The following is a 72,089-nucleotide window of genomic DNA, read 5'->3' on the forward strand; positions in this document are numbered from 1 at the left end:
AACCAAGCATCAACCACATAGTTATAAATTAACTGACTGCGTCGTTCTGCTGTTCTGTAATGCATCATACCCCCCACCTTAGTGACTTGTGTGCTATGTCAACTTTTGTTCCCCTTGTAAGAGACAAATGATGCTGTGTCAACCATTGCTCCCTTCATGAGAGACAAATGTTTCTGGAATTGGCAGACCAAGGGCTATGAATTGGCTAACCACCCACTGTGAAATGCCTCTGACCTCAAGCAAAGGGGAACAAAGGCCCACCTTATTTCTGTTTCTCATCACTATGTACTTAATGATCAATGAGCTAATCATAAATGAACTATAAAAATCAGTCAAAACTCTAACTCAGTTGCACAGCTTTGCAAATTCCATCTGCACTGTGTCGCTGGGCCAGCTAAAATAAAAGTGCTTCTTTTAAAAAGACATAGCTGATATAGGCTACTCTTTTTAGGATAACAAGAGACATAATGGTAACCATTGTTGATCACCTAGTAATCCCCCCCTTTTTTTTTTCATTTTATGCTATGTCCATCCTCCTGATCTAAATGATTCTGTCTTGCTTTGTCACATTGGGTTTTTCTTTGGTCTGTCTTGCTTTGTTTTTTGTTTTTTGGCCTTTTTTTCAATCTTTTTTCTTTTGCTCTTCAAAGAAAAAGTTAAAAAAACTGTGGAAGTAATGGAAACTAAAATGCACAACTGTTAGTATAAAAAAGAGAGGAAGGAAAGTGATCTCAAGGATATAACTGCAAGTTTATTTAAATGTGTAGGAAAGAGAACCATATTGCTGAGTTTTTCTTGGATCATTGAACAGAACTGACTGCAATCTCACTGTATTAATCTCCACTTTGTATGCTTTAATTTTGTAATCTGGACAGCTGTTTGTAAGTTGACAATGTGTGATCTATTAACTGGTGAACTCTTACTGTATGTTTTTTCTCTTGAAATTCTGTGTTGCTTCTTTCCTTTTACTGTCTTGCTTCATTTAGTTTTGTTTTTCTCTTTAAATAAAAAAAAAAGATGTCTTGCCCCATTTGTCATCTTGGGGTCTTGCCCCGTTTTTCATCATGGGGCCTGTTTTTTGAGTAGAGTACACCATTATCTGGTATAGTCACATTCCTGTTTAACAGAACATCAGAAATTCCTGTTCCTATCTCATTGTAAGGCAGAACCAGCTAACCAACCACTCCCTAGCCCATACCGTCCTCAGACCCCAGGAACCAACATTCACCTCTCGACTTTCATAAGCTCAGCTCACTGCACATACCACATGTGAGATTATGTAGTGTTTGTATTTTAATGAATGGATAATTTCACATAAAAATAACTTTTAGCTTCATCCACATTTTTGGAAAAAGATAATAGTAATGGACAATTCTAATATCTGAGAAGGAGGACTTTTTAATATTTGCACAATTAAGAAATAATAAATGTTTAGGAGACAGATAAGCCTACCCTGATTTGAACTTCACATTGTATAAAAACATCAAAATAGCTCATGATGCTACATGAATATAGGCAATTATTAAGTATCAAAATGTATTAATATATAAAGGAAAAGTATAGCTAGCAACTTAGCGTCACTTTAGAAAGAATAAAAAAGTAAAAAACGTACTGAAAAAATAAAGCAACACAGGTGGTACTAATGCCCACAGAAAGGGCCGACTTGATTGGTAAGAACTATAACCACAAAAATATTTATAAAGCATTCAGATTTAGAAACTCAAAATATAGTGATTTACAGTTGGTGTTTTCACAGAATTTGCTGTGACTCCACAGATAAACAATTTAGACAAAAAATATTTTTAAAAGATGGCATTGAACATGGAATGAAGGGAGACGATGATTTGTCCCAGGAAGATAGAGGCAGATAAAGGAAATAATAGTGGATGAAAAAATAGAGGATGAAAAAGACACCACTTTTTATTCAAATAAATATTCCTTTTTTCTTGGTATTGAGGATAAAATATAGTACCTTGTACATTTATAAGTACATGATCTATCTACTCTGGGCTACACCCCACCTCTCCCCAAAATTCAGTAATACATTTCTTTAGAAAGGAAATTTATGTTCTTACAAACACCTGCGGGAAGTATCCTGGTGTACATTCTGGGGTCACCGTCACCCCTAGGAACACACGACAACGTTTAGACTTTCCAACAAATGCCCGAGGTGACTGGGTAATAACAGGGAGCACGTGGACCCTCTCTCACCACTCGCGGCCTTTAAAAAATCCGTCAGGGCTCCAGTGCAGCCTCAAAGATACTGCACGCGGTCCCCACATCAGTTTGCACGGACTCTGGTCCTTCACCTCGGCGTGCAAGGCTTGCAGTTCCAGAATGTTCACTGCCCACCTTTAACATCTCCCTCGCTCAATGCTGTTCTCTAACTTTTTTTTCTGGAGAATTCCCATTATTTACAATTTGATATTGATGGGTTCTGCTCCTAGGAAGCGCTGTTAGACTCAGAGATGCGGCCCAACTTGGCACTGGAGAAGCCTTCTTTCAAACACGGAAATTGAACTCCTTGCTTTTTGCGCGTGCGCCAACACTCCCCCAATCAACTGTCAATACGTCACTCTGCCCGCCCCTTCAAACTCTACCCCTTGGCAAATTGAATAAAATCTCGCGGCTTCTTTGCCTGCCTAGAGGGTGGCTTGCAGTACCTAGCAGCAATAAAGCTCTTTTTCTTTTTCTATATTCCTTTTTCCTTTGTTTGCTCTTGCTTTTCTAGCGTGCTGAGGAAAATCCTATCAATATTTCCAAACCCAGCCACCAGGTTTATTATATTTTCCAGCTTCTCTTGTATTTCTATTTTTTGTTCCACTCGCAGGCCCCTATCTGCATGACTTAACTGTTAGACCACGATTTTATCCAATGCTCTTTTTGTAAGTTTAATCAGATGCTTGCTCCCTGCTCTCACCTCTTTGAGCTGATTAACCGCAGCCTCTTGCGTGGAGCTGTGCTGCTTTTCCATGCTCCTTGGTCTTCTCCTTTTCCTCTCGTCTGTGCTGCATTCTAACTTTGGAATCCTCTCTAGAATCTGAGATCCTTGCTGCAGCAGCAGGTCAGGTGATGCTGGCCTCCTGAGAACATGGTCTGCATGGTGCAGCACGGTGGATGCCAGTCCACGTCTCAGTCCCCGAGTGGGCTGCGCTGTGTCTGGGACCTGAGTGGGCATGTGCCGTGGGGGGCTGCCCTGGGCTTCCCTCCACTAGGCGCAGGATTCCCACCTTCACCCGGGGCTGCACCAGTGCTTCCACAGGAGAAGCCGCTCCTGTTCAGCACCCTCTGCAACCCGTTCCTAGCATGGCTCCGGTCGGGAAGGAAAAGTCGTCCAGACCCAAGGACTAAAACTTTTTCCTGTAGATGTTTTCCAAGCCCCGTTTCTTATTTTGAATTTTCCACATTTCTTTATTGGTGTCTGCTAGGATTATTTCCAAAAGATGAAAAATATTTCCAAAAGATGAGGAGTATAAAATAAAAAGCGGCCTTTATTCTGAGGACAAGTTGAGAGATGACCGGCACCCCCACCGCATGTAAATAGCCTCGGTTTGGGGTGGAACCTAAGGCGAGCATTAGGGATATACAGGTAGCCCATTGGTCCTAGGTTTCAAGCCATATGTAAATTTCTAGGGGCGGGAAGATGGCGTCACAGGTAACTTCCTAGGGGCTGGGGAGATAGGGGCTTCCTGCTTCCGGTTGAGGTTTTCCTGGCTACAGTGTCCTGTCTGGGCCAAAATCCTTTCAGTGCCTCTTTGGAAAGGAGAATGATTGCTTTCCTTGCAGGGAGCTGGTACAGGTACACATTTCATTTATTTCCATTTCCTTCCCTCCGCTCCCTTCCCTCCATCTCTGGGTTCCACAAGAACTGTCTGCCTATTTCCTACTGTCTTTTATTTTGCTATATATTCATCCTTTGGGTTTCTCATATAAGAGAAATGATGCTATATTTAACCCGGAAAGCCTAATCTCTTTCACTTAACATTATGGCCTCAAGATGCATCCATTTTCTTACAAATGATCTGAATCTATCCTTCTTTATGGCAGGGTAGTGCACCATGGTGTATAATACCATTTTCACTATCCATCCGTTGGTGGAAAAATAGACCACTGCAAAGATTTGGCTTGTGTTACTTTTTCTGCTGTAAACATGGGTATTTATGTAATACCACATTTTTAATTCTTTTGGGGAAATATTGAAACGGGGAACAGCCAGGACAAATGCAATTTTAATTTTCAACTTTCTTGTGTGTAACTTCAGGCTACTGAGTCAAAAGCCAGTCCCACCATGATTTAACTTTCTGCTTCAATTTTACCTAATGCCAGCTAAGCTTTCTGTGCATTTGAATCTGATAAATCAATAATGCTAGTTTTTAGTTTTTCACCTCCATAATTGTATTGTTTTTGCCTTCTCTTCCACTTCTTGGCCCTTGGGTATTTAGGCTTTAAATGCAATGATTGCATCAGTGACTGATAAACAATGATAGAACAGTTATGAAAAATTCAGAAAATTTATTAATTTTACTTGGAGCTTAACTTTATTTTATTGTCTTTTTGTTTGTTTTTTGTTTTGTTTTGTTTTGTTGTTTGGTTGTTTTTCTTTTTGGTACCAGGCATCTAACTCATGACTGCACACTTGCAAGGCAGGTGCTTATGCTGTTGAGCTAAATCCCCAGCCCCTGGAGCCTGATTTTGAATAATAGTTGATAAGTGTTTAGAATTAAAGATTGTCCATTGCACAATAGTTTCCTTTCATATTTCCTGTTAGAGCTACAGATTATATTGCACATAGTTTATGTCTATCAGTTTAGAGATTTTCATTAAAACAATCAAACATTTTTACAATTGACTTTCAGTTTAGTGCCATTGCTTCCGTGGGGCAGAGTCAGTGACTGCAAATCTTTTAAATTTATCATGGTTATGGCACAAGGAAAGCTTATCTTATCCTTGCATTCTGGTGCACACCTGTAATCCTAGCACTCGGGGGTTGTAGCAGGACTTTTGTGAGTTCAAGACCAGCCTGGTGAGTTTGAAGCCCTTCTGACCTACATAACACTATATATAATTTATAACATTGTATTTGCATGGAATATTCTGTCCACGCCTCTACCAGCCTGAATGACAGCGACTTTCTGTACTTCTTTAAAACCAGAGTTATATTTAACTGTTTTGAGTCTTAGAGTAAGAAAAGGCCACTATGGAATGCACAGAGCCTTCTGAGGGCACCGGGCCAGCTGTGTAAGGCACAGGAACAACCCAGACACAGGGCCGGCACCAGGACCTGCACCTCACGAGCTCACCTAGGGTCTGTGGAATGATTCTGGGCGGCAGTGACATGCACACTAGAATAGTAACAGGACAGGTAAGGACTGACCTATTATTTAACAGAAAACACTTTAAAATTGGAGAAAAACCAGAGTGAAGAACAAGAACTATTTCAGGAGAGTGACTGCCATTAAGGATAACAGAGAATGCTGTCAGTGGGGACCGAGGAGGAAGAAATAAATGGGGAGCAGGAGCCCCGTAGACCCTGCAGCAGCTTCTGACCTGACCTTGAACTGCACTTTAGCGCTGGTTCTCCTCAGGGATCTTTCCTATCTGTCCAGAACCAAGATTTACTTCCTTTTTCAGAAAAGGAAGTCTAACTCGTGTCTCAGTTTCTCTGAGAAGTCACAAGCACCCCAGCCCGTCTCTGGAAAACTTTCTCTGTTTTAGCCCTTTTCCCTTCAGTGGTGTGGCAGGAGTCCAGGAGTCACCAGGGATTTTTCCACCTTTAAGAGACTTGGGGAATGTCACCATTCTTTCCCCTGAGCTTACACATTCCTGGCTGGCTCACTGTGACCCCACACCACAGAGGAATCTGAGCACTGTCATCCTGTGTCCTCACAGGGACAGTCATGGACAGAGCCTCACACCTGAGAGGACACTCCGAGTCCAGCCCCCCCAGCAGATGACACTGCCCTGAAGATGACACTGCACTGTTGTCAGAGTCCTTAATATATAAGAAAACTCTGCGCAGTGTGTGAAGCTACCAATAACCTGCTGTCCTTAGGTATTTATTCTGTGTCTGTCCTATACCACATGTTTAGCAATCATGCAGAAATATAAACATGAGACAAATTTTCTATTTGCATACAGTAAAAATGTTATAGCAGAACACAATAAATAAATAAATGATAGGAATAAACTTTTGCAGTCACTAAGTTTTGTAAATAAGTAAAGCCGATAGGTTACTATCATTGAGGAGAACAGCGTAGAAGAAGGATGTAGGGACCAATCACTCAGTGGCATGGATCAGGTGGAGCAACAGCTCTGCTGAGGAAGCTGACAGCACCTAAGATACCAGCATGGCACATCAGCACTTAGAGACCCATAAGCTGGAGGTGGTCAGATTGTTTTCTGCAGAGTCCCCTGGCTGTGGCCATGAATTGATATTTATTCATATTTTGCAGACATCTTAATTTAAAAAAAATCAAATTGCTATGAGACATTATCTCAACTAAGTTTCTCAGTTTCCATGCTGCTACTTAATTCTCATTGCCTGGCTCAGACTGCAGTGTTGCTTATAACTGGTGCTTTAATAAAAATGTTTCAGTTGTCCATCTGTATTTGTATTTGAAATGATATCACAGAATAAAATAAATGCAGATCAAAGTTAACATGGAGTTATTTGTTTAAAATTTGCTGAATTGTTATTATGTTTTGATCGAAAAGGTCTTTAAGCTTCTCCTGTCTGGAGCAGGGGAATGGCAGGTCATGGATATCATGGCTTGACAGGATGGATTCTTGTCCTCTTCCCTGGCTCCTGCCTTTCCTGTCTCTGCTTCCACAGGGTGAGCACCTCTTTTCTACCCTGCTGATTTGCCATCCTGTTCTTGTCTTAGAGTCAGCTGAATGTGGACTGAAACCATGAACCAGATTAATCTTAGCTCTTTTAATGTGCGATGCTTAGTTATTCTCTCCAGGTAAGAAAGTCGGTAAGGCAGATATTGGTACCAGAGAAGAGGGGTCGTTGCTGTACTGTATCTGACCATGTAGTACCGAAACCTAATGTCTGGTTCTCAGGAGGAGTTTGGAAAGATTTGGGGATGCCTGCTAGACCTAGAATGTTATAAGCTGAGTTTAGCAGGAGATCCTCATCAGAGCTCTGAAGACTATAATGCTGGTAGAAAAGGGCACAGTGATGGCCAGGCTCAGGAGGCTTCAGTGGGAATAAGGATTCTGTTATTAGTTGGACTCATGGCCTAGTGTTTCATGCTCTGGGAGAAAATTTGTCTAAATTTCTGTCATGTCTGGAGATCTGGTTGGAGACTGAGATTAATTTGCAGTATTAAATAATAAGATAGAGAAATTGTCAAGGTGGCCCAGCTTTCAGACATGTGCACTACTGGTTGCTTTTAGTCAGCTCTCTGGTGAAAATCATGAATAAATAGCAAAACTGAGTAGTTTGGCATCATTGGTGTCTTTCTGGTTTGATAGGTATCCAAATGTAAGAGTTGTGGGATCACAGAGGGGTCCACCCAGGAATCAGAAAAAGGTCTGGGAGAACATACAAGTGTACACGTTAGAGGGTTGTGAGTGAAGCTGTGAGAATGAAAAGAAAGTCCAGTGAGGATCCCAGGACATTGGAGCCAGCAGGTATGAGTAAGATATGCTGAGGAAAGCCATGGACATGAGCTTGTGGCGATACATGAGGCCAGGATTACCCAAGCCCTTTAGAGCTCACATCTCACCACAACCCACCCTAGGAGCTGGACATAGAACTTCAGGATTTAATGTTTTCCAGTGGAATCTTTATTGTCTGTTATTGTTTTCCTCCATTTTGGAATTGTAATGTTTACCATGTACATAATATGTCACCAGTATTTAACTAGTTTACTTTTTTTCTGAAGAAGTTCATAGCTAAGTGTTTGCTTTGAGTAACAGAGAAGACTTTATAGCTGGACTTTTCTACAATAATGAAACTGTTAAGACTCTTTCAATTCTCAGATACGGACTAAGTGCATTGTTTATAAAGAGATTTATCTAAATCTTTTGAATGCCTGGGGCAGGATATTATGTTTTATTTGTGTATAATTTCAAATTAAAATAAAATTCATAAAAATGATGGTACAATCATCTGCTTTTACACATTATTAAGCCCTCACGCATTACTAACATTCCATCCTTGTTTTCTCTACCACTTAGCATACCCTCTGTTTCCTTTGTGTATTGAAAACTTAATGACCATTTCCTATAAATATTCCATCCTGCATTTACTAATGATATGAATATTCTCCTATAGTTAAGGAGCAGTTACTAACTTTAGAAAATACAGTATCAGCACAACACAATTGAATAAGGGTGTTAAGTGGACAAAGTGGGCAAAGATGGAGAACATTCAAAAATACTAAAATAATTCCTCAAAAAGGGACAAGTGTTGGATGAGACCTTAGGATATGAGAGTCTGAGGAAATGTCACATAAGAGCCTGAGTGTTTCCTGCACAGGGAGAAGGAAAAGAACCCATGAGTACTCATGGTCCCTGTCTTACCATGTCTGGAAAGGCAGGTCTCACGCTGCACATTTTCTTGAGAACTTCTGTGACATCCTTGTTCCTAAAACTGGAGATTAAGGAGTTCAACATGAGAGTGAGGATTGTATAAAACACAGAGACCACCATGTCCTTCTAGGGAGTGTCGTAGAAGCTGGGGAGTACGTAGGTGTAGACAGCAGCACCGTAGAAAAGAAGGACCACAGTCATGTGGGAGGAGCAGGTGGCCAGCGCCTTCTTCCGGCCTTCTGCCGAGTTCATCCTGAGAACAGTGAGGCGAATGAAGGTATAGGAACTCGAGATGACTGTCACAGGGATGAGGAACATGAGGACACAACACAGGTACATGAGCATCTTGTAGAGTGCAGGGACTTCACTGCAGGGACTTCACAAAATAAGTGATGGATCTTCCGGGACCTACAGAACGGGAAGGTCATGGTCACAAAAGTCAGCATGAAACTATCCACTGACCCCAGGAACCAGCAACCTGTTGCCAGGAGGAAACATGCTCTGTGGTTCATCAGGATGGGGTAACGCAGGGGATGGCAGATGGCTGCATAGCGGTCATAGGCCATGGCACCTAGGAAGAAAAATTCTGTACTACCTAGTGTCAAGTAGAGAAACATCTGCATCCCACACTCAGGGGCAGAGATCTTGTTCTCACCCAGAATCTGGTCCATGAGCATCTTGGACACAGTGGTAGAAATGTACATCATGTCCATGAGAGACAACTGGCTGATGAAAAAGTACATGGGGGTGTGGAGGTGGGTATCAGAGTGAATCAGAAAGATCAGGAGTACATTTCCAGACAAAGCCATCAGGAAAATCACAAAGATGACCAGGCAGCAAAGCTGGGTGTGCAGATTGATGGAAGAGTCCCACCAGGATGAAATCTACCCATCCAGTTTGGCTGGACTTCCAGGTGGTGTTATCCATGGGATTTCACCTTGACTGTGAAGAAAAGTTTGGGCTTGATGTAATATGACCATCTCAAAAGACTGTTTAGTAAGCATACATACATAAGCATGATTCCACTAATCATAGGAAGTCCCAAAGGCTGGTGGGCCGTGTGGACATACATACATTACCTGTACCACTTATTTAGTAATTGACAGTGAAGTTCCATACTTCAAGATCATGAACTTCACTTGATGACACTTGGGTTTATCAACAAGTACAGAATATTTACAAAATCATGGACTCTGCTAACATAAACAGCAAAAAAGAGAAACAAATTCCTTAATCCTTGAATTTTCATTGTTAAAGTATGAAACAAAATCAATAGTTTTTAAGATTTAATTAGGTATTAAAATGAGCAGCTGTATGTTCCATATACAATGAGTTTAAAATAAATGAAAAAATAATTGAATTAAATAAAGATTAAACAGTTGAATCCACTCTACTCGTGAGATCAGGCCATTCTGAGTGAATCCGTGGCTGCATGGAATGATGCTCGCATTCCCACACGCAGAGTGGGATCCTCACACAGAACTAAACTCGGAAACTTGAAGGACATCGAATGAGGGTCCCTGAAGAGGGCCAGACATCAGCCAGAGCTCAAGTTGCCCCCAAACTCCCAGCTTCTGTCCACTCTACCTTAAAAAGCAAACAATATTTGACTTCAGGATGAGGTGAGGCAAAGTGAGGAAGACAGCCAGACAAAAAGAAATGAACATACATGCTTTTGGTTAACATCTGTACAGAACGTTCTGCAAAGGCAACCAGAGAGAGGGCAGTCACTCCTACCATTCTGTGAGATGCATTGCTCCAGTTCTGCGTTTCTCCACTTTTCCTATGTTCCATTCTTTGGTTCTCAAGGGACTGAGGGAAAGATCTGCATATAGGTAAATTGAGTACGCCATTCATCTCTAAAAATGGATTCAGACTTGATAATTTTTGTTTCAACATATTTGCTTATTTTATATAAATGTATGAATTTATTTTAAAAGCATATTTTATGAGCCCATGTATATAAACACCCATATGTTATGTGCATAAGTGTAAGACTGATTGGATAGAGCTTCATGGAGAATTCCTTTTTTGTCTAGTAGGCAGATTTTCCTCCAAATTCATCGCCATAAAGCTCTTACCATTTATGTTAAATCTTGGAATGAAAGTAACAGAATGAAAGTAATGAAATTTAGGGGGTCACTGGTGTTTACCAGACAAGACTGGGTGATATTGCCATCACTCTCAGTGTTACTGACTGCCGAATCCACTTGTCTCAGAAAGAATAGGGAGGAAAACTGAGCACTGCTGAACTGTCCCTGCCACCAGCTGCTCCTCTGCTTGGGGCTCATCTGCTGAGCCCAGGATAGACGATAAAACACAACACCACATTCCACTTGGCTGTGGAGGTCACTTAGTGTTTTTTGGGAAAATACTATAGAAATGAGACTCAAAATAGAATTTTAAATAACTATAAGTCAGAAAGACCAATAGTCATAAGATATATTGGTCTTTCTGAAAAAAATAATCCACAAAGGCTTCTTCCCTATGTTTTCCCTTGAATATACTAAAAGTCTTCAACTTTCTATTTCTAACACTGAAATATTGAATGCCACAAATTCTTACCAATGGGAAAGGAGAAATATATCATCTTTCTGAAAAAACTTCAGCAGCATTTAAGATGTGTGATTTCTTCAAAAATTTACAGCTTTGATCTATATTTTATGACCCTGTAATGGTTCTAAATCTAACGTGAATATTCCACTCACTGATGTTCTGAGGTGTTGTTGCCATAGATGATTCGCTGATGCTCTAAGTATCTAAAAACCTGAGATACAGTATAGAAGATGGATGGGATAGATGATAGACAGACAGACAGATAGATCGTATAATTTCTTTTCTATCAAATCCTAAGTCTGCTTGAAGATGGAGCTTGAGTTCTGTGGAAATTTTAAAACTCCCCAACAAACTCCAAAGCACACCTGTGGTTCCAATCCGTATCCATGCGGAGTGGTTCAAGAACTGAAGCAATGAGCAGCACAGGTGAGAGAGCTCAGGTGCTGAGGGCTGAGGGAATAGAGTGGGTGCAGGAGGCAGGTGGGGCAAGGGGAGTGTTGGGATCATCTCTGCTGCTCCTTGTCCATTGGAAGTCATGGTCATCATCCACACACAACAGCTACCTGAATCCTGGACCAATCCGAGGACACTGTCTCCCACACAGGGACGAGCTACCTGATGCTTTTTCCTCTGTGTCCAATTCCTGGAGTTTCAAGCACACAGCTTAGTGCATGTTTGACTGGGAATCTCCTAAATGCTGCTGCAAGGGATCCCTGACCACTGCTGGAGTTTGAGATCTTCCCGGGAAGCGTTCTTATGCTTTCCCACATTTCTTCTTGCTCAAGAGCCTGTCAGTGACTTACTTATCTTATTTTTCCTCACAGATTTCATATTCATGTTCTCCAGGTATTTGCCTAACACTGCAAAACTAAATGGAGCCAGGATTGATGTGTAACCCAAAGGCCAGATACCTAGCATGGCACTTCCCCTGCTCGCTTGGAAACACCAGCTTTCCACTGTAGGCTGCAATCTGAGTCCACACCAAGCTCTGTCAGCTTCCCCACAGAAAAATAAATATAACTGAGACTAGTGTTTCTTGCATTGCTATAGCAGCACCACCCCCTCTTGAAATGTAACTGTGGCTTTCTCTCTGTAAAAGTTGTATTTCAAGAAACAAGTACATCAAAAGAACATCTGAATATAGAGAAGAAATTTGTATCAGTTAATAAATAACTGCAAACCAAGTGCTTATTTCTTAGTAAATAAATGTTATATGAAAGCTTTAAGAAGAAAGCACATTTTCTTTGCCCCAGGAAAATAAATGATAGGGAAAAAAGCTAAGAAATATTGTCAAGATCTAATGCAAAGTTTTTGCAGCAGATCAATGAGTCAGGAGCAGCAACTACCTTCTGTTGCTGCAGTGGTCTCAGCCTGTTGGAGAGCTCACCCTCTGCTTTGTCCTGCAGGCCCATCCAGGTCGAAGGACGGGTGTGGATGGGTTAAGTGTGCCCTGAGACCTGGCATGCTGACATCACCCTGAGCTTACTACTTTACTACTGAGCTGGACCAAATTTTGTGTGAAATTCTTTCTGGACTTTAAAGAAGAAACAAACTAAGAGAACTGTGGAAGATAATACATACTTGCTTCACGGTTCTGGTTTTCTTCTCGAGTGATTTTTAAAATTTTTCTTGTACAATTCACAATCTTGAAGGCTTTGTACTATTATCTGCTTCTTCTTTGTAAGAGAGGATCTTTTCTGTGTACGTTGTGTACTCTGAGTAACTGCTTTGAAGATAATGATGCACATTGCATTGATTATTGTTATTCTCTTATTATTTTGCTATGAAATTTTGTTTTTTTTAAAAAAAAATAGTAAAATAATCTCAAAATATCCCTATTATCAATAATATCTACTCTATAAAATACAAGTCAATATTATAGAACTTTAGCCTTTTTATTTTATAGAGTCATTTCCAGAGATAATATACCATACAATATGAAGAAAAGGTACATACAAGCATATACAAACATACATATAATATATATATATATATATATATATATACATACATATATGCAATATTTTAGATATTCTCATTTTTCAGATACATAATCAAATTCTGAAATGAACTTGATCACTCTGTCAAACACATCACCATTGATTAGTAGTGTGGTTAGATTTATGTTCATGTCAGATTTTTTAGCCCTCCATCTCCTCCACTCTTCATTACCAATTGTACTTCAGTGTTAAATTTGATCATAAAGTATTTCCTTTTTTACTTTAACTACTAATATGCAAATTACAGAAAACTCTAAAACCAGAAATTGATTCCATGAGAATTTAACAATCAAGCATAACATAAGTGCCAGGCAAAGTCACACTTTGAAGCTGCATTGCTGACGTTCACAGATAGTAGCCCCAGGAACTGCTGGCCCTCACAAGCTGCTGCAGGAGTCCAGTTCAGGAATCAGGAGAGAGGAGGAACCAACAGGAAATAACAGATTGAGGTTTGAATGAGCCAGTAACCAAGCAAAATCCAGAAATCCTGGCATTTATTAAGAGCGGCCCTGGGCAGGAGCTTTGCCTCCAAATGGCATGAAGAGCAGAAGCACAACACAAGACTGTGAGTGCAGACAGAGACTGGACAGAGACACAGCCTGGGGGGAAAGAGCAGTGAACAGGGCAAAAGCATAACAGGAAGTGAGCACTACAGCGTTTTCATCTGGTCTGGGAGCCAAGCTAAATATCCGGGGCTGCCTCCACAGAACAAGCAGGATATAGGGGCTGGACCCTGGAGGGGGGCGCCTGGGCCAGCTCCCTCTGTTTCCCTGCAGGGCACCAGAGAGCAGAAAACCCCCTTTCTGTTGCATCTTAAGTCACAGCAGCCACTTCATCCCTGGGAAGCAGCGGGCCCGGGACAATGCCATGACAGAGAAAAGCTACAGTAAGGGGGCTGGAGGAAGTCTTGTCCTGCATGACTGGTAGGAAACAGAACTCCAGGCAGGGCACGATTTCAACCCACCAAAGCAAGTGAGAGTGTGTCCTAGCTGCACACTCTGAATGGCTTACATCCTGAAACAGAGAAGTCCACTAAGGCAATAATTGACAGGGAAGTTAGGGAAATAGTGAATTTATTAGAATATTTTACAATTCAAGTATCAGTGAGGTTAACTCTTTTTTATTTTTTGTTTTGGTACTGGGAGTTGAATCCAGCAGTTCTCCACCACTGAGCTCCTGTCTTTTTAATTTTCTGTTTCGGACAGGATCTTTCTAAGTTGTCCTGGAAAATCTCCAAGTTGCAATCTGCCTGTCTCAGCCTTCCTCAGTGCTGGGATTCTAGGTGTGTCCCACCACATATGTCTTCAACATTCTTTTAAAAACAAATTCATTCTTTATGAGCTACTTTATAAATAAATAAATAAATAAAAATTCAGGAAATGAAAATTGATGAGTAGGAGAAATAAAATACAGACCAGAAAGGACCAGAAACCCAAATTACATGTCTTTGAGGCAATGAATAATGTGCTAAATCTCTGATAAAATTGAATAAGAAATAAGAGAGAGAAGATGCAAGCAATCACTCTCTCTGATAGTAAATGGGTACTGCAGGATACCAGGGAGTGACAGGGCTCACTTCCGCTTGCAGGAAAGGTCTCCCAGAGATACCCTGCATGCTGGGGTTTCATGCTCAGTGAGGTGATGTTCAGGAGTGGGGTCCCAGGTGCGACTGGGTCACGCAATACAGCCGGTGAACCCAACACTGAGTAGCAGAGGCCTGGTGGGGCAGTGAGTCACTGTGATACTTGCAAAAACACAGGTAAAAAATGCAATGATCAACAGCAGTAACAGTGAGTTACAGGTGAATGTATGGATAAGATGAATGATCTTTGTGTCACATACCTCATTTACCTATGTTCATGCACAAGCAAGAGGTAAAGGTATGAGCTGGAGAGGGGCACACACTGTCCCTGCCCCCCCCCCCCTCAAGACCGCTGTGCTTCCCCACTTCTGGGCTGCCATGGGCCCAGCTGCCTTCTCCCCAGCCAGCTTCCTGGGGCAGCCACCTGGGAGTCAGTGGAACAGAGACTGAAACCATGGGCCAATTTTTCTGCAAACTGTGCATATCGGGTATCTCACTCCAGAGACAAAAGATGATTAAGTAAAAATCGGTGTTACCCAAATTGATATTTACTTCATGAAATATCTGCATACTCTGTCAATAAATTCTACCTAGAAAGCTAAAAAAGACAAGGGAAAAAATCCTGGTTGTTTCTAGGGTACAATCAGGTTTACTGATTTAGAAATGTACACCAAATAAAAGCTATCACTCCCTATAATATGCACTAATAAGAAAATCACTATGGAAACACCAGAAATTACTTCACAAATCCATACAATGCATTCTTAACTTTATTCTGCAAATGTATTGCCAAGTAAACTAAATATATAAGAAAAATTTATCATAAACTAAGACCTATTATAAACTGTATCTATATAAAATATACAGAAAAACTATTAAAATTGTAAAATTGATCATAAACTACACTTGAATTAGTTTAATACATTAAATAACAATGTTTTTAAGTTGTAGTGAGAATCACAGGTTTTTAAAAACAGTTTTTTAGAAACTGTTTCTTAAAAACTGTGATTTTATTTTTGTGTTGCTCTACAGCAATGAAGCCATGATACTTGTAATAAGATGGGTAAGTTAAAACCTATAGTAATCAACCTTACAGAAGTGAATAACAACTGAATATACATGAAGTGATTGCTCTCTATGAAAACAATGTGTCAAAACTCATTTATGCCTAGGCAGCAGGCACAGGCCTTAACTGGAGAAGGACCCTTTCAGAGAGCTCCACACGAAGTTGTTCTTCGTTTTCATCCTGAAAGTGATATAAAGAAAGGGTAGGGGCTGGAGCAAGCTTGCAAAAACCAGACAATCCTTCCTAAATTAAAGAGGAACTCAAGAATGACTTACTTAAATCCAGTCCTATTCAAAAGGACTCTTCCCTAGGGCCCAGGGACTGAGGGTAGGATACAGCTCATAGGTGCAGGGCCTGCATGGCCAGCATGATTTAGATCCCCAGAGTTCAATTCCCATTGCAGGGAAAAAACTCTTCCCTTTTACTGAGTTTCCCAATGTACTAACAACGTCAAAAAAGATTTAATTTTTTCTTTGCATATCTTTCTCTGAAGTGATAAAAAGACAAATGGACACTCAGAAAAGAAAGCAAAAACCAATCAAAAGCCTACACAAGCTACAAACTGAAAACAAATGACTTCTATAATGACACCAATGATAAGACCAATCATATCACTAATACAATAAATGGTATCAGTGTACCCAGTAGTATTTGTTATGCTTGTAGAGTTTTGTTTTTTCTTTTTAATTAACTATGTATGTTTATAAAACTGTGATTATATCCACTGCTTGACAAGTTCCTCTTCCTTTACAAAGGATACTTTTCCCCCAAATCAGTGGGATTTACTCCCAAATTTACACAAAACCCTTCATACACTGCAGGGAGCAGAAGTGTGCCATTGATATGCTGTGTGGAGTAAGCCAGGTCTACAGCAGCTGCAGCAGGCCTGGGACACCTGCCTCGTCCTGTGTCTACACATCAGGCGAAACCAGCACCGTGTGCCACGGGGTCCAAAGGTACAGAAATTCCACGTGCATGAGAAAGTGCGTGTGCTCCCACTGGGGACCCAGATGCTGAGAGCAGATGAGAAGACAGGCAAGGACAGGAGGAGGCCAGAAATGAAGAGAAGACGATAAGGGAGCAGAGAAGCTTGGTCATTCCCCAGCTTTCCCTCTTGCAGCACTCCTGAAGCTCGCTCTTGGCTGAACCATGCTGCTCAGGGCCCTTGCGACATCCTTGTTCTGCAGGCTGTAGATGAGAGGGTTCAGCACTGGCGTGATGATTGTATACAAGGCAGACCCCATCATGTCCTGCCGGGCTGTGTGGTAGGGGCTGGGAAGGATGTAGAAATAGAGGGTGGCTCCATAGAATAGCACCACCACGATTATGTGTGAGGAGCAGGTGGCAAAGGCCTCGCTGGGGCCTTTGGCTGAGTTCGTCCTTTGGATGAGGCACAGGATCAGGGTGTAGGAGCCCAAAGTGACCAGGATGGGGACCAGGATCATGAGCACGCAGCACAAGTACATGAGCAAGCTGTAGAGGCAGATGTCAGAGCAGGAGAGCTTGAGCAGGGCGGGGGCTTCACAGAAGAAGCTCAGGATTCTCCTAGACTGACAGTAGGGGAAGCTCAGGGTGATGAGGGCGATCAGCAGGGCATCCAGTATCCCCACACACCGGGAACTGTCCGCCAGCAGTCGGCACACCCTTGGGCTCATCAGTAGTAGGTAGTGGAGAGGCCTGCAAATGGCAGCATATTTGTCATAGGCCATCACTCCTAGGAGGAAGAACTCAGCCCCAGCCAGGGTCAGGTAAAAGGACATCTGGATCTCACAGCCCAAGGGGGAAATTGTGTGATCTCCAGTGACCTGGCCCACAAGCATCTTGGGCACCGTGATGGATATGTTTAGGAGGTCCATGAGTGACAGCTGGCTGAGGAGGAAGTACATGGGCGTGTGGAGGCAGAGGTCCAAGTGGATCAGGGCAATGAGAATGGCACTGCTGGCCAGAGCCAGCAAGAAGAATATGAAGATCATGGTGTAGAGCAAAGCGGCATGCTTGGTGTCCATGAAGAGCCCCACAAGGATGAAGTCAGTGCTTGAAGTTTGATTCCATGTAGTTAGACTCCCCAAATTCATGTCTGCATAGAATTCTCACCTGAGGAGAAACAGAATCAGGATTTTACATCCACTGTATGCATAGGACTCTACTTCTGGTGAAGCATGCAATTCATGCTATTTATACAAATGTTGGGTTAAACTGAGGTGGGATCACAAATTCAGACCTCAGAGAGGTCAAGCTGGACTTTGGCTACTAGGTAGAGTGAAATACAGATAGACCTTGGGGCACCATGAAGTGACTATGAGTTCCAGAAAGAGACAGTTGTCTGCACTAAGTCTTATTTATTTACCCCAACCTGGGAATATACAAAGCCTGGCTTTAGGAATGATTGGAGACTAAAGTCAAAAACACATTAAGTCTGTGACAGGAGTCAAATTGCTGTATTTGAGAACTTCCACACCCAGTAGCTCTTGAGGCTCAGTGACAGAAATCCGCTGAGGCAACTAGCAGCATTAACACTGTGGAGGGTACTGAAACCCTGCCTGAGGTTCCCTGGGAACCTTGCACCCTTTAAACACCTTCCTCCATCACACACCTCTGTTAGAGCCCCTCCCATCATGCCACCTTCCCAGCTGCTCCTCACACCACTGAGTTCTGTGAACAGAGCAGTCAGGGGACTAGCACTGGATGGGACTAGCAGCTGCCCTGGAAGAACAGCTCCAAACACAGCCCTACAGCAAGGCAGGAGGGGCAGGGCTTGCAGGACCCCAGGAACTACCTCGAGACCCAGGGATTTCTTCATTAACTGTTCTGCAGACAAATGGTCTTAGAAACTACAGAAACAAGAGATGCAGATCCCCTAAATATGAACTTTGTATTTAGTTGTAAACTGACTCAAGTGTTCATTTTCCCTTTTGCAGACATGATTTTTTCTGCCGTACTTTCTGCAGTGTCCAGCATTAAGGACAGCAGGATGTGTTAACAGCTGTTAAGCTGCAGGCCCCTACTTCTTTGAAGGAATCCCTCTAGTCTTGCATCTCAGTTACTTTGAAAACAACAACAACAAAAAAACCCTTCTGTAAATCCACAACTTTCCTTAGGAACTGCTCAACCCAAATGCATCTATTTTAAATTTTTAGTCAAATAGCCTGAGTCCCTCTTGACACAACTGTGCTATAAACTCTCAAAGGACAGAGGTATTCTAGAGCACCAGAGAGTCAGGAGCCCCAGGACAAACTGAGGTGTGGAGGGGGCTTGGCATCACTGTATCCCAGCTTTGAAGAGTGCACAGAAGCAGCAATGCACAGCAATAGGAAACGCAATGCAAAAAAGACACCAGGGTTACAGGAGAAGTTAGAATTACAGGAAAGAGAGCAAGGAAACAGGGCACGCTGACCCTCACATCTCACCTGCTGAAGTCCTCCAGAGACTTCTCAGTGAGCCACCCTCCAGCAAGTATCAGACAGGCATAGGGCACAGACTCCTCTGTCCCCTCTCCTGCTCCTCCAGGGGCTGAGTCTGAGCCAAGCTAGGCAGATGCTGCAGCGTCCTGAAGCTGGGCACTCAGGTGTAACTTTAGGAGGCAAAGTGGAAAGTTGCATCACGGGCTCCTTTCTTTGGGGAACTGAGGTGAGGTCTTCTGTTTAATGCCTTGTGGAAGCAGGAGGAGTAGTGACTTTTTTCCTTCACCTATTCCCGGTGCCATGTGACTGCATAGTCCCAAACTCCTCTACATGTGTGGTCCCGCTTTCCTCATAGCAGTGTAGGCACAGCCTCATGGACACAAGTGGCTAGAAAATTGTGTGATGTCCCTGTACCAACCTCCACCAGGAGTGGGAATGCATATAGCTCACATGCAGTAATAATGAACATAAAAAATAAAAATTGGAAAAAACTTTATTATTACACTCATTTATCACTGTGGTATGGTGGCTTTAATTCAGGAAGTTACCAAAGAGAATAGCAGCGTCAAATGGAACCTCTAGTTCTAGATTTGTGAGGAATCTTAACACTGGCTTTCTGCCAACAATGAACAAGGGTTCCTTTCTTCCCAAAGCCCCACCACAATTTGTTATTAGAAGTTTACTTGACATTAACCATTGTTTCTTGGGAGAGAAGTAACCTCAGTGTTGTTAAAATTTTTCATCTCTTGAATGACCATGGATGTTGAATTTTTTTTCATTTACTTAATTGTCTTTTCTATTTCTTCGTCTAACAAGTGTCTATTTATCTTTGATGCCCTATTGTACATTGGGTCTTTAATTTTGAGGAACTCTGACTTGTTTGATTTCTTTCTATTCTAGATAGTAACCCTTTGACTGAAGAACAGGTGGCAAACATTTTTTCCCACACTGTGAAAAAATGTCTCTTCACTGTAGTGGTGATTTCTCTTGCTATGCAAAAGTTTTTTAATGAGATGAGATTGCAGGTGATTTTTGTGATAGTTCCTGTGTGATCAAGGTTTTGTTCATAAAGTCTATGCCTATACCACTGTTTTAAGAGTTCTATCTATTGTATTTTCCAACAAACTTAGTGTTTCTGTTTTATATTTAGATCATTGATACATTTTGATAATTAATTTTTCCAGTTTGTCTTATCCTTTATTGGATTAATGAATTTTGTGTTGCACAAAAGCGACTCTTCCTATGGGAGCATCTGCTCCTGGGTTCCTTTGGTTCTCCTCAATCTGTAAAGTGTCCATGCTCACTCTCTGCAGCTGTAGTTACAGAGCTTCCCATTGAGAAGGAGTTCCTCTCCTACCCCTCTGCTCCTAGCAGCCTTCTTCCCATAAAATTGCATCTGCTCAAATATTGCAAAGCTTGATGATTTCAAAGCTTTGAAAAATAGAAAAAAAATTTGTAAGTGTGCATGTGAAATATCAATACTGTCCTTTTGTTAAAAATGACTTGAATGGAGACACTGAACATCACTAAATATCAGGAACCTATAAAATATAAATTAAACCCAGAATGAACGGCAATCTCAACCCAATGGGAGTAACCATGATAACATATAACTTGGTGAGGTTGTGGACAGAGAGGAACATTTATTCACTATTTATGAATGTAAATTAGTGCAGTCATCAGGGAAAACGCTATAGAGGATCCTCAACAAATAAAAAATAAAAATAGTGCATGGTCTAGAAATCTCACTACTAGGTATACAGCCAAAGAATTAAAGTCAGCATATTGAAGACTCCTGCAATCCCATGTTTATTGAAACTCTATTCACAATACATAGGTTACGGAATCAACCTAAGTGGTGGAGAAGTGGATAAAGAAAAAGTATGCACCATAGGATCCTAGCCAGCCCTAACAAAGTGCAACATCCTGTCATTCACAGGTTGGCTGACACACCTGGAAAACAATAAGCAACTAGGCTGGGCACACAGAGACCAATACTAAATGATCTCACCCACAGTGGAATCTGAAAACCTTGATCTAATGGATATTGAAAATAAGATCATTTTTTAAGCCCCACAGAAGACTCTACTCTCACTTAGAGATCAGTGAACATGCACACAAATTTAAATATTTCCCAAATTCTTAAAAACATATAAGCTAAATGGAATGCTCTACAGATTGCTGTGATATGAGAAACTTTTTGAAAAATAGTTTAGTAACATTGACTTAAAAATGGATATGATTTATGTGTTATCTGCATTAAGCATAATACGGGCATGAACTTTTATTCTATTTGAGTTTATTAGTTAAACCAATATTCTACCTATTGAAGGTTTCATATAGTAGTTATAAATTTAAAATACCTATAAATGTCTGACTGCATATTTAGTGACAAAAGAATTGCTGGAGTCAATTGCTTCCTGTATACCAGGCACAGCAGTAAGGCAGAGCAAGCAAATGCAAAATAAAAACTATATTTAACATTTTTAGCTTTGTATTTCTGTGATACTTGCCTAAAAGTGAATGTACTGGAAAGCCAGTCAACAAGAAAATAACTTGATAAACCATCAGTTTGTATAAACAGTAGGTGCTTCTGAATCTTTGAATACAAATTATAAGTTTAGTTTATTTACGAAAACAATCCAGAAAAAGATTGGATGCTGCTGTCCAGGTTTTAATGTTACATTCTGTGTTGAGTGTTTTAAAATACATGATACACAGAAAAAATATTCAATAAATTTGATAAAATTTTCATTTTTACATTGCTTGTTGTATTGCATTACAAAAATTGACAAAATTCAAATTTTGGTCAGTCATCCTGTCTTTAAATGATTGTACTGGTAAGTGATAAAATTGTTTATCTCTTATGTTCCACAGCAGGAAAATAATTGTTGCTGAAGAAGAAAAGTTTACATTTCCATAGTCTGTATTTGCATAAGGTAAATGTTAGTATAAATTAAATTTTAAAAAATTGTGTGAAGATCATAGTATTTTGTTATTTTCTATACCACCCATTATATGATTCAGCACAATGATACTGATAACAATTCCAGTGATTACTTAAAATTTTGCATGTATTGAAGTAAGCAAATATTCTTGTGAAATGATCAATCACAAGGTTTTTAACCACGGTTCTTTAAAGTCTTCATTAATCTACAAATAGTTTCCTTAATAGCTCTTCTGACATTTTCCTAAAAATTCTTGCACCAGCTGTAAGTCAGAGCCTTTCATCATCAGTAAAATATAATTATTTAAGGCAAAGAAAGGAATCACGGAATGAGATAAATTCATGAGCCAAGGTACCACTGTGTAACATAAATTAGCTTTTTGGGTCTTTAGGGTTCTGTGGTATTTAGCACATTCACAGGAGCAGAACCATCATTGCTTTCCAGGGCCTTAAATACCATAATAAATCAGCTCACATGAAACTTCAGATCTCCTGGGCTAAGAATGACCACAGGTTTGGTTTGTCTGGGAGAGGTCGTTTGTCTCTGATTTCTTGGAAATCTGTTTGTTTACAGCCTGGAGAGAGAGAATATCCCATTAGGGTCACAGAAATAAGGTGAACCTGTATCTGCTCTATCACCATGGCCATTTGATTGAACATGAAGTGTACTTTCCAGCTACACTTCAGAGGTGTGATGAGATTTTCCTGAGACCTCTCTAAAAATCTAACATTGCTACTAGATGAAGCAGCTTGACTGTTCAGAAACCTGTGTCAGGGAGTGGAAAGATTGCGATGCACGAGGGGAAAGATCCTCTACTGTGCAGGGTGACCCCTGCTCAGCCACAGCCTTCTGAGTGCCTTCTGCATGTCCTTGTTCCTCAGGCTGTAGATGAGAGGGTTCACAGTGGGGGGCACCACTGTGTAGAAGGCAGAAACTAGCAAATCCAAGAATGAGGGAGATTTGGGCAGGGGGCGTAAGTAGGCAAAAAACCCAGAAGACAGAAACAGGGTCACCACCAGGAGGTGAGGCAGGCATGTGGAGAAAGCTTTGGCCCGGCCCTCTCTGGAGGGCATCTTCAGAACAGTGGAGAAGATATGGAAGTAAGAGACATTGATGAACACAAAGCAGATGAGGTCCAATAGGAGGCTGAGCCCAATGACTATCAACTCCCTGATGTTACAGACACAGGCAAGGGAGAGCAGCTGCGGGACATCACAGAAGAACTGGTGGACCTCAGGCGGTCCACACATGGGCACAGAGAAGGTAGCAGTTGTGTGCAGAACTGCATTGAGACCTCCGCTGAGCCATGAGGATGCTGCCATCTGTTCACAAGCTTGGTGGCTCATGATGGTCTGGTATCTGAGAGGGTGGCAGATGGCTATGTAGCGGTCATAGGACATGACTGTGAGGAGAGCTGTCTCCGTAGTGGCTAAGAGGAAGAAGAAGAAAACCTGGGACACACACTCAAGAAAGGAAATAAGGTTTAGGTTCATCAGAGAGTTTGCAATGGACTTAGGAACAGTAATGGAAATGAGGCACAGGTCCAGGAAGGACAGATTCCTCAGGAAGAAATACATGGGGCTGTGCAGGCGGGGGTCCTGCATGGTAATGATGATGATGAGGAGATTGCCCAGCAGGGCGGCCAGGTAGATCACCAGGAAGAGCACAGCATGCAGCACCTGAAGCTCCCAGACAGTGGAGAAGCCCGTGAGGATGAACATGCTCCCCCATGTGGCATTGTCCATTTCTCTGGAACTTTGATCTGTGAAAATAGAGCAAGCAAAGTGAGACTCGACCAAAAGTCCAGACTGTTTGGTTTTCTTCATTTGTCTTTCCGCAGCTCACATTCACATCTGTCAGAAAATTTGAGGTCAGAGAAGATGCCAGGAAACCCCCATGGAAGCCACTGAACCAGAGAAGGGACACTGCACATGAGGCTGGGAATGCTGTCCTTCCAGAACTGTGTGCCTTGGGATTTAATCTAAATGAAGTCTATAATCAGTAACTGATGAAACAGAATCACACACACATAGTTTGGGTTAAAATGGATTCTTAGAAGACAATGCCTGTGTTTTGTAGCTAGGAGTCTGAAGTCCAGTTTTCAACTGACTCATTTTGTAGTACTGTGACTTCGATTAAATTATCTGAATAACAGTTTAGTCAGGTTACAGTCAGTGTTTCTCATTGGTTAATTGTTTTAGTTCAATTGACTGGTTCAATTTAAGGTACTGTACCTAACATGGGCTGACGGTGTAGCTCACTGGTAGAGCTCATGGTCAGCACCTGCCCGCCCCTTGGTTTGGTCCTCTGCACCTAAACAATCTGAGGACCAAAGGTTTTTATTAAATGTTCAATGTTCCTTCCTTAAAGCAATGTTGACAAAGCTGAAAAACTTCGAAAACTGGCAAGCAATAACAAAAGAAATAAGCTGAGTGTCTTATGTAGTTGCTTTTTGTCTTTGAACTATTTTACAATTCCATAAGTTGTAAAAAGTTGTTAATAATGCAAATTAATAAGAAGACTCAATAGATAGTGAGCAAATTAGCCTAGTTTCCCAGACTGTAACACTGAAAAACTGTCAAATATTCTTTGTGCTTTTGTTGTTTATTTTGTTTGTCAGAGAAATTCCAATGAGCTAAGCTCCCACTTAATGCAAATCACTATTCTTAGGAATGCATGTCTGTGCATAATTTTCAGTCTTTATCTGTCCTTACACACGTGGTACTTTGACTTCTCCTCTGAAATTCTGAGATATCTTTCCAGTTCCCTGATAATTAGTCATCTAAATAAAACCCTTGATCTGTGTATTTTGTCAAAGACACACCACATTAGTACATTTTATGTGTAGGAGAGCCATAAATTGTCCTATGTGTACAATAAGCAATAATTAAATCAAGGTAATAGACTTTTGTATCTCTTTCAAAATTAATTATTTCTATCTGTTGGAAAATATTATACACTTGGAACTATTCTGAAATATATTACAGGCTGTTGATGACTATAGTCAACTTTTAAGGCAAATACCACCTGTTTCTGCTTATTTACTGATCTTACAAGAGGAGAGTGGAATGGTTCTTGCCTAAAACTAGAGAGGGCGGAGGGGAGGAAAGTGGTGGAGAGAGGAAGAGGGGTCAGCAGAACTCGCTTTGGGGTTTCATAGCCTGTGCTCACGCTGAATTAGTGTGAAAGTCACTATCTCACCCATTTTGTAAAGATATTTTATTGCCTGACCCAAATAACAAAACTTTCTCAAGCATTTTGAAAAATTTCAATTGATGTGAGAAAAAATAGCCCAATTTTTGAGAGATAGCAATGCTGGAAAACTATCAGATATTCTCTGTGCTTTTGTTGTTTATTTGCCTAAATAGTGTGTTGATTTTGAAATGGGCCACTTTCCTTGTCTAATGTAATAGTCACATTCATTTATTATATGTCAGAAACATTAAATTATCTGCGAACTCCCCAGCTACAGCTGTGAGACCTATCAGGAACTATTCTGTCACTGATGTGTTTCTAGGGACATACAATTGATTACTGGGGATAAGAAGGCCTCCTTCTCTTTCATAGCTGCTCTGCTAGGTTACTTTTGCCTCTGTTTCTCTGCCCTTGAGTCTTTGCTCGTCCTCTTTCTTTCCTGTCTCTGTGGATTATTTTATCATCTGCATAACAGAATTGTAAATATCCCCTATGTTCTCTCCTGAGCTGCTCTGCTCTCTTATCTTTCTATTCCTTCCCCTTTTGTCTCAGAGCAGGGAAAGCTTCCCTGCTTCACAAGGTTATAGTACAGCATTGCAGTATCTCACCCTGGGAGCACTTGCTGAGATGAATCTATCACTCAGGTGTGATGACGTCTGGCAGAACCCTTCATGACACCAAATCAAGCAGACAGACCTGGGGTTTTTCATAATTGTGATACTGATTTGTCAGGATCAGCTTTTTTATTGTTCTCGAAAAATCTTCTGTGTCTATAGATTTTTCTCCCTAAATTTTCCCTTTCTCATTGTTCAACTTTCATGTTCCAAACCACACAGAAATTCATCTAAAGTGCTCATGTTGATCTTGTGAAAGGGTACACACATTACGGGGAAATACCAGAAGCTCACATTCTACTAGACATGGTTAAATACAACTCCACAGAAATTACAAGACAACAAGGTCACATGGGGGAGGCAGCATACCAACACTTTAGAAAGTAAGTGAACATCAAATAGTGGCTTTTCAAAATGTATTCCGGCAGTCACAGTGTGCACAATGCTCCTCACCCTCCAGAGCATTCTCTCATGGTCTTCTACACAGCTCGCTATTGGACTACTTTGCCTCTCCATAAACTTCATGCTTCTTAACAGAGCTTTCAGTATGTGCTGCCTTCCATCTCCCAATAGATCCTTCCTGAATCTGTCTCATGCTTCCTGTCAAACAAACAACCACAGCAAACCATTCAGTGCATGGCCCCTGTGACCCAAAGTCAGCTGAACCTTTCCTTTCTCCCTGTTAAGGACCCTCTTGGAGAGTTACAAGAAACAGCAGTTTCCCACCAAAGTCAGCATTCAGCAGAAACAGCTGTCCTCAAAATAGAGCCCTGGGTTTGAATCATCTGGGAGCGGGATGGAAATAAGTGTAAACCCTGGCCCAGCTCAGACCCACAGAATCAGCTCTAGGAGAGGACCTCAGAGTGAGCCTCCTGCTCAAGATCACAATCGTGCTGGGGTCTGGTATTTGACAAAGGGAAACCTAAACGAAGGATGAAAGGAAGGAAGCAGAGGACAGACCTCTGACAGTAGGACATGGATCTGAGACAACAAGGGTGAGGGGTGGGGGCAATGGAGAGGGGAATGGACAGAATAAAGACAGGCTGATTCCTGGAAGCTAATAATCTTAGTGAATGTGAACACTATGTGCCGTGACAGGAGCTAAGATTAATAATATCCACAAGAATGAAAATGGGGATAAGGGAATTGGAGGGGAGAGTGAAAAAAATCATGCTGTATTCTGTTCACATGCCTGGCCACAGGATGACTGTAAGTGTAAGCGTATACTGCAAACATGCACTAGGAAAATTTAGATTTAAAAAATATCAACATTTATAAAAAGATCTTGATGCAGGGTGGCATCTGAAAACTACATGCACAGAATAGGATGGTGTGTAAAGTCTCTGCCTCTTACTGGGACACCTTTTGCATTTTCTCCTAAAAATGTCCCTTGCCCTCAAAAATGTTCCTTTTGCCTTTTCTTCAATTCTACTTCCTATTTCTACTCTAGAATTTCTAGCATTCCAAGTAAATTCTCAAAAACAAACCAAAGTTCCCCTGGACTTCTGAGTAAGTCACTTATCTTAATTCCTAACCCCTTGTTGTGTGATTACTCAATTGATAATAAAATCATTTCCTGGTAATATGCAATTATGGACAACTATACAATATGCAAGATGGCATTTTCTATACCAAATGGGGCAGACACCAAGTGTGTCATAGGGAATCAAAGTGGGGTTGACTTAGGTCAACAATACAGAGACAGATCCTTGGACAGTGGTCTCCAGGAAGGGGCCATCACCCCTCCTAGGGAGCTGATGAGGGCAGGCCCAGTGCACTGTGCCCTCTGGGGCTGCCGAGGGGCTCAGAGAGATGAGCCCTCGTGGGGAGGTCTCAATTTCCTTATGTCCTCATCTAGGCTCCACTACTCAGCATGTGAGGGCAACCTGGCGCTTAACTCTTCTTCATATGGAGTGACTTTGCCTAGGTTGGTATATTCAAGGCAGAGGAAGAAGTGCGGGTTTTCTTTTCGGTAATACATCCAGAGCCATTACAGAATCTGGAATAAATGGTCCTGCAGTAGGCATGGGAGGGGAAAGAAAGCACTGAATAACTGCAAGCAGGTGCCCAGGACAGCACTGAGACTGAACGGCAGAGCAGAGTGGACACAGGGAACGCACTTCAGGTGCGCAGCTCTGTACTCAATTGACTCCACCTGCGCTGGAGGGGAAGGCCCAGCTCCACTTCCTTTCCTGCCCCTAGCGCTCTCCTGCTGAGGTCCTCCTTTCCAGGCATGGCCAGGCTCAACCCCAGAGCAATAGGTGTCTCTTTTTGATCAGAGACTCCAGCGAGCAGGTCCACAGGAGCATCCTCACCCTCATGAAGATGAATCGCAGGCCTCACGCATCCCCATAAAATAGTTTGTGCACATTTTTAGTGATAAGGAAGGAAGAACTTGTCAGCAGTGTGAGAAGGCACTTGTATACCTGATGGGAACAGGAAGTACAGAGTAGGGGAGCCTGGGCTCTTCCTCCATGAGTCACCAGTAGGGTCCAACATCTATTCATCCTGGCCCAGTGTGGGCCTGAGCACTTTCTGGGATGGCCAAGGAAGCACGGCTCCAATACCACACAGGGCAGCAGGGTGTGGCCTTAGCCATCTGTCTCCAAGCCAGCAGGTGGGCGAAGGTTTCTCAGGGTAAATGATTTTATATCCCTCATTTTCAGTACTGAAGATTGGACACAGCTTTTTACTAAGCTATAGCACAACTCTTGCTAAGTGACCAGGTTCCTCAGGCTGGACATGAGCTTTTGTGATTCTGCTGCCTCAGCCCCTCCAGGGTGCTGAGGTGAGGAGCATGAATACCCAGGAAATCAGACTTGCTGATGACTGGAGGGGATGTGTCAAGAAGTACATGAACCTTACACCCCTGATTCTAAACTTTCAACAGCAGGTTGCTCTTTGCTGTTCCTCAGAGTAGGAGGCACAGAGCAGGTCTGCATTAGCTGGGTTGGTCCAAGCCCAGTGAGGTTCATAGTCTTAGGACTCCTGAGCTGTCCAAGTGCCTTCCTGGAACTGACCTAGTTCCTAGTGGTCGCCTTCTATTCTGACTCTACAGTAGGATGGGACCCTCGAGGAGCTCCAGGACAGGAGCAGGATTATCCAGGACATATGCAGGACAGGAGCATATTATCTAGGACAGGAGCAGGATTGGGACCTGGGTGTCCCAGCCCCACAAGTTTGGCAGGAGTAGCCCAGGTTGCCCTCACATGCTGAGTAGTGGAGCGTAGATGAGGACATAAGGAAATTGAGACCTCCCCAGGAGGGCTCGTCTCTCTGAGCCCCTCGGCAGCCCCAGAGGGCACAGTGCACTGGGCCTGCCCTCATCTTTCACTCTCCCAGTGAAGAGCCCAGGATTCAGGATGCCTGAGCAGAGTCCTTAAGGCCTTCCAGCAAGCCCAGTGCTTCTCTACAGGAAGTCAGACTTCTGCCCCAGGCTGCCAGCTGCTCCAGTGCTGTGGCTCACTACAGCCCAGGGCTGGCAGAGAGGTGGCCATCAGGGGTCCCCTCCTCTGTGTCCCATGTGGGTCCAGCAGATGCTTCTGACATCATGAAGCCCTGACACTGAGTCTGCTGCACACATGGTGCCACTTCAGAGCTCTGAACAATATAGAGACATGACTGTCAAAGAGACTTACAGAGGCAAGGACGGCAGATGGGGAGGTGAAGAGAAGCAGGAGGGAGGAGCAGGGAGCTTCCTTGGCTGCTTAGGCTGAGAAACAGGAAGGTGCCATGCTCTGTGTGGAGCAGGGTCACTGAATCCATGGGCAGCTGCCAGGGAGTCTTGTGGTTTAAGTGGCTCTGCTGGAGTTGGCCCAAGAATGCCCTGGGAATAAAACCAAAGGTACCACATATTCCCTTTGGGAGAAAAGACTTCAAAGGAGATGCTTATTCCCCTGAGAGCGTACAGGAGATTGCAGAAGAAATCATTCCAGCTGGAATCACCTGGATCACCTGGGGCCACCATTCCTCAGTCCAGTCGAAATGCCTCTATGCTGCGACATGCATAGATTTAACTGTCAGGCTGAGCAAATTTTAACAAGTGTTAAACGTTTTTATTAAATTTTATGTGTGAAATATTTTATTACCTTTTCACTGCTGTTTATTGATTTGCATTGCTTTATTTAGGATTTTTATATATTTGGAAACAGACCATAAAACACTGTGCTTCTTTATGGGAAAAATAAAGTTATTTTATTTTTATCTTTTGTGATTGTTTTATCCCTATGAGATTTTGCTTCATCTACTCATCTTGACATTTTTTTAATGACTGTTGGCTTTGAGCTCTTGCTTAGAAAGATATTCCTGTCATTTTTTGAATTGTGCTCTCAAGAAAGCATCTGACACAGCTTTCCAAGTGTTCCTGCAAACCACATCCTTTCATGTTTCCTCCACTCTGGAGTACTTTTAGGTTCTACCCCTTCTCTCAGAGCAGTATTGGATAATTCATGTATTTTCCAACTTTTGGAGAATTAGTGAATAATGCACTAATGTGTCACAGATGTGCTGTTCCACTACATGCAACACAGCCACTAATTCCATGTATCTGCATGCGTGCCCTACAGTTGGCTGAATAACATAGAGAGGCTGACAGGTGCTGAGTTATCTTATCGCTATAATATTTTAAGTTTCCGTTCATGTAATCATCTCAGAATGGTTTTCTTTTCTTCCAATGTTTAAAGTGCCTGTTTTTCACATATATTTTCCTGCTAACCATACAACAGCACTACATAGTAACGTTAGTTTATTCCATTTAGTTGGAAATATGCCATGTCACACATGTGTTGCAAATTTTGAAAATAAAGTCACCAATAAATTATTAGACTTAATTAAGAGTAAGCCCTGGATTTGGTGAGGAGGTGATTGTATGTGAGGAGTGGAGAAATAGGTTAATAGATTTATTGTTACTATAATCAACTTGATCTCTGAAATGAACAAACTAATATGCTATAACTTTAATCCATTTTTGGAATTCATTTAATATTATTTAAGTTAGGCAAGTTTCTTTTTTTATCAGAAATGGTATGTGGATTTTAAGTGTTTTCTTTAATGTTTGCATTTATTGTGGTATTTGAAAGGTTTAAAAAAATGTATGATATGAGAAGAAAGCAGCAACCTGTACCACACTAATGTCATTGTGTTAAATTAAGTCCATTAAAGAAAAGAAAGAAAAAGGAGGCAAGCACCACAAAATATGTGGAATGAAAATTAAAATCTAGGAGTGCAAATCTATGTCCTCCAAGGTCTGCTATGTATTATAACAATGCTATAACCTACTTAAACCTTAAAACATTATGCTTGGGGAATAAAAAGAAAACACCAAAGTCCAGTGTAATACAGGTTCCTATATACAAGTTCCCACTGTTGTCAAGTGCATGGGCTCAGGAAATGTAGGCAGTTGTCAAGGACTAGGATGAGCAGCAAGTGAGAAGTGACCCCCAAGATACTAAGGGGTTATTTACTAAGTGATGACAGAATTCTGAATTTACACAGTATGGAGCAGATCTCTCTAACTGTATCAAAATTCACTGAAGTGTTGCTTTAAAATCATTGGGTATCTAAAGCATACCTCAGTAAAGTTTGTACATTAAAATAAAAACAAGGAAACATTTTCCACTAGGATTTTCCCATGTCTTCCCAGGCTGTTTTCATGCACAAACCACCACATTCTTTATAGATCAAAATACAGAGGCCTGCACCTTGGCCGACATTCCTGGGTCCCCTGGGACTGCTGCCATGAGCCCACCCCTCTGCCAGGACACCTGCGATGACCCAGGCATGACTGAGCTGCCTCAGACCTCTGCTGTAGGCCTGCCCCTGGACTCTCAGGCCTGGAACAACCCTGATGTCCCTGCGGGCCTGCTCCTCAGGGAACTCACCTGCCTTCTGGACTTAGTACTGCAGTTGATCTTTGGATCCAGCCCATAGTTCCAGAACTTGGAATACAGTGGATTAACATGCTGGGTGGATGGGTTCTCAGGAACCCCTCACCCAAACAGAAGATCTCAGCTAGCTCCCATCAGGGTGGTAAGTTTGTCTCTAAACTAGAGGTCTGCAATGGGTAAATAGGGGCAGAAGTGAAGCTCCTCCCAACTGTAAGACCTTGGCGAACCTGGCAAGATAGTGGGTGATCCCCTCCTCCACAGAGAGAACATCAGACAGGTTGAGGGGTGTGCCAATAAGGCCTCCTCCAACTTGGAGAAAATCAAAAGAGCTTATGAGACCCCAGTGACACAAAAGGGCCTCAGCTGACACAAACACTATAGGCAGGGAGATCTGGTGACCTACAACAACCTGAAGACATAGCAACAGCAGGGACTAAGAGTTAACTTACATCAATACTTCTAGACTAGTTAGCCCAGGAAGAATACAGGACTCATCCAACAGGCCCTGTGGGAGAAATTCAGGTGACTGGCTCTCCTCTACATTGTGGTACCCAGCAATTGGACAAACATCAACCACACAGTAGGACTCTAAAATTCACACTACAGACAGTTGAGAGTATTGGGGTGTGAAAATGACAAAATAACAAGGCAAAATGCAATAACAAACATCCAGTCCATCAGGAGCAAGTACAGGTGATATTGAAATAAAGGACTTTAAAAGACACCAGAAATCTCTGGAAAGATAGCAAATGAAGCAAAGAAAAAAATCCGGGGCTGGGGATTTAACTCAGTGGCATAAGCACCTGCCTTGCAAGCAGGCGGTCATGAGTTTGATCCCCGGTACCGATAAAAATAAAAAAGACAAAAAAAAAAAAAAAAGAAAAAGAAAAAAATCCATGAGGCTATAAAGAAAACAAATTAGAAATAATGTCTTATGTAAAAACAGAAATAACAACCTTAGTAAATGTGTTACTTGACATAGCTAGAAAAGAAATAGATAAAAAAAAAAAAACACAGGAGCATGGCAAATTGATTGAAATTTTGAATGAACAAGCAGAATCAATGAAACTAATTCAAGGAGATATCCAAGAAACAAAAAATTCTATTCAAAGCTGGCAAAACTGTTTTAATGAACTGAGGATAGAATTTCAGATCTTGAGGACAGGATTGCAATTAGCGATCAATAAAGGTAGAACTTACAAAAACAACAAAGTAGCATGAAGTGACAATCCAGCAGCTTCAAGATAATGCCAAGAGAAACAATATAAAACTAATAGGCATCAGTGAAGATGCAGGATTCAATGCAAATGACATAACTAAACTATTCTCAGAAGTAATAGCAGAAAATTTCCTAAACATGGGGGAAAATCTGCTATACAGGTAAGTGAGGCATGCAGAACACCATACAGGCACAACCAACATAAATCTACACCCATATAATAAAGATCCCAGACATATAACCTAAAAAAAGAATACTAAAAGCCGTTAGAGAAAAGACACAACTCACCTATCAAGGAAAGCCTATTAGAATCATGGCAGACTTTTCAGCACAAACCTTCAGGTTAAGATGAGAGTGGAGTAAAGTACTTCAAGCCCTAAAAAAAAATAACTTTCAACTCAGACTGATGTACTCAGAAAATCTGTCTTTAAAATTTACTGGAGAAACAGTATACTTCTATGACAAAGAACAATTGAAGAAATTCATGTCCACCAAACCAACCCTAGAAACCATACTGCACAACATGCTAGATAGATAGAAAAATGACTACAATCTCCAGAATAACAACAGAAAGAAACCAGCAGCCTGGACCACAAATTAAACAAAGGAGAAAAGCAGGAAACCAACAATAGGAACACAACATGGCAAAGTCAAGCCAGTACATATCAGTGATATCCATAAATGTAAATGGGCACAATTTACCTATCAAGAGAAACAGGTTGACAGAATAGATCAAGAAACAGGATCCCACAATATGCTGTATACAAGAAACACATATGACTCAAAAAGAAACACATAGATTAAAAGTCAAAGGATGGAAAACAGTATTCCATGCAATAGCAACCCTCGAAAAGAAGGGGTAGCTATTCTGTTTGCAGAGAAAGTGAACTTCAAACCTAAAAGGATTAAAATGGATAAAGAAGGCCATTACATACTTGTAAGTGGAAAACTACAAGAGGAAGAACTAACAATTATAAATATATTTGCACCAAATACAGGGACATCCAACTATATAAGACAAACAGAACGGACATGAAAAACCAAATACACAAGAACAAAATTGTAATTGGAGGCCATAACACCCCATTGTCACAAAGAGATAGATTAACTAGACAAAGAGTCAGCAAAAAATAACAGAACTGAATCATACCTGGGAGCAAATGGACTTAGTGGATATTTATAGAGTGTTCCACCCAACCACATCAGAATATGCATTTTTCTCAGCTGCACATGAGACATTCTCCAAAACAGACCATATATTAACCCATAAAGCATTCTTAACTAAATGCAAAGGGAGTGAAATTATTTCATGCATAATATTTGATCATAGCACACTAAAATTGGAAATCAATGGCAAAAACCCCTTCAAAACCTGCATAAATACATGGAAATTAAGTAACAACCTTCTGAATAACCAGTGGGCTACAGATGAAATTGAATAAATAAAAAAATACCTACCCTACAATGAAAATGCAGATCCTACATACTGTAAACTATGGGACCCAATGAAAGCAGTCCTAAAAGGGAAATATGTAGCAATAGTCACATCAAGAAAATGGAATGAACACAAATAAATAACCTAATGCTACATCTCAAGCTTCAAGAAAAGGAAGAGGAGGTCGAACTCCAAGTTCATAGAAGACAGGAAATTGTAAAGATTAGGGCAAAAATTAATGCAATTGAAATTTAAAAAAATACAAAGAAGTAATGAATCAAAGAGCTGGTGTTTTGAGACAATAAAAAAATTGATAAACCCCTGTCCAACCTTCTGAAGAAAAAGAAAGAAAAAAAATAAATTTTCACAATAAGGACTAAAAAAAAAGAAATTACTACAGATCCCATGACAATTCAAAAGATCATGAACACCTGCTTTGAAAATCTCTACACACATAGGGTGGAAGACACAGAGGAAATGGACAGATTTCTAGAAACATATGAACTATGAAAGTTCAATAAAGAAGATATAACGATTTTGAATAACCCAATATCAGCTACTGAAATCAAAACCATGATTAAAAACTTACCAACAAAGAAAACCCCAAATCCTGATGGATTCATTACTGAATTCCGTAAGAAATTTAGACAAGATTTGATGCCAACAAGCCTTAAACTGTTCAATGAAAATGAAAGAGAAGCAGTGGTCCCTAACTCATTCTTGTAGGCAAGTATCACTCTGATACCAAAAAGAGAGACAGACTCAACCAAAAAGAAAACTATAGACCAATCTCACTAATGAACATTGATGCAAATATTCTCAATAAAATATTGACAAATAGAATGCAGCAAATCATCAAGAAGATTATACACCATGACAAAGTAGTATTTATTCCAGTAATGCAGGGATGGTTCAACATTTGCAAATTAATAAATGTAATACACCACATCAATAGAGACAAAAATAAAAATCACATGATCATTTCACTAGACACAGAAAATGCTTTTGTTAGAGTCCAACACCTTTTCATGATAAAAGCTCTGCAGAAACTTGGAATAGACAGTATGTACCTCAGTCTCATAAAGGCCATCTATGATAAACAAACAGCCAACATTATACTAAATGAACAAAAACTGAAAGCCTTCACTCTAAAATTAGGAACAAGACAAGGATGTCCACTATCACCACTCCTATTCAATATGGTTCTGGAAATATTAGCCAGAGCAATCAGATAAGAGGAAGAAATAAAAGGAATAAAAAAAGGGAAAAGAAGAAATTAAATTATCATTATTTGCAGGCAACATGATGCTCCACATAGAAGACCCCAAAAACTCCATTAAAATACTCAAAAATCACTATCATTCCTGTACACAAACAAAAAAACTCACTGAGAGATAAGTTGTGGAAATATCAGCTTTCACAATAGCATATAAAAAATCAGATACTTAGGAATCAACCTAACCATGAATTTAAAAGACCTATATCCTGAAAATTATACTACTTAAAAAAAGAGATTGAAGAGGATATTAGAAAATGGAAGGATATTCCTTGCTCTTGTTTAGGAAGAACCAACATTGAGAAAATGGCCATACTCCCAAAACTGTTAGACAGATTCAACAAAATCCCAATCAAAATACCACTAACATACCTTACAGATCTAGAGAAAATATTCCTAAAATTCATCTTGAAACAGAAGAAACCTAGAATAGCAAAGGCAATTCTGGGCAACAAAGGCAAGACAGGAGGCATCTCAATTCCTGACTTGAACTATGCTACAAAGCCACAGTAGTAAAATCAGCATAGTACTGGCAAAAAAAAAATAGACCTGAGGATCAATGGAACAGATTAGAAGATGCCAACACTACTACAAAAACACTCAGCCACCTGGTATTTAACAAAAGGGCTAAATATGTTCACTGGAAAAAAAGCATCTTTAATAAATGGTGTAGGAAAACCTGGCTTTCCACATGCCAAAGACTGAAAATAGACCCATGCCTGTCACCATACACTAACCTAAAGTAAAATGGATCAAGAATCTAAATATTAAAACAGAGACACTAAATCTACTGGAGGACAAGGTAGGTGAAAATCTTGGAGATACAGGGGGAGAATTCATGAAAAAAATGCAAACAGCACAAGAAATACTTCAAAGAATCAATGACTGGGATCTCATATTAATAAAAAGTTTTTTGCACTTACAAAGAAATCACCAACAAAGTGAAAAGAAAACCCACAGAATGGGAAAGAATTTTATACAACAGTCCCTCAGACAAAGGACTTCTATCCAGAACATATAAAGAACCGAAAAACATCAAGCCCCCCAAATTCAAAGACTCTCTCCAAAAATGGGCAATGAAGATGAACACATAGTTCTCAGATGAAGATATACAAATGGCAAATAAATACATGAAGAAATGTTCACCATGACTGGTCATTCAAGAAATGCAAATTAAGACAGCATTGAGATTTCATCTCTGGAAGAATGGCTGCCGTCAAGAAAACAACTGATAACAAATGTTGGCGAGGCTGTGGGGAAAAAGGAACACTTCTCCACTGTTGGTGGGAGTGAAGACTGGTGAAACCACTGTGGAAATCAGTATGGAGAATCCTCAAAAAACTAGGATTGCAAGTTCCATTCAATCCAGCTATTCCCCTCCTGGGTATTTTTCCAGAAAAATTGAAAAGGTCACATCACAATGATATATATGCACTCATGTTCATAGCAGCATAATTTGTGACAGCTAAATCTTGTAAACAACCCAAATGCCCATCAACCGCAGAGTAGATGAAAAAAATGGGGTATTTTTATACAATGGAATACTATTCAGCTATAAAAAGAATGATCTTGAGGCCTTTAATGAAATAAACAAGACTCATATTAGTAAATATCACATTGTCTCTCTAGTGTAAAAACTAATAAGAAATGACAGAATAATGGGATCCAAAAAGTATAATAGATATTGTAAAAGTGAAAGGGAAGAAAAGTGCTCTAAAGGATATAATGGTATGTATTGTGTAAGATAGATGACCATATTACTAAATTTGTTAGATCATTGAACAGAAGGGTTTGCACTGTCAATGTTTGAGTGTCTAGCCACTCTTTATGCTTTGATTTTGTACCTTTAACAACTCTTGTTAAGATGACAGTATGTAATGTATCAACTAATAGTTTTATGGTGTTAATTTCTTTTTGAATTCTGTATTATTCTACTTTTTTCTTTTGTTTTTTCTTTAATTTTCTTTTATTTCTTTAAATAAAAAATTGGAAACAAAAACAAAAAACAAAATGCAGCTATATAGGCCGTATGTGTTTTTCTTAACAAAATTTCTTTAAATGATTTAACCTGCTTTGAGTGATTTCTAACTTCCTCCTCATCCCAGCCCTTGACCAAGGCCACCAACTCCTACACCCACATGCTTGGCCAGATTATAGTTCTGCTCAGGAAATGTTTACCTAAGGCTCTGTCCTCAACAGCTTCACCATTTTTCCCCAGTAGATTAAAATTTTCTTTATGTACATATAGGTCTTTGACCCAATTTGGTTTGCTTTTTTTGTGAATTTTTTATTCTATGAGTGCATGTTGGCAGCACATGAATTTTACACTTGTCTTGCTGAGCAGGTACCTGCACAGACACTGCTAGCTCACCTTTTAGAGTCCCCACCCCATCCTCCCTCCCTCCCTTCACCTATTCATCTTCTCTCCATGTTTCCATTATTATAGTTATTATTATTGTAAGCTCGTGTTTATGACCTATACTGTTTACATCTATTGTGGCTTTTAGGGTCCTGTAGATGCCATATCTTAATCCTTGTCACTTCCCATCCTCACATCCTCTCCCCTTTCCTTCAGCCTCCCAAACTCTTCTCATTTGCAAGAGCTCTGTGCCTTGCTTCCTTCTGACCTGTCTTCATTGTGCTCCTTGTGTGTGCTTTCCTTATTCAAAACAGAGACTACACATAGTTAAGCTTGTGTTTCTGATTTATTTCACACAAGACTTTCCAGATGTATTCATTTTCTCCTAAATGTTTCAAATTTATCCTTGATTATAATTCATTAGAGTACCAGCATGTATAGATACTACATTTTCTTTATTAATTCATCTGCTGATGAGAACATAAGCTGCTCATAGGATTTAGTAATAACGAATTGTGCTACGGTAAACACTGATATGTATGCATCACTTGTAGTATAATGTCTTTAGCTCTTTTTGAAAGATACCAAGAAGGAGAACCCTTAGTTCATGTGGAATCTCTAAGTTTACTAATTTGAGAAATTTCCATGCTGATTTCCATAATGGCTGTACTGGATCACGTTCCCACCAGCAACATAGAAGGGCTCTGTTTTCATTGCAGCCACATATGCATTTGTGAGTTTTTGGCTTCTCAATGATGGTCATCCTCTCTGCAGTAAGATGAATTCCTACTGGTACTTTAATTTTCATTTCTTTAATAAACAGAGATGCTGAAAATGTTTGCATTTTTGCTGGCCATTTACACTTCTAGGAAACGTCTGTGCATTTCACTTGTTTAATTTGTGATTGGGTTATTATTTTAGGTAGTGAGTTTTGATTTAGCGGTTTTGATTTTTATATATTCTATATATGAGTAATCTGTGTGGAGAACAGCTGGCAAATGTTTCCAGTTTGTGCAGTCTCTTCACTCTACTAATTGATTTCTTTGTTCTGCAGTTTTTTTTAATTTGATATAATTTCATTTGTTGAATCCTGCTTTTTTTCTTTGTTACCTGTATCATCTTCCAGTATATATTTTCTACTTTAATGTTCAGATATTTCATAGAATTTTATTTTAACTTAGTACATGATGACAAGAGTCCAGTTTCAATCTTCTGCAAAAAGCCAGTTTTTCCATTACTATTTGTTGAATATGCTATCATTTCTCTGACATGTTTTTGCAAAAAGCCAGTTTTTCCATTACTATTTGTTGAATATGCTATCATTTCTCTGACATGTTTTTGCTCCCTTTGTCTAATATCAAACATGTGAATGTGCCTGGGATTCTCTGCACTCTCTACTCTGTTTCATTGATCTTCAAGTCTGTTTTGTGCCAATACCCTGACATTTTTATCACTGTTGCTTTTCAGTATAACTTTAAGTCAGGTGCTGTGATGCCTCCTTGTTCTTTTGCTCAAGATTGCTTTTACTATTCTGAGTCTCTTCTGGTTTCATGCGAATTTTACTACCATTTTCTCTAGCTCTTTTCCCTTCTTCTGGACAGGCCAAACCAATGTTGCCAAAAAGCCCTTACTCCTGAAACTTTTGTACAGAGTCAATGCAATCCAAATCAACACACAGTTTAAAACATGACCAACATCACGAAAAATTAAGTACATATAAGTTAAAACCACAATGACACATCATTGTTACTTTAAAAACTCAAAAGCTGAATAGTGATGAGAATGTGCAGATGAGAATGTGTGTTCCTTGCTTACCTGGTTGGTAAATTATGATGGTATTGCCAAGGCGTGGTGGCCCATGTGTGTAATCTCAGCACTTGGGGGACGGAGGCAGGAGGGTCACCACCTATTAGAGGCCAGCCTGAGCTATGTAAGTGAGTTCAAGGTCAAACTGTACTACTTGGGGAAGCCATATCTCAAAAAGAATATTAAAGCAATTATGAAAACAACCTAAAATGCCCTCAAAATATAAATACAAAATTACCATATGATCAGCATTATTATGTGTATTTATCTAACCACTATGAAGTTGGTATGTGAAAGATGTGCCTGGGTTTCCATGTTTTTTGCAGTGTTAGAATGGCAAAGATAAAGGAATTAACCCAAGGCTCTGTCAATGAGCTAAAGGCTAAATATGTCATCTATTACATATACTGTACGAGTTTCTAACCACCATGCAATATACACAAGATTCTGTATTTCATGACAACATCGATGGAAGCTGACAAGGTTATGGTAAGAAATAAGTAAAAGAAAGTATCTGACATTTTCACTGAAATATACAACCTAAAGCAAGCAAACTCAAGGACCATAATGTAGATTGGTAACTACAATGCTCTTGGAAAGGGGAGGAGGAGATGGGCAATGAACAGGAGGGTCCCACTAGCAGGAGGAGCGTGTGATTTCTGAATCTGCTACACAGCATGGTGAGAACAGCTAATGAATAATCATTGAAAAGATCCATTCAATGTTGCTAAGAAATGAAATTTCAAATGTTCTTGTGACAAAAATTTGAATATTTGAGATGATCTATGTGTCACTTAGCTTTATGTGATTATTTGACTCAAAATAATAACTTTAGTGTCTTCTTATGCATGTATTCAACTATAATTCGTCAATTTATATCAAAAATTATGTTTAAAAATTTGAAAAATTGAATACATTTAAATTTACTCAGTTTAATAATGTTGCCTGTATTTTCTCAATTCTCTTGTCACTGTATATAGGTGGATGACAACTGAACATTCTTTACTCTATTGTACCTTTTTCTCCTTTTAAAATCACCAATATCCCCCTTTTAAACCTTTTACACATTCTGAGCATGCCTACTTATGTCTTATTGGTGAAATATCTGAGCCCTCTTCTTATTATCCTGGATAATAATATCCTTATTATCCTATGCTCATTAAAGCATTTGATTGTTTTCAGTTATTTTTACTTTTTGCTAATACCTGTTTGCATTACATAATGATTGCATTCATCATGTGGAGTTAATGCACGTGTATAACACATCTCTGTTCTATTTTCATCCCCTCCCCTCTACTCCTCATCCCTCCACCTCTTCAACCCCCTCGCCTCATGAAAGATCCCCCATTTCTATTGTCCATTTTCATTTTGATCTTCACTTTTACTTGGGGTTTCTCATATAAAAGATATCATGTGATGTTTAAGCTTGGCTGTGTGTTTTACTTCACTCCAATATTATGGGCTCCAGGTGCACTCACTTTCCTACAAATGAATCAGGTTTATCTTTCCTTCGGCAGAGTAACACTTCCGTGTGTGTAAATGCCATGTTTTCTTTATCCATGCATCTGTTGATGAACATACAGGAGGCTCCAAAAAGTTTTTATGAACTCTGCTGCTGTGAATATGGGTGTGCAGAGATTAGTGTAATATTAGGGTTTTAAGACTTTTGGAAGAGACCTTAGAAGGGCAATATCTGGGTTAAAGGGAATTTCTTGTTTTCATTTTGGAGGAATTTCCAGACTGATTTCCATAGCTGTTGCTCTAGTTTGTGCTCTATTAACATGACTTTTAAACCATTTGCTTTTATCAGCATACATCTGCAGTACAAGACAATCACATTGATCATGGGGAGCTGGTTCATGTGCATCTGCACAACACTGAATCTTGTGTGTGTGTTTTTTTTTCTTTTTTTTTTGTGAAAAGGTGACGATCTCACATTTCTTTTATTTTCTTTCTTTGTGATTTTAGAAGAAATCTTTGCAGTATTGATGCAGAGTATGAGTTTGTGGTCATACCTGTGGTGGCTGAGACATCAGAGGACAATTTCTGCTCTCCTGTTTAAGGGTGATGCATAGGCAGTGGGTGCAAAGAAGCCACACAGTATACAATCCCTGCAGCCCCTGGAATGGCAGTTCTGCTCCTGCCCTTTGCTCTTGTCTGTGCCAGCTCACTGACACTCACCTGGGCCTCAGGGAGACCCTGGGCTGCTCCCCATGTGGAGATGCCCTGGAGGCCCAGGCTGATGAAATCGCAATCCTTCTCACCTGGGGGGACCGCTGCCCTTGTCTTTCCCAGATGCCTGGACACTGGGAGCAAGGACACCTGAAAAAGGTAAAGAAGTTGGTGTTTATGCACAGCGCAGGTGCTGCGTTAGGCCATAGTACAGCTGAGGGAAGTCTTCTTCTTTATAAACAAACTCAAGTCAGTATTGCCATGCACAACTGTATTTACAAGAAGAATTAAAGGAACATTTAACTAAAAAGGATACCTGTCAGAAAGTTAACAAAATAGAACACATCATGTGTGTACAGTCAGAGAAAACTTCTTATGTTACTCTGTAGGCCAGGAGAGGAGGCCAATGACTGCACAGAAGGACTGTCATGATTTGGGCCACAGCAGTCCGAAGCAGGATCCTATCTAAAGTTTTCAGATATTAAAGAAGTTATAAATTCAAACTGTAGCATTAATAAAAATCTGTATGCTTTGCATTTTGTAACCTTCTTCTTTTTCATTCATTTGATGTTGTATAAATTATGGATGTGACTCTTGTGGTTTCTACAGTGGTGAGATATGTCCCTTTTATGCCTTCTGTAATTTGTTGAGGTTGTTTTTCACCATACAGAGATGCCGAATTGTTTGAAAATATTTTTATGCATTGATTGAAATGATCATTGTTTGTCTTTGACTCGTTTGAAGTGAAGTGCAAAGTACTTGATGCGTGTCCTTGCTGGCATCCCTGGGACAAATTCCACAGAACAATCCTGTCTGTACCCCTGGTCTTTCCAATTCAGTGCAATCTCCAGTATTCATCCTCATAGGCAGAGAATGAACCTGGAAATGCAAGTGTAGTTTTGTTCAGGTCAAATATTTTGTAGAATTAAGCTGTGAAACAAGATTATTGCTACTTGTTTAACCTTGTTTCTCTTCATGGGTCTGATTAGGCTTTGTGTTCTTTCTCTGAAATTCCACGACACGTTATTTCCTGGGTTAAGGAGTTGCCTGCATCTCAGTATTCTATGTGTTGAAATGCTTGTTCAGAGTTGGTTCTTTTCATTCTTTGTATCCTTCAGTATAAATTACATTGCCTGTTTTTTCATCTGTGAATTAGCTTGAAAATTCTTTTTTGCTCTAATAGTTTAAATTTTTAATATTTTTGAAACAACAATCCTTTAGTTCTATTTTTAGACTTACATTTTAATTATTGAGTATTTCATTATTTCTTTAATTTTGTTAATTTTCAGTTTAGTGTGTTCTTCTCTACTTTTCCATGTTTAATGCTAGATTTTATTGGAGATTGGTTTAATTTTTACTATATTTCTTAGTTCATGTTAAATTTACCAATTTATATTTCCCTTGGTAAATTCACATATTTATATCACATATTTAGATCAAGTCATTCACTCAACTACTCAAACTCCTGCCGTTATCCTTATTCTCTTTCTACTTGCCTACTACTACACGTTATTCTAACCTCACAATATCTATGTAGAGTAAATATATTAGGACAAGTACCGAAATTTGTTTCTGAGTCCAGTTTATTTTGCTTAATATGATGACCTTTACTTGCCTCCACATATCCAATAGAAATGATTTCATTATGCTTTTGCCTAAATAATACTGACTGATCACATATTCTAAATGCATTAATCTTTTGTTGGATCCTAAGCAGCATGGGTCCATAAGTTTTCTATTTTTTTAGTTAGTTTTATTGGTATGCTTTTAATGTACATTATGATCACACTCATTATAGGGAATTCGTATGTAATACATTGTGATTCTTAATGGATTACTCTTCTGCCATTAGGAAAGATAAACTTAAGACACTTCTAGGTAAACAGAGGCACCTTACACCATACTTTTATGTGAAATAAATCAGACACACATAAATTTCCTACTGTCAATGGTACCACCATAAGCATGGGTGTGTGGGAGGGACCCTACAGTATGCTTATTTATCTCCTGTAGGTGTGTACCATTGTGCAAGATATCTGGGTTATGCTGTGTTTCTACTTTAGAAATTTGAGGAACCTTCCTGCTGTTTTCCTTACTGGCTCTATTATTTCGAATTCACAAGAATTTTTACAAAGATTTCCATTTTGCAATGGTGAGTTTCAATTATCATTTGTGTATAGAAAGTTTGTGATATAAAGGTTAATAATGTTTTTCAATGACACATTGATCACTCAAAGTTGAACTGGTTATTATCCGTGTATTTGTATAGTTTCTATAAATTCTTATAATGCGGATTTCTAGTTTCACTTCTTTATGATCTGCCAGCAAGATATTTATGCATTTTATTGGTTATGTCCTACAATAGGATCTAGTTACAAGGAAGCTGCATCAGATGCTAGAAAGAACATGCATTCTGCATTTTTGAATAAAATATTTTGATGTCCATTAAGTGCTTTTTACCTGAGAGGTAATTGAACCCACATTTCTTCGAGAACTTTTCTTGTGGGTGAACTGCTGAGGGTGACATGTTAAAGCCATGTACAATTGCTACATGGGATCTATGTATTCATTTTCTCCAGTTCGTATGTGTCCTAGGAAACTGAACACACCAGTGTTCAGTGCACATACATTTCCTGTTTTCTATTTTCTCTGCAGATGTTTCTGTGACAGTAACATGGCTGCTTGTTTGTTCCAATTGTGTCTTGAAGTCTTCTTGGTCAGATACGAGATGAGTGATTCTTGCTTCCATTTGATTCCATCTGCATGAAACAAATTTGTTTTATTTTCAGATTGCACAGGTCTTTGCTTGTGAGAACATTTTTTCAGCCAGGAAAATAGTTTACTTTTTAAAACATTCATTTCTACAGTGTGTTTCATCTAGTTGAAGAACTAAGATTTATATTCTGTATCATCATGAAAATCTATGTACTATTTCCTGATATTTGATAGACCTTCTATAGTCTGATTAGGTTTTTTCTTAACTCTTACATAATTATTTACTTTTACTTTTCATTGTTTAGGGTTCCTTTAAGGATCTTCTGTAATATTTCATGGACCATAACTTTAGTTTATATTTTCCTGAAAATATTTTACTTTTTTCTTGGATTCTCAAGAATAATGTTTTTAGATACAGTAATGTGAATAGGCAGTTATCTCCTCTCAGTGGTTACATTATTCTGTGCCTTGTCTTTTAGAGTTTCTACAGAGAAATTTGCAGTTATTTTGCATGCGTTTGCTTTTATAAATGAATCGACATTATACTCTTGCAATTTGAAATATTTCTTGTTTTATATTTTGGAATTTTAACTATTAACATAACTTGGTGTTTTTTTGGCTATGTATATTTGGTACTATAAAATATTTGAATGTCTTTATCTTTTCTTAAATTGGCAGTCTTGGGTCATTATTCAATTGAATACAATGTCCTAAGCTTTCATGCTGTATGTCATCACACAATTCTGTTGTTAAATTTATTAATTTTGAATTCTTAACTGTGTCCTATATAAACCAGAATTCTCCCAAATTCTTATTTTTTTATTAGTGTCTTAGTACGATCAAGTTTATCAGCCTGGTCTTCAGCCCTCCAGTGTGTTGGCATTTGTATTGATTTGCTTTAACTTCATTTGTTGAGTCTTTAATATCTACATCCAATTTGATTCTTTATAATATTTATTTCTATGCTGAATTGCTGCTTTATATCTTGCATTGTATTTCTTAATTTATTCAGCTATTTGTGTCTTTTCTGAAGATGCACATTTTAATCAACTGTTCACAGTTTGAGCCCATCATTTTACCCATTTCACTTCCTTCCCATTCAGTAAAGGTCACCTTGGACAGGCAGGAGTACTTGTTTTTAAGTCTTATGCTTCTCTGTTGAGATTCATGAACCTGGAAGGATGAATAGTTCTACCTTGCCTCTCTGATGAGTTACTGATTTGAAGTCAATTTGTATGAAAATAGAACTAGTCCCCATATTTTGGGGCTCCCATTTGAAGCAATATTTTCTTCTATTCTTTGAATTGCAGCCTGTGAGCTTGGGGTAAAGTGTGATTCTTGCCAACAGCATACCATTGTGTTAGATTTTGTGAACTGATCTGCCAATCTGCGACTGAGGACCATGAACATTTACAAGGAGAATGATGGTTGAAAACTACTAACTTTTCCCAGTCACTGTGTCCTTTTTATGTCACTGATTCATTGTCTTGCCTTCTGCTCCCTTGCTCATGTATTCTGATATATGCTTCCCACTGGACTTTGGGCATTGGTGCCTTCCTTGTCTCCTCTAGAATATCTTGGCAAATATTTTGGAGTTTGGGTTCAGTGGTTTTAAACTTCACACTTAGGTTTGGTGATCTATTTTGTCTTCTCTTTCTTCTAATCTGACACTGTCTTCTTATGATCATTTCATCTATAATTTCAGTAGTTTTGTTTTAATCTCCTGGAGTTCTATTTGTTACTTATTCACAGATATAAATTCTTCACTGTGCTACTCATTCATAATTGGCTTACATTTTTTTGGTTCAGCTAGCTTTCTATTAGCATGTTCTGTAAACTCACTGATCTATTGATTTATTTATCAATTTCATTAGTACACGTTGGCAGTGCATCACACTCACATGGATTGACTGCATGTGTAGAATACAATGTCTTTCTTTTCTTGAATCCCCTCCCCCCTCTCCCCACTTTCTCTCTTCTCCTGTATTTTCCCCTTTCTACTTCTCTTTCCTGTTGATATTAATCTGTGTCTCCTTACAGTATATGATGTTTACAATCCCTGAGGACATTGCGATCCCATAATGGCACAGCTTTATTCTGCTGTTTTTCCTTTTCCTCCCCATTGCTCCTTGACCTTGATCTCTTGGACCCCTTCCCTTCTGCAAGAGATCCAACCCCTACCTCCTCCTAGTCTTTGCTTGTACTTGGCCTTACTCAAATCAGAAATACTATATGGTGTTTGAACGTATGTGACTAGTTAATTTACTCAGCATTGTATTTTGGGGGTGTATCCATTTCCCTAAAATGTCTCCATCTTATACCCAAAAAGAATGGCGATTGTCAAGAAATCGAATAATAAATGCTGGTGAGGCTGTGGTGAAAAATGAACCCTCCTGTATTGTTAGTGAGAATATAAACTAATACAACCCTTATGAAAATAAGTTTAGAGAGTTGTTGAAGGATTAAATTTAGAAATTACATGTGACCACAAAGAATTTAAGTCATTATACTACTGCTATATATGAATACTCATGTTTATAGCAGCACAATTCATAACTAAATCATGGAATCAGCCTGCAGACTTGTCAACGGATACTTCAATAAAGAAAATATAGTAACTACATGTAATAGAATACTACCCACTTACAAATAAGGATAGAATTATCTTTCTATTTATTAATTGCATTATCAGTTTGGTTATATCAAATTTTTAGCAAGGCTTCTTTTCAAGGAGTTCTTTCATGAGATATCATGCAGCTCAGAAGAAAGAAATGCCCAAATGTGTCTCCTTCAAGGACTGAACATGTAGGAATATGATTAAACCCCAGTAGAATTATTTGTGTGACAAGCAGGAGAGGGCGTGAGATGTCCATGCTGGAAGATCAGGACTTTGTCACAGGACTATGAACAACCATGCCACCTGACACCCACCCACTGTGTAAGCAGGGCTCTGATAAAAAGCAGGGGCCCAGCCAGAACTGTGGATCTCATTCTGTATGTAAGAAGTTTCAAGGCAACCATGAAGACAATAACGTAGTAAAAAGGGTTTTAAGGAAATGTGAGTTTCTAATTATTATTATTTTTTTGGTACCGGGGATCCAACTCACAAACACATGCTTGCAAGGCAGGTGCTTATGTTGCTGAGCTAAATCCCCAGCCCCAAATGTGAGTTTCTTTATACACCTTCACATACTCAGCAAGGTGACACAGTAAATAACATACCCTCCCCCGATATGAATCTAAAGCTCTTCTCTAAATGACTAAGAATCTTTCATGCAAGCCTTACATTCATGTATTTTTATATCCTCTTTTTAAGTTTAGGTGTCAATAAAAGACATGATGGTACACGCCTATAATCTCAGCACTGGAGAAGCTGAGGCAGGAGGATCATCAAGTGGTGAAGGCAAGACTGAAGTATGTAGTGAGACATTGTCTCAAAAACAAACAAAACAAAATACAAGAAGAAAAAGTAACACTATGAAAGACAGAAATTTCAGTACAAACACACTGCCCTGGCTAAAATAAGGAGGAGTTAGTGGAATTAATAGATTCGTGGTTTTTAAAAGTATTATTAATTAATAAGGGCTTTAATTTAAAAAGCAAACACCAGGTAAAAAGGGATATTTTATGTAAGAATTAGAGTTAAAACTTCTTCCAAAAATTAAACTGAAGTGCTAGGGGAAAAAAAAATCCCTGCAAGACAAATGAAAAGTCCCTTTTATAACCTTGATGTACTCTCTGCAATTCTGCATCCCAGTTGTAAAATGCCTGGGTCTTTTCTCTGCTACAGATGCTTCTGTGCTCATAGTTAAAGTGTGGAAATTCCCCAATGATGTCTGTTGTCCTGTAGTTTTGTGACCTTACAGGAAGACCTTGGAACTCTAACCCAGCTTATTCTGTGAACGTGAGAGGTATGATTCAGTGACAATACCTTGGTGGCTGAAATATCAAGGGACAATTTTTCATTCCTGTACTTCAGAGTGAGCATCACCGGTAGAGGCAGCTAATGAAGCCACACATGACGCAGTCCCCTTCATGCCCTGTGGTGACATCTCTAAGCCTCCCTGGCCTCTCCTCTTCCTCCTGAAGAGAGCTCACACCAACCTCACCAGCAGGAAGTCCTCGGGTTGCCAGGAAGATGTCCCCAAGTGAACAGCACCCCCTCAGGCTCTAGGCTGATGGAATCATAAGATTTTTCACCAGGGATCCTGGCCCTTAACTCTCCCTCCACATGGCCACAGGAACAGTGGATGACTAAATATACTCGAAGGCTTCCATGTTTACCACAGTGTTCCTGCTGCCTGGTCAGCAGGAAACCAGCAGGGAGAAGACATCTGTTCCTGCTGAAGAGCTGGCTGAACTCAGCGGATTTCAATCCATATCTTTGCTGAAAAGAATCAAGCGAATATTTAACTAACAAGAATATGTTTCCAAACACTGACAAAGCAAAACACAGAAAGTGAGTACACGGAGGAGGTTTTCCTGCCTGGCTCCATAGCCGGCTTGGGGTTGGGAGTGGTTCAGGGTCCACACAGAAGAGCTCTTTTGAATGGAGCATTCTTAGTGGGAGGCTGGGTCCTTCAGAACTCACAAGGGGTGTAGGGCTAATACCAGGTAGCAAACTAAAACCACAAAGCTGGTAATAATCTCAGAGGACAGTTGTACTTTATATGAGTATTAATTTAATTAGAATAGAATTTATTTTGTCTGTTTCTCAATCTTTTTTAATATTATGTGTAATGCAAAAATGTGAAATCCTTTTGTGACTGAAGAGAAAATTAGAAAATGCTAATATTTTTTAAGAAGGTGGCGACTATAAGCTGATTCTGTTTTCACAATCTAGTTGTGTTCTTTTCTGAAAAGAAACGTTTCTCTTTTTCATAATGAAAAGACAAAATGGCCATGGAATGTCACTTTCAGACTAACAATGTACCTTTGACCTTATATGCAAATCATAAATATTAATGCTATTTTGAAGAGCAAAAATAGAAAAACCCTTTTAAACATTAGATTATTATTTCACATAAATGATGCAATTTCTTAAATTACACATTTTTCATATCTTTCAAAATTTTGGAAATCTGGAGTACACTGAGAAATTTATCTTTTATTAGTTGTATGAGTGTAACCAAGGCCTAACGTTGCCTGGAAATTATCATTTATAGGTTCATGTAGGAGACAAAGTACCACCATCCACATGAATGCTGCTTAGCAACGCAGAGCATGGACTCATGGTTTCCAAGGTCTGCATCTTGGAACGTTCTCCATTGTGTCAGTTGTGCACCAAAGACAGTGTGGGCACTGAGGCTGAATCTTGTGTGTGCAACTGCAGTAGAGTTGGGTGACTTAAGAGTTGTGTGGAGATTTAGAAGAAGCTTACACTGGGAAACCCAGCAGATTTCATTGTTCAGTTGTGTGCTTTGGCACTGGGCGACAGAAACCTTCAAGTCTGTGCCATTACAGCAGATCTTTGTGTAATTTTAAAATACATCCTACCTTGGCAAGAACATGCTATATAGCTGCATGAATTTTTACTTAATACTTACGTGGATATACTGTCACAAAAGGACATGAAGACCCTCATTGGGAATTATTTCTCTAAAGATGCCTGCCATCTTGTAAAATGTTCTTAGGTAACTGTTTTTAACCAGTAAAGAAAACAAGTGGATGTAATGATTGCAAAAGCAAGCCAAAAATGTGAAACTTTAGTTGTAAAATGAAATATATTGTGATTTCCAATTCTGTTTTGTGCTTCGCATTCAGGGGTAATGCCCATCAATACCCAGCAAGCCTCAGTTGATGGTATAACCAAAGGACCATGAAGTTAAATTTGCAGATAGAAGTCTCACTACAGGGATCTGCAGAGAAGAGGAGGACCAAGTGCTCTCTCCTGGACCTGCAGCATCTCTAATGCCCCACAAACCTCTGGAGTTAGGCACATGTCTGCCTTGAAGTGCCAGGCCTTGCTGTTACAGAAAAACCCACTGTAACTATTGGCTCAGTACCCAGCAGCACTGCTAAACCTGATCAATGATGGAAAAATTACTTGCTTCTTTAGCTCCTTTATTATACAGTGTGGATTATGAGAATATTTTTATTGGAGAATTATGTTAAAATCAAATATGATGATTTATGTCAGGTGGTGAGACAAATACAGATCATGATTTTGAGGCACATTACTTTCCATTATCGGGCAATAAATAAATTAAAACGCTCAATTTTTTTTTTTTTTTTACCTCCTTGGCCATCTGTGACCATCTGGTATTACTGAATCCTTCAGCATCTGGTCAGATGAGGTATTGGATGGAGCAAACCAAACCACAGTGACAGAGTTCATTCTCCTGGGATTCTCATGCTTTGTCACCTTTCTCACTGTGTACCTACTCTTCCTCATGCGAAACACCCTCATTATTTTCATTTTTCTCATGGAATCCACACTCCAGACACCCATGTACATCTTCCTAGGGAACCTGTCCTTCTTAGAGATCTGGTACATCAAGACCATGGTATTTAAGTTGCTAGACATCTGCCTCTCCACGGTCATCATCATCTCTGTTCCTGGATGTATTACCCAACACTGCTTCCACAGGAGCCACAGAATGCACCCTACTGGCCACAATGGCATTTGATGGGTATGTGGCCATCTGCAGCTCTCTGCACTACTCGCTTCTCATGAATGCTCAGATCTGCCTCAAGTTTTCAGCTGGGTCCTGGGTTGGAAGGCTTCTTTGCTCCTGTCCTACCCACTATATTTGTCTCTCTCCCAAACTTTTGTGGCCCTTAGAAGATCAACCATTTCTTCTGTGACTCAGACCCCATTTTCAAACTCTCCTGCTCAGACATGTTCTTCGTAGAAGCCCTGGACTACACATGCACCTCAGTTGTGATTCTAAGCTCTTTCCTTCTCACCGTGTCCTCTTATGGCAATATTGTGGCCACTGCGGTCAGGCTGTCTTCCTGAGAGGCTCGGAAGAAGACTTTCTCCACCTGTTTCTCCCACTTGACCATAGTCACCATCTACTATGGCGCCATTATTTTTGCCTGCGTCCTCCCTCCAGCCAAGTACAACTTCACCATTAGAAAAGTGGTCTCCATGTTCTACTGTGTGGTCTCTCCTCTGGTAAACCCTCTCATCTACACCCTGAGGAACAAGAAAGTCAAGAAGGCTTTCAGGAAATTACTAACAAGAGAAGCATTTTTCTTGACTACAGTCAACCTCCTAATGACAAGTACTGGAAATCTCATTATCAGAATGATAATATTTGACATGGCAATCTTTGCCCTTTCAGTCTGTTGTAAATCCTACTGAAGCACTATTGTACATTTTCTCTGTTTCTGAATGTATAATTACAATGTCACAAATGCAGAAAGATTAGTAACACAAGACTCCTGACCACAATGCATTCACAGGTGGAAAAGAGACTGGATTAGTTTCACATGCTTTAGTTAAATATTTTCCTTAACTTTAACCTAAACTTTGGCCTCAACAATCTTTTGTAATGAAGCAGTTTTTGTTCATCATGCTCTCGCTGAAATGTAACCACTTGTACCTCACAAATGAATGCACTTAAGAAACACCAAGCATACACGATGCTCCCAGCATGACTCTGAATCCTGGTTACTCTGATGGTTACTCATGGCATAAACAGGGCCAGTTAACTTCATTAGAAAAGTCACATAATCAGGGTTTTTTCTGGATGATGTGAAACTATAAATCAATGAACTGGCTTTTAAAATACTAAAACCATGACTGAAGAACAAAAAAGTGAAAACTATTAGACACAAACTAATAAAATGGAATCTTTACTATTTTGAAGCAGCTGTTTGTCCCTAAGATTTCTGTCAATCATCCAGACAGTGTGTTGAGCAAAAATAACTTTCCTCCTTTAAAGAAAGAAAACAGGAAGGAACTGTTAGTTTTCTACTGTCATGTTACTGATCTGTGTGAATGGAAAAATTGATAATTTCCATTAATTCAGTGTAGTGTAGAAACAAAAGGGATGGGAATCCCCACAGTTTAGAGGGATTTCGAGGTTGCTCCTTCAATGGGTTCCTACACAGTGTGGGTAGAGGATCGGGGGATTCAGCACCTCACCCCAGGTCCTGATACAAGTCTGAAGTGTGACGGGATCCCAGCTGAGCCGGTCAGTGGATGAAATCCTAAAAACCAAGATTTTAGACAATTATGGTTTCATGCAAGATCTGTATTTATGAAACAATGGAAAATGATCAGCAGCTTTTACAGATGGCAATGTTTATTATTTTAGTTAAACGTTAATTGTTTTGTAATACTTGAAATATACAACACAGTGTCTACTCAGTACATCATTCTCACTGGAGGATTACTAGTGATTTTTAAAATTCATGTGTGTGTGTGTGTGTGTGTGTGTGTGTGTGTGTGTGTGTGTTGTTTGTTTAGCAAAGTAGTTTTGTGACAGCTGGAGAGCACATATACCATGCTGGGATCTTCACCCTCCTTATCCCCCATGTTCCTGCCCCTCTCCGCCTGACCCCTTTCTCATCTGTGATAATCTTTCTGTCACTTTTCTGTCATGGCTTCTCTTTTTTCTCTAGTTATTTTACATTTTCTTTCGAATTATGTGTCTAAGCTTCATTTGTTTTACCTCACATGCTACCTGGGAAGCTGCCCTGTGTCCATCGACAGACAGAAGGATAAAAAGTGTGGTATTTACACACCATGAACACTGTGGGGATGGAGATCTTCACAAGACTGCGTCACAGTGAGACCCTGATTGCAAACCTGAGTCTCCAGTGTACAAAGCTCCAAGAGACGTACATTCTCCACCTCCAACACTGTGTGCTGCACACATGTACTAAGAAAAGTATTAATAATCCCCCAGGGAAAAGGCCTCAGGGGAGCTGAATCATATCTAATTAAACTGTGGTTACAAAATTAGAGAAATATTTGGAAGGCATTCCTAAAGTAGAACAGAGACAATAGATATGTTATTCAGAAGGCATTTACACACAAGTTGATTTCACAATCTTAATTTAAACACATTTTGACACCAACTGGGATATTAGTGTAGATAAAGAAACCTTTTGTAAGTTTTTGAGTGATTTCCAAATTTAATAAATTCTTTTTAAACATCTAAATTGTTTGAATAATATGTGGTATAAGTTTGGACATTCCATCACTGGCCCAAAAAGAAGGGCACGAAATGTTTACTAGAAAAGTGAATCAATTCTCAAAATAGTTACACATTTCTTTCTTTTTTTTTTTTTTTTTTTTTTTGTCTTTTTCGTTTTTATCGGTACTAGGGATCGAACTCATGACTGCCTGCTTACAAGGCAGGCGCTTATGCCGCTGAGCTAAATCCCCAGCCCCAATAGTTACACATTTCTACACTTCTAACAGCAGCTCACCTCAACAGCTGCTTTGAGATTTCGTGAAATTATGGATTATGCCAATCTGTTATCTTAGAAATGAGTTAAATCATATAATTAGTACATTCACTACATGCTTGATATGTCATAGAGATCCACTTGTATGTTAGATGTGTAATGTGTCCTCAAGTGTCATTTTTATGCCATGTTGTCATATTTTGTTGTGTGTTAGTTTTATTCATAAGAAATATCCAAAGTAGATCTTTAATCTGAACTGAAAATATTTACCTTTTCAGGTGGATTCATGAACATATTTTTAAACAGTAGAAAGTGTTTATATTTACTTTTTTTACTTATCTTTAATGTCATGCCTTTCAAATGTTAAATATTTTTAATTTGGGAAATATATTTATTTTTCATGAAAAATGATATTTCTGTTAATGTGTGCACAGCACATAATTCTTTTTTAAATAATGTGTGGTTAATAAAAATCTCTAAAATGATTTACAATATTTTGTTGTACAGCTTTTATTATTTGTTTTCTGAACACCTAATTTAACCTTTTGAAACTGTAAGTTGGTGTATGATTTGATGTGTAAATTAAATAATTTTAGAGCAACATTTTCATGGATGTTATGTTCCTAATAGTCAAACTATAATAAAATTAACCTGATGAAGTACAAATAAAGTCACATTTGCTGGTGACTAACTGGAAGTGCAGTGTAGGAGACACATATTCTAGAATCTCGAGACTCACTCCAAAGCTTCTGACCAGTGCATCTGTATTTAGAGCTAGAACCACAGGGAGACCGGCAGGAGCATGTTTGGATTCTCAGCAATGCTGGCTGCTGGCACATTTTTATATGTATCTCTGTAATGTTTTAGACAAGTAGTATATTTTGTATAAAAAGTTTCAGATTACAACTTTCCTAATATTGGAAAGTTATTTCTCAAAACTAAAAGTCTTTCTTAAAGAATGACTTTACAATATCAAGCTCCCACTTTCATAATTAGTCCTGTTAAAACAATATTTTTTGTTTAAATGATACCTTGCTGTTCATACAAAGCTATATTCACATATATGAATTAGAAATTGTACTAATCAGTTGAATATGGGGTAAAGGTAAACCTTCACAATATACTTGTTAGTACAAGTCTGCCGTACGTAATGCTGACATTCCTTGTGTGGCTTTGGTACATGGGAATCACTCATCCTAACTCTGCCTATTGCTCCTCTTTTCTGCCTTCCCTCCATCTCTCAATTCCCTTCTCATTTGCATAGAATCTTTCTCCATTTCCCACTCTAAACATTTTATTTTTATCTTTCAATTATCTATAACTTGGTATCCTGATGTAAGAGAAATTATAAAATCATTTTACCGTGCATCTGATTATTTCACTGGATATCATGGTTCCAGATGCCTCTGTTCCTGCACAAATGACTGAAATTCACCTTTCTTCCCAGCTCCGTGATACCCTTTCAGTTTATAGGTGAAGCAGGTGCCTCAGCCGTCTGCTTATTAATGGGCTATGGCTGTTTCCAAGCCTTAGCCATTGCACATTGTGCTGCTATAATCCTGGATTTGCATTTAGCATTTTTATATGATGTCATCATTTGTTCAGAGAGATACCTAGAAAAGAGACCAGTTGGGTCAATAGTATTTCTGTTTTTCTGGTTTTCTGAAGGTTCTACAAACCAGATTCCCTAGATGTAACAAGTTTACATTTCTATCAGCAATACAGAAATCTTCCTGTTGTCCTACAGCCTCTTTAGTTTTTGCTATTATTTGATTTACTGATTGTTGTTCTTTCTGGGGTAAAATGGAATCTCATTCTTTTCTTTCATGGTCAATGAAATTGAGCTTTTTATTAATTTATTTACTGTTTTTCCCGATCTACCCACTGTTCACTTATTTGAATTGCTTGTTTTTATGATGTTTTATTTTTGGTTATCTAATGTTTTCAGCTGTCTATATCATATATTTTGTATATTAGCTGATTAGCTGATGATGATTAGCTGGTGAAATTATTTCCTAATCTGTAGCTCATTTTCATTCAAATGGTTGTTTCTGTTACCATGCAAAACTTATAATTTCATATAATCCCATTGTTTTTAAATTTTTCCCTCTGCAAGTGAGTTTCCATTCAGAAAGTCCTTATCTATGACTATGTCTTCTGATGGTTTTGTTTTATTTCCCAGCTGATTGTGTGCTTCAGTTTCGGTGTCTGTGTCTGTGGTGTTTCTTAGTATGATGTGAGAGAAAGGGCTCCATCTTCTGCATGTGTGTTGCCAGGTTCCCCAGAACCATTTGCGGGTGACAGGACTGCTCCTCTGCTCTGTCTCCAGTCCCTTCATCACAGGGCAAATGGCTGAATGTGCCCAGGGCTACTTCTGCGTCTTCTACTGTGCTTCATTCTTTCACATGTATGTTTTTGCCCCAGTACTGTGCTGCAAATTTCCCTGTAGTTTTCAAATATAATTGGAATCATGGGATTGTGATGTCTCTTTGCTCCTGTTACTCAGGTTTGCTTTTGCTTTTGTCTCTGCTCTGATTCTACGTGAATTTTAGGGCTGTTTTCTTTGGCTCTGTGTGGAAAGCTCTTAGTATTTTGGGAGGGATTCAGTTAAATTGGCAGCTCAATTTTGATAGTTTCAATAATTTTGACAATGCTAGTTCTCCTTATACAGGAAAAATTTGTATTCAATAGCATCCCCTGCAGTCTTTTTTCACAGGATTACAGGGTTTGCTACAGATACCTTTCATTTCTTAGATTAATATCTATGTAAAGATTTAATGTGTCTTAATGCTACTTTGAGTTCCATTGCTTTGTTACTACTTTTGATGGGTTCAAAAATAGTATCTAGTAATTGTATTTATTTTAAAGTGTTGGTCATATATCATGCTATCTTGTTGAGTTTATGTATTAAACTGAGGAAAATTCTAGTAGAATTTTGGGGATCTTTCATGTAGAAGATCAAGTCACCTAAAAATGATGATAATCTAACTTCTTTCTTGCCTACACAGAATTCTTTATTTCTTTCATTTTCCGGAGTGGTGATAGTGGTTATTATTTGTTTTCTGATCTTAGAGAATGAAATTCCAGTTTTTCTTGAGCTAATGTGATGTTGCCAGTAGGTTTGCCACAAATTGCTTTGATCATATTGAATTAAGTTCCTTCTACACTAATTGTCTTCTGGGATTTTATCAGAAATGGATACTGGATTTTGTCAAAGGTTGCTTCTGGTCTATTGATATGATCACTGGATTTCTGCCTCTGCATCTGTTTTTGTGATATATTACATTTACTGCTTTGCATATACTGAACCATCCTTTAATCCTTGGAATGAAGCCTATTCGTTTATGATATATAATTTCTGTAATGATTCTTTGCATACTCTTTGTCAGTATCGTGCTGAGGATATTTGCATTTATGTTCATTGGAATAATTGGCCTGTATTCTATTTTTTTCTGAGTTATCTGGTTTTAAAGTCAAAGTAATGGTAGCGTCCAGGAATGAGCTGGCAGTACTCCTTCCTTTTCTGTAAAGAGTTTGAAAAGTTTAGATGTTAGATCTTTCCCAAGGTTCTTAAAGGAATCCAGGGTTGAATCTGTAGGGTCCTGAGCTTTTCTTAGGAAACAGTGTGTTTTAGTGCTTAGGTTTTAGGGCCTTTCGATGGGCTGTTCAATATTTCAATGTCTTCTAATTTGATCTTGGTAAATTTCATGTCCTGCAACCTGCACATTCCTTCAGAGTCTTCCCATTTATTGGACTACAATTTTCAAAGTAGCTGCTAACAATCTTCTGGATGTAGGGAATACCTGTTGTGATTCATCTTTTTCACTTCTTAAAGCATTGAGTATCTTTTTGCTTCTTTTGGTAACTATGGATAAGTGTTTGTCTGTTTTTCCTATGAAACAGGTCTTTTATTGATAAATATTTTTATTGATGGTTTTGGTCTCAATTTCAACTATTACACTCTGATCTTTAAGCTTCATTTCTTTTACTACCTTTAATGTACATCATTAAATTTCTTCATTTTTAATCCTGCTCTGTTCTATAGTGTGTATATTACAAGTCTAAACTTCACTCTTAGGAATACCATCTTTGTGTCAATAGATGTAGTACTCTGTACTCCTGTTACAATTTGATTATAACCTATTCTATCCACTCCAAATAAAAAGAAAGTTGATTCTAAAGCAATAAAATCAGAAATTCAAAGCTAATCAAAAGATCATCAGAAAAAGAATAAAAAATAACATCTTACTTTTTTCAATAGACATTCCACATGATAATTTTTCAAAATAATAAAAATAACAGTAATATACTTAATAATGACTACTATGGATACATTAAATTAGAGATCATAAATGATAGAGGAAGTAATTGAGATATGTGTGTATATGTGTATGTACCTACAGGAATGAAAATGAATAACATGCTGAAGATTACTAGAAGGAAAAAGGAAAATAAAAAGATATGGGGCTGGATGGGTTGGCATACTCCTGTAATCTTGGGATTGGAAGGCTGAGGCAAGAGGATTGCTGTGAGTTCAAGGCCAACCTGGGCTACAAAGTGAGTTCAAGACTAGCCTCAACTGCACAGTGAGACACTGTCTTAAAAAGAAGGAGGAAAAGGAGGAGGAGGAGGAGGAGGAGGAGGAGGAGGAGGAGGAGGAGGAGGAGGAGGAGGAGGAGGAGGAGGAGGAGGACGAGGACAAGAAGAAAACAAATGAACTAGGTCAATCATTAGGTAGCAACAAAAACAATGGTTATTAATTCAACCATACCAATATTTTTTCTTTTTATTTAAAGAAAAGGAAACAAAAGAATACATGGAGATTTTTTTTAAAAAGGGTAGAAATAATACAAACTTACAGAAAAACAAACGGTAAGAAATTGCTGGTTGATAAGTTACACATTGTCATCTTAGAAATAGCTGTTCATGTTATAGAATTAAAGTATTTAGAATGACATTAATAAAGTGACACTACAAACCCTTCTGCTCTATGATCGAACAAGAGCTCAGTAATATGGTTGTCAGTCCTGCACATTTGTTTTACTTCTCAAAGAGGGTAAGATTAAACATATCAAAATAGAACATAGCAGTTAAAAAAACAATTTAAAGAAATACAGATTTCATAGCAAGCCCACTGGAGATCTTCATTGTCTATCTAACTGTCTCTAGTTTCTTACAAATAGTTGTCCCCATCTTCACCCACCTTATATACTTATTGTATATTATAGAACTAATCAAATCATTGGAGACTTTTTAGGTCCTCAAGTACCAAATTAGGGAAGACAATAGTAACTGCCATCGCATCTCTCATTCTCTTTGTGATAGCTGTCCCCATCTCTACATATGCTGAAATTGAACTCAAGAAACCAGTCCAATGTCATTCTAATCAGCGAACATTAGTATTGCTAGAATTTCTATCGTAATGCTACAAAATTAGCCTCGGGTTTCTTAGCGTCTCTTCCTCAGAGTATCTGTTCATTACATCTTGCATTATATAATCTGTTCCCGTAAATAATTAAAAAGAAAAAAAAAACCCATGTGTGAATTTCTACATATATATCTATCCTCTCTGTGTTATAGGGAATACCAAGTCATAGCAAGACAGCAAAACAATTTCCTAGAAAAACATGCAATGGATAAGACATATAAGACCACAATATAGATGATCTTCCGTAGTTACTGTTTCCTCTTGTTATTTTCAATAGATTTGACCACCACACTGGCTTATTATAGTTAAATATAGTATCACCTACTTTTATAAAAACTTAACTTTGACAGCATTGTAGGATTTGAGAGCTGTTACTAATTAATACCAGTATGGATATCCTTTACATCTTGTCATCCTCAGAGTAGTTGCCTCTACTTTTAGGGTTGATACCAACAAGCATACCGATTTCAAATAAAATCAGCCATGGCCAATCCATAGTCTTATGATTCAGATTCAATTAAGATCAGTCATAGTAAGACAATGTAAGTATTGTAGGATTTCAGTTTAAGTTAATAGGAAAGTAAGGATAGTTACCATGGTATAATCTGCTATTTTTGGGTCAAGATATCTGTGCCCTCAAATCTGACATGAGTGGACAGACCAGTATATATTAAATTCAAACTAAATATGTCCATAAGACTACTATGTCTTTTAAATCCTTACACACCATTAACAATGACCTCTGCCTTTTTCTTTTTTTTTATTTTTATAGAGTTTCAGCGCTGCTTATACTAAAGACTATAGCTTACCGTCTCTGCCTCATGTCTGCTACTCCACTTTTCTACTATATTTTGTCCACCTTATTCCCTCATTCCACTGTCTGCCCCGTTCACTGAGGCCTCTCTGCCACTGTTGCTGGAATCCTGGTATCTCTTCCTCTCTTTCTCTGTAATGTCCTTCAGCACTCTCTGTAGGGTTGGATTGGTGGCCATGAACTCCCACAGTTCCTCCTTGTCTTGAAAATATCTTATTTCTCCATTAATTTTGAGAGAGAGTTTTGACGGGTATATGAGCTTCGGTTGCATATCATTTTCTTTCAGGACTTGGAATATTTCTCCCCACTCCCTTCTTGACTTAAGAGTTTGTGTTGATAGGCCTGCTGTTATTTTGATAGTTTTCCCATTGTAGGTAACCTACATCTTTTCTTTGGCTGCTTTTAATATTCTGTTCTTTTGGTGGATTTCTGGAATCTTTATTATTATATGTCTAGGCGTAGATCTGTTTTGGTTGTAGGTAGCTGGTGTTCTGTATGCCTCTTTTATCTGGATATCATTTCTTTTTGCTATATATGGGAAATTTTGCTTTAATATATTTGTGAATATTCTTTTTATTTCATTTTTGGTTGCTCCTGCTTCCTCACTCACATTCTTTATTCTTAAGTTATGTATCTTTTTGTCATCTTCTAGTTTTTGAATTGCTTCATTCTGGTTCATTGTTATTTTTAAGAGGCTTTTTTTTCAGGATCATATGCCATAAATCTCTCTTTAAGTTTCAGAAGGCTGTCTTTAGTTTCTGTCAAGGCATTTTGCCAGTGTTCAATGGAGTTTTTAGTTTCCTGATATTCTCTTTGGATCTGTTTCATCCATTCTAAGTTATGTTTAAATTCTTCTTCAGAAGTTTCTCTTTCTTTTCTGATTTCCTCAGTTCTTCCCTCTGTGTTCTCTTGGGCGGGGCTTGTCATTTTAATCTCTTTATATCTTGCCTCACTTGATTCAGGAGTACAGCTTTAAATTCTTCTATGAGATCATAAAGGTACTTTTTAATTTTGGCTGACGCTGTTTCGAGCAATGGATGGTTACTGTGCTTGTTCTCTTTGGTGTTTACTTCTTCTGGGCTTATTTTCTCATGTTGGGCAGCTGGAGATTTTTTTTAATTTTCATCTCTTGTCATGTTTCTGGTTTCTTTCAGACTGTCCTGGGGTTCTCTGGCCCTCTATGAATTGCTTAGGGCCTTTCAGAAGCGTGCTGACTTGAGTTTTTGCTGTCCTCTCCAATTTGCTGTTATCTGGGTTAGGCTGGGATGCAGGGGCAGTACAGGCTAGTCTCCAGCCTCTGTGCCAGTCAGTCCGTAAATTAGACTGTACTTTCTGGATGTCACTGAGTTGTGACTATTTTGTATCTGCTTGTTGGGCCCAAAGCAGAGGCTTGGTTTACCCCAGTAGCTCCTGCCGGTTCTCTTTGTACCAGAAGCAGCTGACTAATGTCACTATGGCACAGGGTCCTGCCCAAATCCCAGCTGTTCTCTTCCAGACCTCTCTGTGACAGGAGCACCAGCACAGCAGAACTGCCCAAACTCAAGATGTCTCCCACTAGATCTCTGTATGAGGCTGAAGCCAACACGTACTCAGGCTCTGCCCAATTTCACGATACCTTCCACTAGCCCTCCCCACAGCGGGGCTCAGTGATGCCACTGAGCTGTAGGTTCTGCCCAACTGTAAGATGGCTGCCACCATACTCTGTTATTGATGTCCCCGTGGTGGTGGGCACTGCCCCGTTCCAAGACGTTCTCTGGCTAACCCCAGCAGCCGTGGGGTCCCCAGTACTCACCAGGGTCCACGCCGCCCACCTTTCCCGCGCTCCCGGCACAGCGCGGATTGGTCAGAAATCCGCGCAGTGTGCACTCCCCGTACAGTGCAGGATGGTCAGAAATCCATGTGGCGTGCACTCCCGGCACAGCGCAGAACAGCGTTCGGCTTTGGAGTTCGAGAGCCTTTCATGATCTCCTCTGGTGTAGCGGGGCAGTCAAAAGCCAACACAGCTTTTCCTGTTGGGTCCACGGGTCAAATTGTTGATTTAAAGGCGCGGGATTTGCAGCCTCCGGTTTTCAGCCTTCACAATCTCAGCACGACTTTAAATCCTCCAGCTGCACTGTCTTGGTTAATAAGAATCGTTATCCATTTGTCTGGCCCTCTCCATGTTGTCATGTTCTAGCTTCTAATATGATTTCTCCAGAGAGACTTTTCGCCCAATCCTCTAGCAAGCCGCCATTTTCTTTCTCCATACCAATATTTTTTTAAATAACAGTTGTCTAACACAGCAATTAAAAGTCCCAGACTGTCAGTACCAGTCATATTGTCTATATTAATGTATATTGCACATTAGGACAGAAACAGATTACAAGTATAAAAATAGAGAAAGCTGTACTCCAGAACACTAATCAACACCTAGTTAAATTTATTTTATCTTCTGACAGACCACAAACCAGACTGAAGAAAATGACCAGGGATAATGCAGATGTCATAAAATGCTGCCCCAATAAACACAGGTGTGGCTGAAAACGTAGTCAACCTCACTATTCATGAGTACCTCTGAGCTGAAACCACACTGAGAAGCTAGCTCTTTCTCTCTGTCTCTGTCGCTCTCTCTCCCTCCCTGCCTCCATCCCTCCCTCCCTATCTCTCTGTGTATGTCTTCCCTCCATCCCAGCTAAGCACTGGTGGAAAGGTAAAAAAAAAAAAGTTGTCCTTGTGCAAGCTAAGGCAGCAAAGAGGAAAAGCAGCTGGAAGCACCCGCACATGTGAACACAGACGCAATCCTTGCAGGCAGTCCCACAGCAGCCAGTTAAGGGAGGTGCCCAAGTACATGTGGGAAAAGCGTGGGCCCCCTGGAGGTATGTGTGGTGGGATGCTAGTAGATTTTACAGTAGAATTCCTGTGATTCATGACATCACAGGTAGAATCTGAGATGTGAAATGAGCTAAACAAGTCTGCAAGAACCTTTAATTCTCACTCCTAGATAGAACCCACAGAGCGCAGGGTAGGGGGGCAGTGACCAGATGCTGGGAGCTGTGGCTGGAACACAGCCAGCGAGGACCATTACACAGTCTAGCTAGGATTGCAAAGGCACAGTGACTGCACCCTTGAATATTTCAAGGAAGCCAGTTCACGTACTGTCCTCAATGTTAAAGATTCGAGATGAAAACATTTTTGGTAAGCTTCCTTTAGTTAGTGTTCATAAAAATGTTCACTTTCAACTCCACAAGTGTGTACAAGTAAAATCTGTCTATGCATAATAAAAATAAAATTAAAAATTGGAAAGTAAAAGTAAAAAATTAAAATAATTAAAATTAATTTAATTAAAATTAAAAAGTAAAATCTTGAGTAATTTCAATAGTTTGAAAAGTCAAACTATTTTTACAAACATTCTTAGAACTGTACACGTGTGGCAGTCACCTGAATTGACCTTATTCAATAACAAGGGTTTTATATCTCATTCTCAGTATGGGAATTTCAGCCTTTCCTACCTATGAAGATGTTCTGGGTCCCCTTTGGGAATGGTCCAAGTCCTTCTCTCTGGCCCATGGAATCACTGTTTTCCTCAAATACACAAGAACACAATCACATGTTTTATAAAGGGTGACATTCCAGGGATTATTTCTGTTGCTCTGTGGCGTTATTTTACAGGAAACCCTTCTATTTTAACCTAATTTATACTTTGTAGGTTAAAGTAAATGATTTTGTGACAAAACTTTTGGTGGCAGAAATAGCAAATGAAAAATTTGCAGTCCTATTTAAGGCTTGTTATAACCTGCAGCAGAAGCTAATGAAGCCACCTGGGACACGATCTCTGGTTCCTGTGCTGACACTGCTAAAGCTTACCTCAGTGTTCCCTTTCACCTGAGGGAAAGGACTCAGGCCTTCTCCACAGGAAGTTCTCAGGGAACCCCTGTGTGTGTCCCCAGATAGAAGGCAGTCCCCGAAGGCTCCAGGCTGATGAAATTGTACTACTTCTCACCAGGGAAATCACTGCCTTCTTTTCTCTGCATTCTAGCCATGGGGCAAAAAAGAACAAAGGAAAAAATTAAACATGTATTTATGTTATAGGTGCTGCATGGTGCCAGCAACAGAGCAAGGTCTCCTCTTCTTTGTGCCGCAGTTGAATCCAGTATGTTGCAATCTCCAGCTTTGCTGAGAGCAAAAACTAAGGAAATCTTTAGCTAAAAATAAGATGTTTCAGAAATTTAACAAAATAGGATTCAGAGTGTGAGCGTGTCTGGTGAAATTTTCCTACATTTCTCTTTAGGATACGAGTAGAGTAGGTTAGATAACTACATGGAGATGCTTCTCTGATTGGGAAAGGCTGTTAATGTCAAATAGCAATCCTTTAACCTCCATGCTGTGGAGGACAGGTAATAGTCTCTACATTGAAACCACAGAAGCTTCTTTCTGAGAGTACAGGTAAGTGAAGAATGTAGAAAAATTTCCCCAGGAAGAATTAGACTCTCATAGACTGTGTTAGGAAAAGAGATTGTTCTTCTTTAAATGGTGTCATCCACACAACTGTGTCTACAAACTTGAGTTTTGATTTTTCAAATGATTGAATTTTGTTAATTAAAAAGTATTATGGAATATCCTGCTCATAATAACAAAAGGAGATACTTTGGGTCTTTGGACTTACAGGAGTATCATAATTGTCAATTTTTCAGAGAAATCAAGTACATACATAGAAGTATATCTTTTAAAATTATTTCATCTGTTTTTTTCAAAAATATTTCCAAACATTACAGATTTATTCATGGCTTTCAAGATAATGTGAATTGTAGGGCTGGGGATTTAGCTCAGCAGCATAGGCACCTGTCTTGCAAGCAGGCAGTCGTGAGTTCAATCCCCGGTACCGATAAAAAGGAAAAAGAAATAAAAAATTCTCTAAAAGATCATGTGAATTGTATAATAGAGATCAGTAAGTGTCATTTGATTTTTATTAGTCATAGTGTTATGGCTAAAGCCTAATTACAGGATTATTTCACAATATTGATTTACACAGGAAACAAAATTCTCCTGTCCATGCTAACATTCCTCACTACTCTGAACCATGTGACTGACAATGTCCAAGGCCTGTGACTTGAAAACTTCTTTGCCATGTCACATGTGCACTGCAGACCACATCAACATCAACACATTACACTATGCCCACCTGTGTGACAGTTTAGGACTCACACTGCGAAAAGACTTAAAGCAAGGATCTAAGAGTTCATAGACGGGAGCCCAGCTGCCTTCCCAGTTTATTCTCATGTTGTTTTATTGTGATTCTAAACATAATAAATCTGCATACCCACAGCAGATATTTTGCCTAATTTTCAAAGTGTATTTTAGTATGCAAAGACAGTTTTGTTTGGACTCTCATAACTTTGTTTCTACACTTACTGGGTGCTTTGGTAATAAAGCCTATGGGTATCCCATGGGGATCCCTGTTTCTCTAAACACGGGATTGTGGACTTATTTTTAAGAGTCCTTGTCTAATGGTTTCTAAACAGTTCAGGGAAACAAGTCCATTCAATGATTCCAAAATCAAGGCAAAGATTAGGAAATATAGTTTTCAGAAACTAGCTTACACATGGATTTCACTTCTGCCTTCCAATTTATGCTCAGCAAGTAGTGTTTACTCGCACCAGTCTACCTCCCATCTCAGCTGATGTTTGCAATGAGGAACCATGAAAGTGAAATGCAGGAAAGAATTTCTCTCAACAGGGGATGGGTAGAGCAAAGGATGGCTTTCCATGACCTGAGTCATCTCTGATTTCTCAGTCACCATCTGAATCCTAGATATGACTTTTACAGGAGCCTCACCGTGTCAGTCTCTGATAGAAGCACAGGTATTCATGCATCAGATTCATATTACAAGTCAGTCATCCTGAGTTGAAAACTCCAGTAAAACCATGTAACCTGGTGCAACTGGGGAAAAACAATCTGTTTCCTGGGTCCCTCCACCTGCAAAATATGGATTATGAGAATGTTACGTTGGAGAATTCTTTTGAAAATCAAATGAGATAACCCACATAAAATGTTTAGACAAAGGTCAGATACATTATTGACATCCATTATTTTGCATGATCAAAGATCACTAATAATCTTAACAAATGATTAAGAATTTTCCATGCTCAAGTCCTTGGTCATCTTCCTTCATTTGATGGTTCTTTCTAGATCAGGGCAGATGAGGTATGGATGGAGCAAACCAAACTGCAGTGAGGAGTTCATTCTCCTGAGATTCCCGGGCTCTCCCACCCTGCAGCTCACACTCTTTGTCACCTCCTCACTGTGTACCTGCTCTCCCTCATGGGAAACACCCTCATCATCTTCATTGTTCTCATGAACTCCACACTCCAGACACCCATGTAACTCTTCCTAGGGAACCTGTCCTTCTTAGAGATCTGGTACACCATGTCCACTGTGCCTAAGTTGCTAGACACCTGACTTCAAAACACAAACAGCGGAGTCAAGAAGAGCATGGAGTGAAGTATTTCAGATCCTAAAGGAAAATGATTTCCAACTTACACTGATGTACCCTGCAAAACTGTCCTTTAAAATGGAGATGGATAAATAAGATACCTCCATGACGAAGAATAGCTGAAGAACTTCATGATCACCAAACCAAGCCTGCAAAGAATACTGAAAGACAGTACAGATACATATAGGAAAAAATAACTAAGCAAAGCAGATAATTAAACAGAATGCAATGATAAAGATGCAACAGCAGAAAGATAACATGTCAACAAAAAGCCAATATATAACAGTTATAACCATTAATGTAAATGGTCTCAATTCACCAATTAAAAGAAACAGATTGGCAAAATGGATCAAGAAACAACATCCAAACATAGACTGAATACAAGAAACCCATCTAACCCAAAAGGAAACTCATAGATTGAAAGTCAAAGATGGAAAACAATACTTCATGCAACAGGAATGGGAAAAAAGTGGGGGTAGCTATTTATTCGAAGACAATGTGAATTACAGACCAAAAATGATCCTAAGAGATAAAGAAGGCCACTACCGACTAATTAAGGGAAAATGTCAAGAAGAAGAGATAACATTCTTAAATATCTGCGCACAAATTTCCAAAGCACCCAGTTATACAAAGCAAGTATTAAGAGCAATGAAAAATCAAATAAGCAATAACACAATTATAACAAGAGACCTTACACACCATTGACACCAAGGGACAGATCAATCAGACAGAAAATCAACAATGAAATAACAAAACTGAATCACACATGTGAACAAACGAGCTTGACAGACATATACAGAGTGTTATCCAACAACATAGAATAGACATGGGACATTCTCTAAGGTAGACCATATACTAGCCCACAGAATATATTGAAATAAATGTAAAAGAACTGAAATTATTCCACGCATCTTATCAGATAATAGCATCATGAAACTAGAAGTTAATGATAAAAGAAACTGCAAAAACCCCACAAACACATGGAAATTGAATAATACACTCAAACAATCAGTGGGTAACAGGGGAAATTAAAGAAGAAATTAAATAATACCTACAAGCAAACAAAAATAAAATACAACTTACTGGAGTCTGTGGGATGCAATGAAAGCAGTCCTCAGAGGAAAATTTATTGCACTGAGTTCCCACATCAGGGCAACAGAATGAGTACAAATAAAACACCTGATGCTACACCTCAAACATTTACACAAAGAAGAGCAAGTCATGGCCAAAGCCAAAAGAAGAGAAGAAATTATAAAAATTAGAGCAGAAGTTAATGCAAGAGACTAAGAAAGCATTCAAAAGAATCAATGAATCAAATAGTTGGTTCCTTGAAAGAATAAAAAAATATTGATAAGCCCTTAGCCAACCTTATTTTTAAAAATGGAAGAAAAAGCTCAAATTCATGCAATAAGGAATGAAGAAGGTGAAATCACTTACAGACTCTGTGGAAATACAGAAGATCAGCAACACCTATTTTGAAAATCTCTACTCTCATAGTTTCAGTAACACAGAAGAAATGGACAAATTCCTAGAAACATAAGAAGTACCAAAGCTGGGTCAAGAAGATGTAAAACTGCTGAATAACCCAAATTCCATTAATGAAATGGAAAATGTAATTAAGTTCTTACCTACAAAGAAGAACACAGGCCCAGATGGATTCACTGCAGAACTCTAAAAGAAAATTCAAAGAAGACTTAATGCCAACACTCCTCAAACTCTTCAATGAAACTGAAAGAGGAGCAATTCTTCCTAATTCATTCCTGGATGCAAATATTACTTTAGTACCAAAACCTTAGAAAGACCCAACTGAAAAAAAGAACTACAGGCCAATCTCCCTAATGAACACAGATGCAAAAACTGTCAATAAAATATTGGCAACCAATGCAACAAATCGTTAGGAAGATTATACACCATGACCAAGCGGGATTCATCCCAGGCATGGAGGGATGGCTTACCACATACAAATAAAAAAATGTAATTCACCGTATTAATAAGAGCCAAAAGAATCACATGATCATTTCTATAGATGCAAGAAAAGCTTCTGATAAGGTCCAACACTTATTCATGAAAAGAATCTTACAGAAAATTGGAATTGATGGCCTTTACCTCAACATGATAAAGGCCATCTATGACAAACCAACAGCCAGCATCATATTAAATGGCCAAAAACTGAATGCCTTTACTTAAAATCAGGCACAAGACAAGGATGTCCCTTATCACCACTCCTATTCAACATAGTACTGGAAATACTAGCCAGAGCATTTACACAAGAGAGAGAAATAAAAGGGGTAAAGATAGAAAAAGTGGGAGTTAAATTACCATTATGTGCAGATGACATGATACTCTATAAGACCCCCAAAACTCCATTGAAAGTCCCCTAGATATAATAAATAAATTCAGCAATGTGGCTGGATACAATAATAATCAAAAATCAATAGCATTTCTACTCACTAACAACAAAATTATGGAGAGAGAAATAAGAGAAGCCACATCCTTCACACCTTCACACTAGCATCCAAAAAATGAAATAAGAATTAATCTCACTAAAGAAGTAAAAGATCTATACAGGGAAAAGTATAATACTCTGAAAAAGAAATTGTAGAGGATCTCAGAAAATGGAAAGACATCCCTTGTTCATGGATAGGAAGAATAAATGTGAAAATGGCCATTCTACCAAAACTGTTATACACATTCAATGCAATCCTAATGAAAATACCATCAACCATACCTCATAGATTTAGAGAAATCACTCCTAAAATTCATCTGGAACCTGAAGAAACATAACATAGCAAAGGCAATTCTAAGCAGCAAAGGCAAGGCAGGAGGCATCACAATCCCTGACTTGAAGTTATACTACAAAGCGACTGTAATAAAATCAACATGGTACTGGAATAAAAACATCTGAAGATCAATGGAATAGATTACAAGATACAACCACAACTATAAACACTCAACCACCTTATCTTTGATAAAGGGGCCAAACATTTTCACTGGAAAAATGACAGTCTCTTTAATAAATGGTGCTGGAAACACTGGCTCTCCATATGCTGAAAACTAAAACTAGACCCATGCCTATTACCATGTACTAAATTAGAATCTAAATGAATCAAAAATCTGAATATTAAAATGAAACACTAAGTCTATTGGAAGACAAACTGGATAAAAATCTTGAAGACATAGGGGTAGGTAGAGAACTCATGAACAGAAATCAAACCGCATGGGAAAAACTTCTCAGAATCAATAACTGGGATCACATCTTGTTAAAGAGTTTCTGCATGTCAAAAGAAATCTCCAGCATAGTGAAAAGAAAACTCACAAACTGGGAAAAATTTTAGTGAACCGTCCCTCAGACAAAGGACTTCTGTCTAAAACATATAAAGAATTAAAAAACTCAGACCCCAAAATTCCAAGACCCAGTCCAAAAATGGGCATCTGAGATGAATACACACTTCAGATGAAGAAATACAAATAGATAAATACATGAAAAATGCTCATCATCATTAGTCATTAGAGAAATACAAATTAAAACCACTGATATTCCACCTCACTGCAAAAAGAATGGCCACGATCAAGAAAACTACCAACAACAAATGCTGGAGAGGCTGTGGGGGAAAAGGAACTCTCCTGCACTGTTGGTGGAAGTGTACACTGGTGCAACCATTGTGGAGGTCAGTCTGGAGATTTCTCAGAAAGCTGGGAATGGAAGCACCATTTGACCCAGCTATTCCACTTCTAGGCATATTCCCAGAAGAACTGAAAGCATCATACCACAGTGATATATGTGCACCCATGTTTATAGCAGCACAATTTGTAATAGCCAGATCGTGGAAACAACCTAAGTGTCCATCAACTGAAGAATGGATAAAAAAGTTGTGGTATTTTTATACAATGGAGTACTACTCAGCTATAAAGAATGATCACATTGAGACATTTATAAATAAATGGATGCAGCTTGAGACCATACTCATAAGTGAAATAAATCAAACTCACATGTATAAATACCGAATAGTTTCCCTAGTGTAGGAAAGGATAAGAATACATGAAAGTACATGGTAATCTTGATTCCCAGTCACACTGGTTTGAAGCCATATAATGTTTTCACTCATTAATTGGAATGGTTTTAATCTGGGTTGTTTTATTTTATTGTCTGTGATACTACAAATAACTATTTTGAAGAAAATAAGAGTGTAATAGCTAGCACTGATTTAATATCATCCTGTTTTGATGCCCCATCAAGTTGTTGTTCATTTGTTTCCATTGGTTCTAACATGTTGTATCTTATTATATCTTAATGTATGCGATAGTATAAGCAAATTTTTTATAGACAAAGAGATAATATAGAAATTGATGTTCAGTTTCTGCTAGCTGGTTCTAAACACCCTGCAATAATTTCATTCTCTTGAACGGTTTCACGCTGTCTTGATAAGTTTGATGCTATAGTATACAAAGTTAGACTCAAATATTTAAGGAAAGAGTCACTATGGTAACTACTATTAATGTCAGGCTATCTGGGGGTGAAACACAATGATGCTTAAATTTTTCAGTTTGACCTGTGTTGTTCTATTGATATGTTCTTTTTTATCTCAATCTCCCCTCCTTTTTCTTTCCTTTTTTTAAAATTAATTTATTTCTTAGTATCTTTTAACTAAGGGAAAACAAAATTAAAATTAATGCGATAGATTATAGTAACATTTTTGTTTCCCTATTAACCTGATTTGAACCCCTGTATTGTTCTCCATGTCTTGTTCTGACTGATTTTATTATATTCTGTTTTGCTTAATAGTATCACGTTTCAGGGTATAGGCAATCATTTGGAAGGCAACCAGATATTCTATGATGCCCATTATTGTATGACTATTATCTTCTTTGGAAGTCCTGTAAGCTCTCCAATGTGGTTTTTATTGGTCTTCTGTACTGTTTTGTTCAGTTCTTTTATACCAGCTGATATAAGCTACTATTTTTAGGATAACAAGAGGCATAATGGTAACCATTGTTGATCACCTAGTAATCCTTTTTTTTTTTCATTATATACTATGTCCATCCTCCTGATCTGACTCTGTTTTGTTTTATCACATTGGGTTTTTCTTTGATCTGCCTTGTTTTGTTTTGGCTTTTTTAAAAATCTTTTTTTCTTTTCCTCTTCAAACAAAAAGTTATAAAAACTGTGGGAGTAATGGAAACTAAAATGTGTGATTGTTAGCATAAAAAAGAGAGGAAGGAAAGTGATCTAAAGGATATAACT

The 72,089-nt window shown here is 39.0% G+C and overlaps 2 protein-coding genes and 2 pseudogenes across 2 annotated transcripts; 1 reads left to right on the top strand and 3 right to left on the bottom strand.

Moving 5' to 3' along the window:
- Positions 1–8,514: 8,514 nt before the first annotated feature.
- LOC106025629 (olfactory receptor 2T29-like) lies at positions 8,515–9,468 on the bottom strand (annotated as a pseudogene).
- Positions 9,469–16,839: 7,371 nt separating this feature from the next.
- On the bottom strand, positions 16,840–17,820 carry LOC100727275 (olfactory receptor 2T3-like). The gene has a single exon (XM_013143263.1). The coding sequence runs from the start codon at positions 17,818–17,820 to the stop codon at positions 16,840–16,842; it is 981 nt and encodes a 326-aa protein (XP_012998717.1).
- A 5,086-nt stretch (positions 17,821–22,906) lies between these two features.
- LOC100726994 (olfactory receptor 14A16-like) lies at positions 22,907–23,815 on the bottom strand. The gene has a single exon (XM_003479516.3). The coding sequence runs from the start codon at positions 23,813–23,815 to the stop codon at positions 22,907–22,909; it is 909 nt and encodes a 302-aa protein (XP_003479564.3).
- Positions 23,816–31,639: 7,824 nt separating this feature from the next.
- LOC106025628 (olfactory receptor 6B1-like) lies at positions 31,640–52,079 on the top strand (annotated as a pseudogene).
- Positions 52,080–72,089: the final 20,010 nt, after the last annotated feature.

The sequence above is a fragment of the Cavia porcellus genome, unplaced genomic scaffold (genome assembly GCF_034190915.1).
Source record: "Cavia porcellus strain 051 isolate PalLab524CR breed Dunkin Hartley unplaced genomic scaffold, mCavPor4.1 scaffold_2, whole genome shotgun sequence".
NCBI lineage: Eukaryota > Metazoa > Chordata > Mammalia > Rodentia > Caviidae > Cavia > Cavia porcellus.

Bases quoted from the DNA above. Each gene is read 5' to 3' on its own strand.
- LOC100727275 (XM_013143263.1), bottom strand. From the start codon at position 17,820: ATGAATTTGGGGAGTCTAACTACATGGAATCAAACTTCAAGCACTGAC.
- LOC100726994 (XM_003479516.3), bottom strand. From the start codon at position 23,815: ATGTTCATCCTCACGGGCTTCTCCACTGTCTGGGAGCTTCAGGTGCTG.